This window comes from Ixodes scapularis, unplaced genomic scaffold (genome assembly GCF_016920785.2).
Source record: "Ixodes scapularis isolate PalLabHiFi unplaced genomic scaffold, ASM1692078v2 PGA_scaffold3__209_contigs__length_174095766, whole genome shotgun sequence".
Classification (NCBI taxonomy): domain Eukaryota; kingdom Metazoa; phylum Arthropoda; class Arachnida; order Ixodida; family Ixodidae; genus Ixodes; species Ixodes scapularis.
The window spans coordinates 161,606,022-161,677,583 of NW_024609868.1; the positions used below are offsets into that span (position 1 = coordinate 161,606,022).

A 71,562-nucleotide genomic window follows, 5' to 3' on the forward strand; every position below is an offset into this window, starting at 1 on the left:
TTTTTTCGTTTCTTGTCGTCATTTTACAACGGTGTCAGTGAAGTATTGCTGCGAATTTGCGAGGATGTCTACCCAGCTGACGAAGCTTGGGACGATGATAACATGTCCAGAAGTTCTGACGGTGATGAAGTGTTTGGCATCGCCCCGTGATTTAGCTGAGAGTGATGCAAATAAAGGTTTTTTTCTTTCTTTTGCCCAAAATTTCCCCTGTTCTTAAAAAAAAAAAAAAAAAAAAAAAAAGATCGATCTATATTTCAATTCTTTTTTTTTTTTTGTTCTGGGTGGATCCAATAAATAGGGTTCGACCTATTTTCGAGTAAATACGGTAACTTTAATTTTTATTTTGGGTTACGTCGGACGCAACTCGAATGCTTGACAGTTACGTTGGGCGTAACTTTAATTTTTATTTCGGGTTCCGTCGGACGTAACGTTAGACACTCCGTTACACTTAAGGAAAATAGGGGCTGCTGGTTCATCATATAAACCAACCATTTGTGTTTAATTAAAATGCATCACTTACCTCAAAAAAAATACTGCTATCCTAGAGTTTATGCTATAGGAATGTAGCGCTTCAGATAAATTTGTTAATTTTTACTTTTAGTCCCTGCCCCCTCCAGATACAACATCTGGCCTAAAGCAGTGTTCCGGATCTCCTTCCAAGACCTCAGGCGGGTCGTCATTCAATCCATGAGTCGGCGGCGTCTCATGGGCGTGTTGCTGGTGCTTCTTACTGGATGGTGCTACCGAGGGAAAAGTGGTCGTGCTTGGGCAAGGCAAGTATGGCCGCCGTAATTATAGATATTGTTTTTACCTTTGCTCGAATCCACTTTTAAGAAATGCACAGTTCGCATGTGTGCATCTCTCAATGTTTCCACAGTCGGCTGTTTTTTTTTTGTTTTTTTTTTTAGTGCTCTAACTCTGTCAGCGCTAGTTTCTCTAGATCATGCAAATGGGATACAACACTAAACCACATATGGTCTCGCAACAAACAGTGCTGCGCAGAAGCACAGTGGAATTTACTCTAGCTTTATAATGCAGCACAAAATGATTGACTCCAAGTATAGCTACTTTTGTGACTCCGTTTAACCAAAAGCTCTGCCGAAACAAACTTGCCGCCTTATAGGTAGTGCAAAAGAACCTCGCGTGCCTAACCTGGAGAAGGGCATTTTTTTTCATAGGTCAATTTTTCCTTAAACCAATACCTTCAGCCTCCTTGAAATGTTAACATTATGTGACACACGGAAGAACAGTAAACTCTTTAATGTTGGCGAACCTTTAATTTTCGCGGCCTTTAATTTTGCAGAATTCAGTGGCTGCGATTATGTCCTCTGTGACCGATTCGAGAAGAAATAGGGGCCACGAAGATAAGGGGGTTTTACTGTACATCGGAGGAAAGAGGAAGTCACTTATGTTTGTATGCAGGAGTAAAACGAACAACAACAATCATGGTGTCGACACTTTGTAAGCCTATCTGTGTCTATTGAGTGATATCAATTTTGTTTTAGTTCGTTAAACATTGTTGCCTGTACATTGTGGGATGTCGTCTTCAACACGAGCAGTGGTTTTCTTCTCAAGCAGGCAGCATGAACGCGTGCCGCAGCACAACATAGTTCATTTGCAGGTGGTACCGCAGGTTGAAGGATGGTTGGCACAATATGGGGGAATCACAATTCAATGTTCTACCTCGGGCGTAGACAAGATTTGCTTATTCGAAATCGTTTTGTCTAAAAATCTTGGATTTGCGATGAATGTACCCGCATGGTTGGAAGGGCCAGACAAGCCTTGTGAGCGCTTCATTTTCTAGCGTCTCAGTCCTGAACCCACTCACGCACCACATGTGTAGATGTTCCAATAGGTGGGAGCACTTATTTGGAAAATGGTGAATGGCAACTGTTATCTTTATCAGACTTCTGTATTATGGTCAAAGTTGGACTGCATATTTGCAATACTTTTTCTCACTTAAAAATGTGTCATACTAAAATATGTAGAATAGCCGATGACAAAAAGAGAATGGCTGGGCGTCCTCCAGCACGTGCTTGTGCTTTTCACCCCACTTTGGACAGATGTGCTTGCTCCAGGCTCATGAGGCGCTGAAACGTCATCGAAGGTAGCAGACGGGCTGGTGGTGGAACAACGGAGACTTCTCCTTGCCTTTCTCATGCTGTCAGTGAGCGTGTACCTCTATACTCTAACTTAGCTTAACCTGCACAGAGCTGAGGAGAATAGGCTTGGCGAGTGCCCTTACTGCATATGCTGAGGTAGAATAGCCGAGGTACAGCTGGGGCACTTTCTGAATCAAGAACATTCTGTATCTTACCTTCAAAAACACATCATTTTGGGGGTGCAAAAGGAATTGTAAGGCATATCTTTGTTTGTATTGTCCTATTACGCATCGCAGGCACGTAGCCAGGGGGAAGCTTATGAGGCCCGCCCCCCCCCCCCCCCCGATATCTTCCATTTTGCATGGGTCCTCCTCTCCCCCCTCCCCCTCATACAGCGTTTTGTCATGAGGGGGCCCCCCCTGAAACAAAATCCTGGCTACGTGCCTGACGCATCGACTCCAACTTAATGCGGAGTCAACCCACCCTGTTGATAAATTTAATGCCTGCCAGGTAATTTGTTTTGCATTCAGTTAATATATCAGTATTCAGTTAGGTCATTAGTCGTTGAGATGCAGTCTCTCTGCAAGTCAGTCATGTTTAACATTCATAAAACTGCTTGTCAAATAATGGCACTGTCGAGGGCATGTACTCGGCTCGAGCGATCGCTGTGCACAAGCTGGTCGTGTGGTTACAGGCAGCAAACATCCCGGTTGGAACATCCTACCTCGCAATGTAGCTGAAGACTAGGTCAGGGCCCCACTCACAAACGTCTATACTTTGCATCTCTTTTAAGCTGGACCACTTTTGACACTACAAGCCATTGCAGCAAAAACAGTGTGAGACATGATTATAAGCTCGACGTACCATGGCATCCAACTAGAAGGTCACATGGCTTGCAGCTTCTGCCGTGGTTGACTTTAAACTGAGATAGTTTGGAATAATGCTCCCGGTTTTTAGTGTTGCCCGGCACGGTTAACAATTTGGTGATATAAATTGAAAAATCTGCATTCGTGACTGTATCACCTTATGAATGCATACTAGCTATTAAACTCTCCATTCTGCAGAGAAATGAAATGCACTTTGCTTCCAAGTGCAGCTACTTCTGAAACTTCATGGTATGAAGCACCTTATGGCTGCAAGCTCTGACCGATCTTGTTCTCTGGTCTTCGCAGGCCCATTGCAGGGAGTCACTCCGAGAGCCTCACCAGAGGTTCCTGCCCGTGGTCGTTCTAAATTTTTTTGTTGTAGGTATGCATCCTTTCTGTCTTTCCCTTAATTGTACTCGGGCGTTTTCTTTTCATTGTCGCAGATTTGCCTCAAAATTGGTTCAGCACAAAAATGAATGCTGTACAACTGTATCCCGCATATTTTGTTCAAGATAACTTTTCTTTGCGAAAGTTAGATTTTTTTTTATGAAGGTTAGTCTTTTTTTGTTTTTATTCACAAATTTATTTGAGTTTCCATGGGCAACAACGTTATGCCAAGGGCAAGGACAAGTTCACTGCTCTAACTTGTTCTCAACTGATTGAAAGAAATTTTGTGTTAATGTCGTGAAACCTCTTTCCAGCACTTGCTTTGCAGCATGGAAACAAATTATACATGGGACATACTTTTCTTTAGACTGCTTGTTCATTCTGCAGGTCTGCCTTCTATAGATGTCGTGCTACTGGAGAGCAGGCGAATTCGATTGTTGGTTTAGCCATTGCTTTTTTTTTTTTAGCCGTTGTCTGTTTTGACTAGTTAGCTGAAAATAATGATCTAGTACCCTTTAGTCAGTAAAATAGATAGTGTGTGCTGCTGTTAGTGTCAAGTAGAGATGCACGCTTTTTAGGCATTTTGCACAGAGTGGTACCCATTTTTATTGGTTAGCCTCTTGGTGCGCCAACTAAACTCTTTCTATCCAGACACCTGCCCTTTGCTTTTATTTGGCAGGCTTTGGCAATAAAATAATACAGTGTTATTCCTCGGTGGCTTAAAAACCTAAAGAAAGAAGTTTTTTCATGTTTAAACGCAAAGTTTTATAAAGGCAAAAATCAATTAAGCCAGTAGCAGACGACACATAGCCTCAGCAGTGCTTCGCGCCAACAGCGTTGCGTCAAAATAGCGGTCGTCTCCTTTTTGCTGCCTTCTCTCTCCCTCCCTCGGCGCTCTCCTCCTTTTCCTCCTCTCCGTCACGTTTGTCACCACACCCACTGGTTAAACTCTCCCACTATATGGCTCTGCATTGCAGTAGTAGTTTTTTTTATAGTCTTTAGAGTTAAATGTGAATATTTGACAGAAATCTCCCTGGTTGGGGTGAAAGAGGGTTAAATGAATGCATTTGATCATTCGCCTTAATTCGGTACCCATCATTTCAAGGCCTGTGTGGCCTTGTCCTTGGGTCTGTCTATGACTGTGGCTGTGAAGGAGCAGTTTTTTAATAGGTGCACGTACAAAGTATAAAAACAAAAGGATCTATGTGCTGATCACGAAAGAATATGCTAGCCATTCTAATGTAGCTCTGCCAAGTACTTGATTGTGATTTGTTTTTATTTCCAGCTACTTGGTTGCCTCAAGATATGGAGATCCTAGTGGCCACAAGCTTGGACTCAATCTTCTTCTGTGGTCCGGCGAGGACCATGGGGGAGGTAATCCCAGCAACAAGAGCATCACAGTATCTCCCTGCCTGTGACTTTCGATTAGCATCACGACAAGGGAGTCCTCATGCCACCAAGTGTTAGGTATGCTACTCGAAATAAGCATTCTTACCTCTTCTTGAAGTGAAACAGCAAAAGCACTACGTACTAAGCCTAAAATGCAAAAAACATTCAAATCTCGGGTTGGATGGCGTTCCAATTACAAAAAGGCGTCTGCAGACATGATTCACATGTGAACTTAAAGCCCACGGATGTAAGTTCGACAGAGTCACAGAAATAACTTCCCGCAGATGGCTTCGCTAGTGCTATACACAAACAAATTCTTAAAATAGTCATTGTGTTACGTTGGTGTCATCAATCTTATGTACCTATCCCACCCAGCAGTCGGGAGATGTGAAATATAAAAAAATGGGAACTTGCACATTGTCAGCTCTGCAAAGATAATATATTGAACCGAGCATAGCACGTTCAACTTTAGAAAGCAATTCAGTGCAGGCCTAGTTTTAAGCTTCACATATTTGTTATTGCCCTTCATAATGAAGTAAAAGCTGCTTAGGTTGTGGCCCACTACAGGCTTTCTATTAGTGTTAAAAAGTGTTAAGTCAGTTTAAACAGCTCGCTCCAAATATTTTCTTGAAATGCATAGGTTTATGGAAATTATTATGTGGATGTTTGCAGACAGTCATGGTGAGACCAATCTTTAGTGCCAAGTGTTCCACTTATTCAGAGTTGGTTGAGTCTGTAAATATTGTAGGTCGCAAATTAAATTTTTATAGTATGCAATGGGCACAATCATCCGTAATGACTAGCTCTACCTAGGGGAACTTGATACGTTTACTACGGCAAGATGGTTTCGCAAAACTAAGTATTTAGTTTATTCAACTCCTGCACTAGCCTTATCTCTAGAAACTTTTTATATTCTTTACGATGTTGAGTTAGGATTCTGGAAGTAGTTTTTCTAGAACTACGCTAGACATTCCCAGTTGATAATTTTTCTCGCAAAGCATTCGAGAGAGCCAAACCCCGTAATATACGGATGGAATTCCAGAATGATGCGACTGGCAGTTTGAAACATTCGGCACTGTAACACTAACAATGACATGTCACTTGCCTATGTAATGCTCATTGTCGCAGATCAAACTGCTTTTTCCGTCTGCACTCATTTTCAGTGGACTCATTCAGCGAACTCGCACCCGAGACTGCAGCGCTGGGTTCTGCGAAGTAATTTGCATGAATATAGATGGAACAGGTTTGTTTGAGCGTGCGTCTAACACGTATTCTTCATATTGAATCTGCTACTGTATTCATGACCATGTTTTTAATTGTATCCACATTCCAGCTTATTTTTATTTTGACATTTGAGTTTTCTTCAGTACTTTTCTCAACATCTGTGCTTGTTGGGCCGTACTCAAGACCATACATCTTGTCTTTCACTAATACATCAATATATAAAACTGTTGATGCCGAGTGAGAATTCAAGGTACCGAATCTGTCGTGCGAGTTAAATAAGAACCAATAAAAAGCTCTACAAAGGAAATTTTGTTAAAGGAGGCTGTATAAGCACTAGAATAGCACATGCCATGCTAAAAAAAAAAATACAAATTCTTGTTAGGTATGCAAGGATGACACTGCTGTGCTGTTTCTGATGTGTCACAACAAAACTCAGTGCCATATAGTGTTCCTTATGGAAGTACAAACTGTCGAATTCAAAGCCCAGAAGTTTTATTCAAGAATGTTCCTCAATACAAATGTATTTAGAGATCTGAGCCACTGACTCATACATGACTATGTGGCGAACATTCATTTTCATGTGCATTATAGTTTACAAGGTCTAGTCTGCATTGATTTATTGCATTCATGCTGAAACTGGGAGGGGTTCTCTGGGTATGAATAAAGATATAAACATTTCTTAAAATCAAAACATTTGAGAACAGACTATATGGCTCTGCATTGCAGTAGTAGTTTTATTTGTAGTCTTTACAGTTGAATGTGAATATTTGACAGAAGTCTCTCAGGTTGGGGCGAAAGAGGGTTAAATGAATGCATTTGATCATTCGCCTTAATTCGGTACCCATCATTTTAATGCCTACGTGGCCTTGTCCTGGGGGATGACTATGACTAAAATAAGAGGATCTATGTGCTGATCACGAAAGAATATGCTAGCCATTCTAATGTAGCTCTGCCAAGTATGTGATTGTGATTTGTTTTTATTTTCAGCTACTTGGTTGCCTCAAGATATGGAGATCCTAGTGGCCACAAGCTTGGACTCAATCTTCTTCTGTGGTCCGGCCAGGACCATGGGGGAGGTAATCCCAGCAACAAGAGCATCACAGTTTCTCCCTGCCTGTGACTTTCGATTAGCATCACGACAAAGGAGTCCTCGTGCCACCAGGTGTTAGGTATGCCACTTGAAATAAGCATTTTTCTTACCTATTACTAGAACAGCAAAAGCACTACTAAGCCTAAAATGCAAAAAAAATATTCAAATCTTAGGTTGGATGGAGTTCCAATTACAAAAAGGAGTCTGCAGACATGTTTAACATGTGAACTTAAAGCCCGCGGATGTAGGTTCGACGGTGTCACAGAAAAAACTTCCCGCAGATCGCTTTGCTCGTGCTATACCCAAACAAATTCTTAAAATAATTATTGTGTTTCGTTGGTGTCATCAATCTTATGTCTCTACCACACCCAGCAGTCGGGACATGTGAAATATAAAAAAAACAGGAACTTGCACATTGTCAGCTCTGCAAAGATTTATACAGTAAACAGAGCATAGCACGTTCAGCTTAAGAAAAAAATTCAGTGCAGGCCTATATTCATGGTTCACATATGTGTAATTGCTCTTCATAATGAAGGGAAAACTGCTTAAGTTGTGGCCCACTACAGGCTTTCTATTAGTGTTAAAAAGTGTGGTAGAAAACAAGATTGCGCTTGGAAGACGGGGACATAGGAAGGACAGACACAACAGAGCGCTAACATTCAACTGATTTAATTCAAGAACCTCAGCGTAGAAACAGACTTTGTCACCGCACCACATCTCAACCAATCCGTTCTGCCACGGACCGCAAGTACGCCAACTCCTTATCCGCCAAGTCAATTGACGCCATACTGACACAACTTGTGCCGGAACTATTTATAGTGTCAGCCTCCATAATCTCGCTAACAATCCTATCTTTGTGCCTCTCAAGAACAGTAGACGAAGCAAATAATTGTTTGCACCCGCAGTCATGACAGTGACACGACAGATCATCACTGCGAGTGCAAACCATTATTTGCTTTGTCTACCGTTCTTGCTAGGCACAAAGATATGACTGTTAGAGAGATTATGGAGGCTGATGCTATAAATAGTTCTGGCACGTGTTGTGTCAGTGTGGCGTCAATTGACTTGGCGGATAAGGAGTTGGCGTACTTGCGGTCCGTGGCAGGGCCACGGATTGGTTGAGATGTGTTGCGGTGACGCGGTGTGTTTTTACGCTGAGGTTCTTGAATTAAATCAGTTGAAAGTTAGCACTCGGTGGTGTCTGTCCTTGCTATGTCCCCGTCTTTAAAGCGCAATTATGTTTTCTGACGTACCGTACGAACTTGCCCAACAATCAGCACTTGTTAAAAAGTGCTATTGTGTTTTAAGCAGCTCGCACCAAATATTTTCTTGAAATACATAGGTTCATGAAAATTATTATGTAGATGTTGGCAGACAGTCATGGTGAGGCCAATCTTTAATGCCAAGTGGTCCACTTATTCAGAGTTAATTGAGTTTGTAAATATTGTAGGTCGCAAATTAAATTTTTATGGTATGCAATGGGCACAATTATCCGTAATGACTAGCTCTACCTAAGGGAACTTCATACGTTTACTACGGCAAGATGGTTTCGAAAAACAAAGTATTTAGTTTATTCAACTCCTGCACTAACCTTGTCTTTAGAAACTTTTTATATTCTTTGCGATGCTGAGATAAGATTCTGGAAATAGATTTTCTAGAACTACTCTAGATATTTCCAGTTCATCATTTTTCTCGCAAAGCATTCGAAAGAGCCAAACCCTGTATTGTACGGAGGGAATTCACAGAATGATGCGACTGACAGTTTGGAACATTCGGCACTGTAACAGTAATAATGACATGTCACTTATGTAATGCTCATTATCGCAGATCAAACTGCTTTTTCCGTCTACACTCATTTTCAGTAGACTCATCCAGCGAACTCCCACCTGAGACTGCAGCGCTGGGTTCTGCAAAGTAATTTGAATGAATAATGATGTAACAGGTTTCTTTGAGCGTGCGTCTAACACATATTCTTTATATTGAATCTGCTAAGTGTATTCATGACCATGTCCATAATTGTATCCACATTCCAGCTTATTTTTATTTTGACATTTGAGTTTTCCTCAGTACTTTTCTCAACATCTGTGCTTGTTGAACCATACTCAAGTCCATACATCTTGTCTTTCGATATTACATTAATATATAAAACTGTTGATGCCGAGTGAGAATTCAAGGTACCGAATCTGTCGTGCGAGCTAAATAAGAACCAATAAAAAGCTATACAAAGGAAATTTTGTTAAAGGAGGCTGTATGGGCATTAGAATAGCACATGCCATGCTAAAAAAAAATACAAATTCTTGTTAGCTATGCAAGGATGACAGTGTTGTGCTGTTTCTGATGTGTCACAAAAAACAAAAAAAATCAGTGCCATACAGTGTTCCTTATGGAAGTACAAACTGTTGAATTCGAAGCCCAGAAGTTTTATTCAAGAATGTTCCTCAATACAAATGTATTTTGAGATCTGAGCCACTGACTGATACATGACTATGTGGCAAACATTCATTTTCATGTGCATTATAGTTTACTAGGTCTAGTCTGCATTGATTTATTGCATTCATGCTGAAACTGGGAGGAATTCTCTGGGTATGAATAAAGAGATAAACATTTCTTGATATCAAAACATTTGAGAACGGACAAAAGGAAGGATCTGAGAACGGTATCTTAGATTCTCCTTTTTCTTACAGTATATCTAATGTTCACTTTATTTCACCTGATGCATTTAGTTTTTTAGCGCAGCTGTTAGCACCCGTTTCCGCGTTTCGCGGCGTCGCTGTCGGCGTAACCGCCCAACTAAACTTGGCAGGAAATTGAATTAATGTTGTGGTCATGTGACATTAATATTTCCGCTAAGTCTAGCTGAGAAACTGAGTGTTTTTATGGATGACGTGACACGGTCATGCGACGTCATTTTCCCCACTACTTTTAGCGGAAAAACTGCATTTGTGTTGAGGTCATGTGACATCAATTTCTGCGCTAAATTTATTGGGAAACTTAACCCGCTAAATTTAGTGGGGAAATTTCCCCCTAAATGGGAAAGAGCAGAAGAGGAGGAGGGGAGGGGAAGGAGGGGCATACCCTCCCATCTTCCTCTTCGAGAGCTGTACTGTATTTTCTCATTACAGAGAATTGTAAACGTCTCATATTTCATCTCATGTTTTTTCAACTTTTATATTGCAGGTGCGCTTGCAGCACAAATCTGGGTTGTGCTGATCCTCTACGCACAAGTTAGGAACTCCTGAGTGACAAGAGTGGGAGTTTGGTCTGACAGCTCAAGGGACACCATTGTTCAGTATTGAATTTTTAATTATCTTCTTTTGAGCAAAGTCTTTGCTGCTTGCAGTTCTTCTAAAAATAAATACCTGCAACCAAATTTACCAGGTCACGACATTTTGCCTCTGCTCTTAGTGCTCCTGGTGAGCCTCGGATGAGAGCTTACTGGGGTGCAAACATCATAATTGTTTGAAACCACTCACTGATGTAGAGACTTATTGACATCCAGCATTCCAATGAAACGCTGGATATCCACAAGTCTTTCTTGAACAATGCAAGCGGGAAAGGAACCATACAATCATATTGTATTGGGGGACATTCTACAGAGTGTCTTTTGTATATTTTACATATTTTTTTAAAAAAAGCCGTAAAAGCTACATTTACGCACTCTGTACACGTGAAGTATATGGCCAGGGCGGCATAGTATAAAAGGCTAATTTGTAATGATCAGTCGGCTTATTACAGAGATGTGCCAGACTTCTTTCAGAAAACTAGATGGAGGTTCATTCTCGCGTGGTTTTATCCCGCGAATCTGAATATCCCGTTCGTTTTCCACAAAGATATAACTAAACGTGAGAAAACACAAAAAAAACATCCTACCAATAGTGACATCGTAAGAAGACCTTTCAGCCGCCAAGTGTATGTCGCTTAAGGGCCGCGCGTCCAGTCGCAAGTTTTCTAGGTATATTCTCCCGCATTGGCACCAGTCGTGACACATTTTTCTGCCCCTTTAAAAAATAGCATGTGCGTGCATAGCTTTCATAGGCGCTGAAGATGCGTGAACAAAGATTTTGAAAGCTGCTCTTGTGACGTCCCTCTCTAGGGAAGTGCTTTCAAAGCGCTTTAAAAATGACTCTATGCAGCCTCGATTAATTAAATTAGCAAATAATTTTGATATTTGAGATTCTGGAGGTCAAATGAAGAAGATTTAAAAGTGTTTTCTCAAATACAAAACCGCTTCAGTCTCTCTCTAAGTATAGTATGTTCCTAAAATTTTAATCAGTGAAAATAGACCAATGGTTCCAATTAGAAACTTCTAAGCATCATCAGAACACACTAAATCAATTTTCTTTGTGAAGATATAAGACAAGACCAGCATTTTATGGTGTTCTAAAAAAATGGTCAATTTGGACGCGTTTCCAGACTTCGGTTTCTTACCGGAGCGCATCTTTGCACCTACGGTCCTGCTGCCCGGTGGCCGCAGTGCGAAGCCGCCCCCTCGCCTCCCTCGTAGGATGGAGGGAAGCAAGGCGCACGTGTGTTGCGCGTCTAAGCCCCTGGGGAACAGGACCGTGGGCGCAAAGATGAGCTCTGATAAGAAACTGAAACCTAGAAACTCGTCCAAATAAAGCATTTTTACAGAACGCGTAAAATGCTACCCCTGCATTATATCCTTCTAAAAAGAGTTGATTTTGTGGTTTTCAGTGACTCAGCAAGTTTCCAATAGAAACCATAGTTTCATTTTCACTAATTAAAAAGTTAATTAACAAATTGTATTTAATTATCTGACTGATCGTTACGACTAGGTCCCTATACTACGCACGCCTGGCCATATAACTCTCCTGCACAAATCGCATTAATTTAGCTTTCACGGCCTTTCTAAACATATATGTAAAGCTTAAAACTAAATTGCCGTGTACAACAGTGAAAAGGCGAAACCACCATGTGGAGCCATATGGCTCCAACATGCCGGTATCGCCTTTTCGCTGGTATAGAATGTCCCATATTACGTTATCCATGTATGGTTCCGTCCGCCTACATGGTTCCGCCATAATCCACTACGCCGGTATAGGATGTCCCATAATACGACACGCTTGTATGGTTCCGCCTACCTGTATCGTTCCGCCGTAATCCACTATACTGGAGCTGCCTTTTCGCTTGTATAGGATGTCCCATATTACGGTTACGCTTGTATGAGCCTTTTCCAACATCTTTCTATCATCGATATTTTCCAACAGGGATATCGCATCGCATTTTGGAACGGGGAGGATTATCGGAAGGCGCTCGCTGCGGGAGCGAGTGAACAGCTGAGAACATGGAGGCGGCCAATCTCGTCGGCGGCGCGGAGAGCGGTCCCGCAATTTTTTTTCCCGAGAACAAACGCAAGCTTTTATTGTGATCATAACTAAGCGGAATATATCAGAGCTGCTCGGTGTGGGCGGCCCCGTCCAAACCTTTGCGAAGTACGACTTGCGTGTACGAAGGGGTCACAAAGGCATCGGTGCAAGCACGAACGACACCGAGAGCCCCGAGCACTGTTGAGCACTGCATGGTAGCGCAGAACGAGCAGCTCCTACCTCGGTGCCGTTCCCGGCTGCGCAAGAGCCTCTCGGACTCGGGGTACGGTCGCGATCGGCGAGTTCTGGCGCGGCGAAACGCGGAGGCTTCCTCAAAGCGTGCGCACACATGTCGCCTCTCGTTCAGAGTGAACCGGCGGCCCGGCCTGGAGTCCTAAACGCCTTGGCTTCGATGCTTCTTCCGTGTCGCAACTTCTTCCACAGCATTGAAGACAGCGGGCACCATCTTTACGGTCACTAAATGCGTCGAAAGGCCTCCACGTGCGATGCACCGGAAAACGTGGTGCGGCTGGCGCCGGAACGGAACTGCGTAACTTCGAGCTTTGAGTCAGCGTGCACGGCAACAAACCGATCGTGACACCAAGCCGCGGATACCGCATCGCCGGTCGACAGCGGCAAACGGCCCGTTGCTCGTATCGTGGGCCGTGACTCGTACTCGGCCAACTCGGCGTCTTTTCGTGGCCTCTCGCGTCGTTGCAACCAGCCACAAACCCGGCGTCGGAGAAAAGCGAAACCGAAACGTAAAGCTTCCGCCCAGTGGCTTCCGCTGTCGCGCCTTTTCTGACTTCCCGGCTTCCACGCTTCCGGTCGTCGCGGAGATGGCGACGTAGTGGTTTTGGCGGTTTTGGCGTCGCTGGCTCGTTCTGCGTTTTGGGAGACATGTTTTACGGTCCGTTTCTACTGCGTCTCTGGCTCTCAACTCGACGGCGCCTCTCATAGTTCAACCAGGCGTGGTCAACCTGGGTCAGGCCGGCTCGACTCGTCCGATCGCCGGACCGCAGGCGACTTCCCAGTTCGGCCGTGAGGCCTAGGATCCGAAGACGTCTGTCTCCGTGAAGCGGTAAGCGAATCTCGTCCCGTTTTCGTTCTACTTTTAAATTACGTTAGGTGCGCTACAGTATAAGCATGCGTGCCAAGTGTTCGTAACAATTTTGAACTAGAATAATTGTGCTTCATTGCGATTTGTCATTTACGGAAAATATAAATCGAGCAATGAACGAGGAGCCATGCTTGAAAACGATGCATGAACGATGTTAACTTCTACCTCGGCGGCTAAAAAAAAAAAGTCAAGACTGGTTACAGTTGGATGCGAGGCTGGTCCCAATGCAATGGTAAGCACTTAGAGCGCCTTTCTGAACGGCATGTAAGCAATATAGCGGTCAACGAGACGAGCGACGGCGAGAAGCTACGAGTGCCGGCGCCGAGCGACGACGATTTCTCACTCTCGCTGCTTGCGCCGCTCGGTTCTTGGGCTTCTCAAAACGTCGCTCATCGCCTTGGTCGCTCGCACCAATCGCTTTCATAATGTGTGTCTCGTCGCGTGGCTGTCTACCGTGTTCATTCAAGTACAAATCGACCTTTTTTTTTTTTTTTTTTTTTTTTGGGGGGGGGGGGGGGAATTGCGTTTAGAGACTTTCGACCTACATTCGCGACCAAAGTTTGCGACCCTACCGGAGGCATGGGGCTATCGAGTCACCTAGCCGGAGTTGCCGTAGAGCTAGAGCCGCGCCACTTCTTGTTTCCAAACGCTTTTGGTGCACGAAAACAACCGCGGTGGCAGGTGCCGCTATCGCGCGCCTCTCGGGCGTCTGGTTTCGCCATCACGCCTCTAGCCACTAGCGTTCCCCTTGCTGGGCAACGGGGAAGAAAAGAAACGCGATGCGCCATGCACTTTGCCCTCCATCCTCGCAAACGCGCAAAAAAAAAAAAAAAAAGTTTTGTTTGTTGTTTGAGGCGGCTCGGCTCGCGTGTTGCTCATGGCGACACGGCGGCTTTGCTTGCGTCTTTGTAGTTTGGCTTTCGTCGCTTCGCACGTATTGTTGCGAATTTGCGAGGATGTCTACCAAGCTGACGAAGCTTCGGACGACGATGACATGTCCAGAAGTTCTGACGGTGATTAAGTTTTTGGCATCGCCCCGTGATTTAGCTGAGAGTGATGTAATTAAAGGTTTCTTTATTTTACCTGAAATTTCCCCTGCTTTTAAAAATAAAAAAAAAGGTCGACATATATTTGAATTATTTATTTTTTATTTTCGGTGGGTCCAACAATAGGCTTCGACCTATTTTCGAGTAAATATGTTAACTTTAATTTTTATTTTGGGTTACGTCGGACGTAACTCGAATGCTTGACAGTTGCGTTGGGCGTAACTTTAATTTTTATTTCGGGTTCCGTCGGACGTAACGTTAGACACTGCGTTACACTTAAGCAAAATAGGGGCTGCTGGTTCATCATATAAACCAACCATTTATAAACCAACCATTTGTGTATGATTAAAGCGCATCACTGGCCTAAAAGAAATACTGCCATCCTATAGGAATGTAGCATTTCAGATAAATTTGTTAATTTTTACTTTTAGTCCCTGCCCCACCAGATACAACATCTGACCTAAAGCAGTGTTCCGGATCTCTTTCCAAGACCTCAGGCGGGTCGTCATTCAATCCAGGAGGCGGCGGCGTCTCATGGGCGTGTTGCTGGTGCTTCTTACTGGATGGTGCTACTGAGGGAAAAGTGATCGTGCTTGGGAAAGGCAAGTATGGCCGCCATAAGTATAGATACTGTTTTTACCTTTGCTCGAATCCACCTTTAAGTAATGTACAGTTCGCATGTGTGCCATCTCTCAATGCTTCTACAGTCGGCTGTTAATATTTGGAGTGCTCCAACTCTGTCAGTGCTAGTTTCTCTAGATCATGCAAATGGGATGCAGCAATAAACCACATATGGTTTATTGCTGCATCCCATTTGCATTATTAAGCAATAAACCACAATGGTTTATTGCTTAATAATGCAGCACAAAATAGTTGACACCAAGTATAGCTGCTTTTGTGACTCCGTTTTACCAAAAGCTCTGCCGAAACAAACTTGCCCCCTTATAGGTAGTGCAAAAGAACCTCGCGTGCCTAACCTGGAGAAGGGCATTTTTTTTCATAGGTTAATTTTTTCTTAAAGCAATACCTTCAGCCTCCTTGAAATGTTAAGATCATGTGACACTCAGAAGAACAGTAAACCCCTTAATGTTGGCGACCCTTTAATTTTCGCGGCCTTTAATTTTATGGAATTCAGTGGCTGCGATTATGTCCTCTGTGACCGATTCGAGAAGAAATAGGGGCCACCAAGATAAGGGGGTTTTACTGTACATCGGAGGAGAGAGGAAGTCACTTTTGTTTGTACACTGTAAAAAAATTTGCCCTCTTTTACGGAGAAATTCTCTGGCACCAATGCTGCCGGAAAGATCATCCGTAATCCTATTAACGGAATGTTCCTTTTAAACACGTACACAGTCCGCAAATAAAAGGACAATCCGCAAAACAGATTACGGAAAGTGCTCTACTATCCGTAAGGACATTCATGAGCTGTCCGTAAAACAACGGACTGGAATATGCCTTCCGTAAAACCTATTACGGAAATCGCTCTAGTATCCGTAAAAGTGTTTAAAAGTTGTCCGTAAAAGGCCAAACAAAGTAGGCTTTCCGTAAATGATATTACGGAAAGCACTCTTGAGTATCCGTAACCGTATGCGGAGCGCAAGTTCGTCTGCTTCTTGCGCAGGGGTTGCGGTGATGTCAGAACGCCGAGCTCTCATTGGCTGATCGAACAAAAAAAAAAAATAGTGGGTACACTTCCTGGTTTCTAGCATTGTGGTCTACCCACTATATCCTTCCAATCAAAGCCAACGAGAGCTCGGCGTCATTCTGACGTCACTGCAATGCCTGCGCAAGCAGCAGACGACTTGCTCTTCACATAGGGCAGCGTCAATAGAAAGGTAGGCTGTAGGATGAGCTACAAGAATCAATGCCTACATTTAGCAAGCTCAAGTTATTATCAAAGGTTTTCATTTTGTGACACAGATCACTGTGAAACACTTTAAGGTGCAACTCCATTCTGTGAAAAATATTAATTAAATTATTAAAACTTTTGACAATGGGCCCCGATGTATACAAGTGAGTCATGTTGAGTGCTCTTATCGAAAGGTGCAGCAACCTGTTCTGGAAAGCAGACAATACAGCTGAGCAATGCATCTGCAGCAAGTTTCCTCAATGTCGGTTGCTTTGTTTTCTTTTAGTTCTGGCATTCAGATCAACGTGCAAAATTATAGAAGGTAGTGGCATTACAAAACCGATCGACCACTGCAGTCATTGAATTTTTAAACGGCGACATGAAGCACCTTCTCGACGACCGCATACATAACTGTCATATGCGTCGCTACCCATCCTTGAAAATATTGAGATGGCTGCTCTCGCATTCCAGAGACGAAGCTACGCCTTGACATCTCACAATAGTCTGCACTGCTGAAATAGACGTTTGGAAAAAATCTGAGCTCAATGTTCGTAGAAGCCGATTTCTCCACTTCATTTTACAGCCAGTTCCTTAGTGATGCTGCCCTACACATAGAGTGATGTTCATTGTGACGCTGATACAACCAGTTTTCTTTAAAAAAGGTGACAGAACTTTGAACTGCGAAAGGATCTCTTTAAAAGAATATCCCGAGTTTTCTTTCCTATGTTGCTTGCAGCAATCATGCAATTTTATCTGAATAAGTGACCAGAAAATAAGAAAAGTACCTTGAAGCACTTTATTTAGGGTCCTTGAGAGGGGAGTTCCCTGCTGTTTGGCTTTGCTTTCAGATGCTGCATTCCGCATGCTGTTCTAAACAGGAGAAAACGCAGAAAAAATAATTAAATAACTATCCCTCCAATAACATGTGCAAATTGAGCTTTGTACCTAAGACACGGCCCCCTTCAGCCCATTTAATTATTACTCATCTTGTAAAACAGTCAAACAAATATTGCCCCTAATTGTTTTTATAATCCGCTATCTAAAATTAAACTTCGATTTCAGAGTTTTGTTGACCTGTTCTTTATTGATAAAGTTTGTGGGAAGTTGAACAAGTCTACGTAAAACTGGCTACTAAGCTCCATATCCCAGACTTTCCTAAGTTCACACAGCCATTTAAAACCTCCGATTATGACAAAGGGCAAGTTGCACTCTTTCTCGTTGTCGAAGCAGGTGTACACAGAGCGTGGACATTAGAAACCTCATTAAGGTAGCAATCTGGGCCAGTTGGTTCATGATCACCTAAAGCGCAAAAAATACAAGGACGAGGAAGTAGACAGACAAAAACTCTTGTCCGTCTACTTCCTCGCCCTTGTATTTTTTGCGCTTCTTTAGGTGGGCATTAGAAACCTCTTCATCTTTACCGATATCCCTAAGGTAAGGTTTTTGCAGAACTGACAGGGTGAACGAGTGAATGTGTACTAAAATTGCTATCAAAAACTGGGGATCAAGCACTTGATTTCACAATCTAGGAGCTACACAATATCCAGGTTTGAGCACATCTATGTGAATGCTTTTGAGCTGATAAAAAAGAAACTTGGGCATGCAAGTTTGTCCGTTAAATGCACACTTTGTGCACCTGATTACCTCCAGAATGTTCTCAAACTATTTTGTTTACCCCTTGATTGGAAAAACAAATTCGTTTTGACCGTTGTCTATTCATGAAAATCTCGATTCAAAGTATGCATCAGATTACGCTCCTTTAATGTAAACATAATTCTTAAAAATGAGAAAAAATAATAACAAAAGAACCATTGTTACTTTTCTTATTTTTCAAGACAGGAAATTGTGTTACAATTATAAGTTACTTCCCACAAACGTAGTCCGTTGCAGTTAAATGTTACCAAGGAAATAAACAAGTGACATGAAAACTTTACTTGCAATGTATTATACTACCTTAAAATCCCGAGAGATGCACCACCCCCGAATGTAACCCGCCCCTATTCTATGGCGGGATAAGTGAACATGCTGACTGGTAAGTACAGGGTGTCACAAAAGAAAATTTACACTGTCTTTTTTGCCGCAAAAATAAACTATGCATCGCCGAACGCTCATTTTCCGCCCAAAGGTAGAGCTAGAGGTCACAACCAGATGCCAAAGTTTCAGCCCGATCCGATAACTTAATCAAAAGTTATAAGGGATTTTCTGAAAAGTTCAATGGGAAAATGGAGCCCATTTTCGCCAGTTTTCGGTTTCTGGTGCCATAGAGCCCCATGTGTTTGAGAACTCCGTCAGCCGCTATTTTCCCATTGAAATTTTCAGAAAATCACTCCTTTTAATTAAGTTATCGGATCGGACTGAAACTTTGGCATCTGGTTGTGACCTCTAGCGCTACGTTTGGGTGGAGACTGAGCATTCAGCGATGCCTAGTTTATTTTTGCGGTAAAAAAGACAGTGTAAATTTTCTTTTGTGACACCCTGTACAGCCGTCCTTACTTTATTTCCTCTCGCCGTGACAAGAAGCTTGGCAGAAAGACATGGTCTAAAAATAGTGTTTTTAAACTTTTCTTGATTGTACACGGAAAGTTAGTTCACTCCTTATTTTTACCCACTTGGCTCTCCATTCTAGGTGGGCTCTCTCTTGGGATATTACGGTACTTAAAAGCCAACATACACTTCTTGCTATCCACTTTTGCCTCCTCCTCCTTTCCTATATCCTCTCCACTTTTTATCTTGCCTCAACTTGGCTCCCCTCGCAGCTAAGGAAAGGGGAGCGCCGAGAGAATCATCTTCCCTGGAGAAAACCGAGGTTGTATGTCAGCCTTTAAGACTGCCTGCGATTGAAATGTGGCAAGTTCATCACCTACAAAAAAACCAGCAGCAGAGACAAAAGCAAGTTTTGCGCATTGTTCATACTCGGCGCGAAGTGGCTCTTATCAGATTTGGTTGTCAGAAGAAAAAGCGATGCTTTGTGTTTGGAACATGTACGCTTGATGATATATATCTTATCTAAAATTCACCTACATATATCTTAATTATCAACGTAAAGGGGAAAATTAATAATGCTCCGCGTGGAGCCGGACTTTTCTTTTACTACGGTTCTTGAGGTGAAAACGGGTATAGTAGATTTGATTCTAGCTATAGTAGCTAGATTCAAATGAATTTAGCATAGTAGGTGTGAACCCAGCCATAGTGTATAGTAACACCAGCTAGGGTCAGAAAAATGTTAGATGTGACCGATATTGCTACAACACTTGTAGAAAAAGTGACATCAGTTATATCAGTGATGCCTCCCTCTCAGAGGCATGCTAAATCTGTAGCAACTCAGACTTTTGACTTACCATAAAAAACTCACGCAAGGTTGACTCTGTACTGGAGTCGTTCAGATTGTTCAATCCTCAAATGTCTGACGTCTCGAAAAGCAAGCTGTCTTTTCTGAAAAGCAAGACATACACAAGACTGTCAGAGTGCCAATTTAAGCAAGTGAGAGTAGCTTAAATCACAGTTAGCACTGGACATGCAAAGAAGTCCTGCAGAGCAAGCATGTCTGTAGGAGGCTGCCAGAGATCAGCCAACTTGTGCCCTGAAAAACCTCTACAAAACAAAAATGAACCATGCAGTTCCATTTCGAAGTTAACTCATAATCTGCTAAATAATGTATTGGAAAAAAAAAGGCTTAATACATGCTCAAAGTGGGGTTTTGGAGGCATCTATGGTACATGTGACCGATACTGCTACAACACTTGTAGAAAAAGTGACATCAGTTATATCTGTTCAATCTGTAGCAACTCAGAATTTTGACTTACCATAAAAAAAACTCAAGCACGGTTGACTCTGTACTGGAGTCGTTTATATCGTTCAATCCTCAAATGTCTGACGTCTCGAAAAGCAAGCTGTCTTTTCTGAAAAGCAAGACATACACAAGACAGTCAGAGTGCCAATTTAAGCAAGTGAGAGTAGCTTAAATCACAGTTAGCACTGGACATGCAAAGTAGTCCTGCAGAGCAAGCATGTCTGTAGGAGGCTGCCAGAGATCAGCCAACTTGTGCCCTGAAAAACCTCTACAAAACAAAAATGAACCATGCAGTTCCATTTCGAAGTCAACTCATAATCTGCTAAATAATGTATTGGAAAAAAGGCTTAATAAATGCTCAAAGTGGGGTTTTGGAGGCATCTATGGTACATGTGACCGATACTGCTACAACACTTGTAAATTCAAATTCAAATTTGGGGGTTTTACGTGCCAAACCTACGACGGGCATCTGGCACGCCCCAGCGGAGGACTGAGGATTAATTTGGACCACCTGGGGGTCTTTTGACGTGCAACCGAAAGCTTGGTTACACGGTGCCTTCTCACAACACTTGTAGAAAAAGTGACATCAGTTATATCAGTGATGCCTCCCTCTCAGAGGCATGCTAAATCTGTAGCAACTCAGACTTTTGACTTACCATAAAAAACTCACGCAAGGTTGACTCTGTACTGGAGTCGTTCAGATTGTTCAATCCTCAAATGTCTGACGTCTCGAAAAGCAAGCTGTCTTTTCTGAAAAGCAAGACATACACAAGACTGTCAGAGTGCCAATTTAAGCAAGTGAGAGTAGCTTAAATCACAGTTAGCACTGGACATGCAAAGAAGTCCTGCAGAGCAAGCATGTCTGTAGGAGGCTGCCAGAGATCAGCCAACTTGTGCCCTGAAAAACCTCTACAAAACAAAAATGAACCATGCAGTTCCATTTCGAAGTTAACTCATAATCTGCTAAATAATGTATTGGAAAAAAAAGGCTTAATACATGCTCAAAGTGGGGTTTTGGAGGCATCTATGGTACATGTGACCGATACTGCTACAACACTTGTAGAAAAAGTGACATCAGTTATATCTGTTCAATCTGTAGCAACTCAGAATTTTGACTTACCATAAAAAAAACTCAAGCACGGTTGACTCTGTACTGGAGTCGTTTATATCGTTCAATCCTCAAATGTCTGACGTCTCGAAAAGCAAGCTGTCTTTTCTGAAAAGCAAGACATACACAAGACAGTCAGAGTGCCAATTTAAGCAAGTGAGAGTAGCTTAAATCACAGTTAGCACTGGACATGCAAAGTAGTCCTGCAGAGCAAGCATGTCTGTAGGAGGCTGCCAGAGATCAGCCAACTTGTGCCCTGAAAAACCTCTACAAAACAAAAATGAACCATGCAGTTCCATTTCGAAGTCAACTCATAATCTGCTAAATAATGTATTGGAAAAAAGGCTTAATAAATGCTCAAAGTGGGGTTTTGGAGGCATCTATGGTACATGTGACCGATACTGCTACAACACTTGTAAATTCAAATTCAAATTTGGGGGTTTTACGTGCCAAACCTACGACGGGCATCTGGCACGCCCCAGCGGAGGACTGAGGATTAATTTGGACCACCTGGGGGTCTTTTGACGTGCAACCGAAAGCTTGGTTACACGGTGCCTTCTCACAACACTTGTAGAAAAAGTGACATCAGTTATATCAGTGATGCCTCCCTCTCAGAGGCATGTTAAAACTGTAGCAACTCCGACTTTTGGCTTACCATAAAAAACTCACGCAAGGTTGACTCTGTACTGGAGTCGTTTATATCGTTCAATCCTCAAATGTCTGACGTCTCGAAAAGCAAGCTGTCTTTTCTGAAAAGCAAGACATACACAAGACTGTCAGAGTGCCAATTTAAGCAAGTGAGAGTAGCTTAAATCACAGTTAGCACTGGACATGCAAAGCAGTCCTGCAGAGCAAGCATGTCTGTAGGAGGCTGCCAGAGATCAGCCAACTTGTGCCCTGAAAAACCTCTACAAAACAAAAATGAACCATGCAGTTCCATTTCGAAGTCAACTCATAATCTGCTAAATAATGTATTGGAAAAAAGGCTTAATAAATGCTCAAAGTGGGGTTTTGGAGGCATCTATGGTACATGTGACCGATACTGCTACAACACTTGTAAATTCAAATTCAAATTTGGGGGTTTTACGTGCCAAACCTACGACGGGCATCTGGCACGCCCCAGCGGAGGACTGAGGATTAATTTGGACCACCTGGGGGTCTTTTGACGTGCAACCGAAAGCTTGGTTACACGGTGCCTTCTCACAACACTTGTAGAAAAAGTGACATCAGTTATATCAGTGATGCCTCCCTCTCAGAGGCATGCTAAATCTGTAGCAACTCAGACTTTTGACTTACCATAAAAAACTCACGCAAGGTTGACTCTGTACTGGAGTCGTTTATATCGTTCAATCCTCAAATGTCTGACGTCTCGAAAAGCAAGCTGTCTTTTCTGAAAAGCAAGACATACACAAGACTGTCAGAGTGCCAATTTAAGCAAGTGAGAGTAGCTTAAATCACAGTTAGCACTGGACATGCAAAGAAGTCCTGCAGAGCAAGCATGTCTGTAGGAGGCTGCCAGAGATCAGCCAACTTGTGCCCTGAAAAACCTCTACAAAACAAAAATGAACCATGCAGTTCCATTTCGAAGTTAACTCATAATCTGCTAAATAATGTATTGGAAAAAAGGCTTAATACATGCTCAAAGTGGGATTTTGGAGGCATCTATGTTACATGTGACCAATACTGCTACAACACTTGTAGAAAAAGTGACATTAGTTATATCTGTTCAATCTGTAGCAACTCAGACTTTTGACTTACCGTAAAAAAAACTCAAGCACGGTTGACTCTGTACTGGAGTCGTTTATATCGTTCAGTCCTCAAATGTCTGACGTCTCGAAAAGCAAGCTGTCTTTTCTGAAAAGCAAGACATACACAAGACTGTCAGAGTGCCAATTTAAGCAAGTGAGAGTAGCTTAAATCACAGTTAGCACTGGACATGCAAAGTAGTCCTGCAGAGCAAGCATGTCTGTAGGAGGCTGCCAGAGATCAGCCAACTTGTGCCCTGAAAAACCTCTACAAAGCAAAAATGAACCATGCAGTTCCATTTCGAAGTTAACTCATAATCTGCTAAATAATGTATTGGAAAAAAGGCTTAATACATGCTCAAAGTGGGATTTTGGAGGCATGTATGTTACATGTGACCGATACTGCTACACTTGTAGAAAAAGTGACATTAGTTATATCTGTTCAATCTGTAGCAACTCAGACTTTTGACTTACCGTAAAAAAAACTCAAGCACGGTTGACTCTGTACTGGAGTCGTTTATATCGTTCAATCCTCAAATGTCTGACGTCTCGAAAAGCAAGCTGTCTTTTCTGAAAAGCAAGACATACACAAGACAGTCAGAGTGCCAATTTAAGCAAGTGAGAGTAGCTTAAATCACAGTTAGCACTGGACATGCAAAGTAGTCCTGCAGAGCAAGCATGTCTGTAGGAGGCTGCCAGAGATCAGCCAACTTGTGCCCTGAAAAACCTCTACAAAGCAAAAATGAACCATGCAGTTCCATTTCGAAGTCAACTCATAATCTGCTAAATAATGTATTGGAAAAAAGGCTTAATAAATGCTCAAAGTGGGGTTTTGGAGGCATCTATGGTACATGTGACCGATACTGCTACAACACTTGTAAATTCAAATTCAAATTTGGGGGTTTTACGTGCCAAACCTACGACGGGCATCTGGCACGCCCCAGCGGAGGACTGAGGATTAATTTGGACCACCTGGGGGTCTTTTGACGTGCAACCGAAAGCTTGGTTACACGGTGCCTTCTCACAACACTTGTAGAAAAAGTGACATCAGTTATATCAGTGATGCCTCCCTCTCAGAGGCATGCTAAATCTGTAGCAACTCAGACTTTTGACTTACCATAAAAAACTCACGCAAGGTTGACTCTGTACTGGAGTCGTTTATATCGTTCAATCCTCAAATGTCTGACGTCTCGAAAAGCAAGCTGTCTTTTCTGAAAAGCAAGACATACACAAGACTGTCAGAGTGCCAATTTAAGCAAGTGAGAGTAGCTTAAATCACAGTTAGCACTGGACATGCAAAGAAGTCCTGCAGAGCAAGCATGTCTGTAGGAGGCTGCCAGAGATCAGCCAACTTGTGCCCTGAAAAACCTCTACAAAACAAAAATGAACCATGCAGTTCCATTTCGAAGTTAACTCATAATCTGCTAAATAATGTATTGGAAAAAAGGCTTAATACATGCTCAAAGTGGGATTTTGGAGGCATCTATGTTACATGTGACCAATACTGCTACAACACTTGTAGAAAAAGTGACATTAGTTATATCTGTTCAATCTGTAGCAACTCAGACTTTTGACTTACCGTAAAAAAAACTCAAGCACGGTTGACTCTGTACTGGAGTCGTTTATATCGTTCAGTCCTCAAATGTCTGACGTCTCGAAAAGCAAGCTGTCTTTTCTGAAAAGCAAGACATACACAAGACTGTCAGAGTGCCAATTTAAGCAAGTGAGAGTAGCTTAAATCACAGTTAGCACTGGACATGCAAAGTAGTCCTGCAGAGCAAGCATGTCTGTAGGAGGCTGCCAGAGATCAGCCAACTTGTGCCCTGAAAAACCTCTACAAAGCAAAAATGAACCATGCAGTTCCATTTCGAAGTTAACTCATAATCTGCTAAATAATGTATTGGAAAAAAGGCTTAATACATGCTCAAAGTGGGATTTTGGAGGCATGTATGTTACATGTGACCGATACTGCTACACTTGTAGAAAAAGTGACATTAGTTATATCTGTTCAATCTGTAGCAACTCAGACTTTTGACTTACCGTAAAAAAAACTCAAGCACGGTTGACTCTGTACTGGAGTCGTTTATATCGTTCAATCCTCAAATGTCTGACGTCTCGAAAAGCAAGCTGTCTTTTCTGAAAAGCAAGACATACACAAGACAGTCAGAGTGCCAATTTAAGCAAGTGAGAGTAGCTTAAATCACAGTTAGCACTGGACATGCAAAGTAGTCCTGCAGAGCAAGCATGTCTGTAGGAGGCTGCCAGAGATCAGCCAACTTGTGCCCTGAAAAACCTCTACAAAGCAAAAATGAACCATGCAGTTCCATTTCGAAGTCAACTCATAATCTGCTAAATAATGTATTGGAAAAAAGGCTTAATAAATGCTCAAAGTGGGGTTTTGGAGGCATCTATGGTACATGTGACCGATACTGCTACAACACTTGTAAATTCAAATTCAAATTTGGGGGTTTTACGTGCCAAACCTACGACGGGCATCTGGCACGCCCCAGCGGAGGACTGAGGATTAATTTGGACCACCTGGGGGTCTTTTGACGTGCAACCGAAAGCTTGGTTACACGGTGCCTTCTCACAACACTTGTAGAAAAAGTGACATCAGTTATATCAGTGATGCCTCCCTCTCAGAGGCATGTTAAAACTGTAGCAACTCCGACTTTTGGCTTACCATAAAAAAACTCAAGCACGGCTGACTCAGTACTGGAGTCGTTCAGATCGTTCAATCCTCAAATGTCTGACGTCTCGAAAAGCAAGCTGTCTTTTCTGAAAAGCAAGACATACACAAGACTGTCAGAGTGCCAATTTAAGCAAGTGAGAGTAGCTTAAATCACAGTTAGCACTGGACATGCAAAGTAGTCCTGCAGTGCAAGCATGTCTGTAGGAGGCCGCCAGAGATCAGCCAACTTGTGCCCTGAAAAACCTCTACAAAACAAAAGGAGAGAACCATGAAGTTTCACTTACTTCAAAGCTTAAAAACTACTATTATATAATAATAAACTTGAATATCAAGCAAATAATTATTTTGTACGAGGGCAAGGGGCAAAGAAGTTGCAAGGGGGTACTTCATAAAATGGCAAGGTGCCGGCTGCCGTAATTAAACAGATCCAGGCTCCTCGTAACACAGGATATGAATAGCATACCATGTCGGCCACATTTGCTTTGATGCCTTAGCACTCATTGCATGCGTGCATCAACCTTCACCGGTTTACAGCAGCCTATCACAGCGAAGCATCTTTAGCTCTGTGGGCTGATTTTACAGATCAACCATCTTTGGTTACAATCATAGAATGACCCCTATTTTTAAATAAACGAGTTGAAAAAAATAAGTTTGTTTATATTTGAATACAGTTTCTTGATTTCTGTGTCGGGTTATGCGAGTAGTTTCGGTTGCTTTTCCATACTGGTATGTCCTGCAGCATTCTCAAAGTTCGAAAATGTGTAAAATTTCAGAATAGTCTTCAACTTATGTATAAACAAAATATGGCATGTGCTTTGGCGTTCGAAAGCTTTGAATTTTCCCAAATCCCTTTGTTACATTTCTCAAAAGTGTGGCATCAACCACATTAAAGTTGTCTTACACGTAGTGGCATGCTAGACGTGTAGGAACTCAAATTTTCACTTACCATTAAAAAACACCGATGGAAGGGATGTCTGCAGAAACTTCATTTGAAGCTCTTCAACAGTTTTAGTATCTTGGGATGAACCGTTGTCCGCTTCGCTGACCCCGTTCTTTTCGACCCCCTGTCAGGGTTGATTTGGACAATTTGTCTAGGAGAAGATATGTCATCATCTAACATTAATGGCATTCCTGCTCCATGCATGGTGCACGTTAAAGACCCCAGACTAGCTGTTTTACTCCACTGGCTAAATTGCTCATCTACAGCGGGGCGACTCGTCGCCCGTTAAGGCAGACCAAGTTTTGGGCTGTATAAACACACACAACCCCCCCCCCCCCCAATGTTTATACTCAACCTGGTGCAGGCAAAGCCAATTTTTTTCTACTCTCAGTTCAGTTTATAGTAGTGCTGAATATGCTTAGCCTGAAAGACTATGAACAGACACACAGGCTATACAAGGTAACCATGTTTCCGTGCCTTCGAAGTTACTGCTTAATGGCAACCAGCGTTCACATGTTATAAATCTGTTATAAAAATGCATCAGCATAATTATTTGTAAAATTAAAACAGCTCAAATGTTTGTGCAAGTTGTGATGAGGGGCATTACAACACAATGAATAAAAGGGTGATATAGAGTATGTCGGCATATCTGGACTTCAGGCATTTCGAGATTTTCTCACCGTTGAATGAACTCGAGCGTGGCCGAGGCTTCCTTTGGATAGGCAAGATTTAAAACATAGAAGGTTCCAAACTGGAGGCATAATGCCTCCAAGAATGGCATCGGCTCATCAAACATTGTCTGATGCTCTGTTACAAGAAAGCAGTCATCTTTGAAGACACCTCCTGAAAAAATATGCACTTGCATCTCAGACAATATGTATGAAGGGGAACGGTAGCTTTGCTCCTTACAAACAGTCTGACTAAGGAGCTCAAGATTAATGCATACAGTATTTACACATATTTCGAAATAAGCTTACCAATAGCAACGACGACTGGGGTGGGGGGCAGCTCATCAATCTTGTCTGCAAGGACACAGCCTTCCTAAAAAATAGAATAAACAAAAAACAATATTAGTTTTATGAAAGAGAAATTTCAGGGTATGATGATAATTTACAACTGGATGCTATAGCTGCTTACTTCAAAGATGTGAAAAAGCGACCTTGTTTCCTCCTTGAAGTAGGATGCCAGGATGGGTACAAACACTTTCTCCTTAGCCCTGGCATCACCACGCTCCTCTGCAACTTGTCCACGTGCCATCCAGTGCATGATTTCCCTGCTTGGCTTGGCTGTGAGGTGGTCCATCAGGGTGTTTGTACAGGAGGTCACCCCTTCATCAAAACACTTCTGAAATTATAAAAAAATGACTAAGTAACATAAAAAAGGCTATTAATTCATTTTACCTTGAAGTCCTTCCCAAGAAGTTTATCAATGTGCTGGTGATACAGTGGCTTGTGAAACAGCAGCGGCCATTCTTCTTTTAACTGCTGCGTAGAACACAGCGGTTCCCTTGAGTTTATCACTGTTCTCAGCGCAGCATATGTTGAATCCATGGCCTCTCTGGCCAACGTCAAGTCAACCTCTCTTGGTGACTTTAACGCTTCTTGTTTCATCCACTCTTTGGTCTTCTTTATTTCCTCTCCATTACCCTCACTGCTGTTAGGCTGCCAATTCACACAACCATAGGAAAACCTTGCATTTCTTCTTTTTGGAACAGGAAAGTCTCCTGCCTCAAGCAATGCAGCTTTCATTCCTCTATTTACGTTTTCAACACGGCTCTCTAGCTGCTGAAATAATGAGTCAAATCCTCTGCCCATGACCTTGCCATCGATCCCATGGTCTTCCAAAGATGCTGGAAACCTTTCCACTATTTCTTTGGCTACACTTGTAATGAGCTCTCGTTGTGGTCTACAAGTGAGCTTCAGCATGTCATTCACAACTACTCTCACTAGCTCGAGACGATCCCTTGATGCCAAAGGCCTGCCCGCTTCGAGTGCATTCACGGCAGCCTTCGACAGGGAGTCGAGTCGGAGTTTGAAGCTTGCTGTCAGTTCTGGAGATGGAGCAGCTTCATTCAGAAGTGAATCTTGCAAACCGGATGTACCTGTCGAGGCAAGATTTCTAAATCCTGGTTCAACATAAAAATTTCTTAAGTTAGCAAGAGGCACGGCAACCTTTCTGCATGCCCAACATTATGCCGTTAGCATAGTAATATTTCAATCAGAGGAGGCCAATTAAAAAAGCGTCATGGCAAACTCTGAAAAGCTAAGAGCAATGTAACAAACTACTTCTTGTATATTTGAAAATTTGGGGCAGTCTAAATGAAAATAAATTATCAATCTAAAACGATTAAGCCTAATGATAAATGTTTTATAGACTTGGCCCAATCCTGGTACTAGTAATACACCCCTTTCAAATGCACGCCCTGTTAGAAGCGGTGAAAGCCCTTCCCAATGGCGAACACAAGACACCATCAATCATCATCATCACCTATCTTCTTAAATGTAGGAATCCTATAAATACTACTAATACCACTTTTGGTCATCAAATGTTTTTAATGTTCCACTATTGTGCATTTGTTCAGACCTTCTAGCAATCAACAAGTGGCTTTTAAAAACGAGTTTAAAATGTTGAAAGCCTCTTCAAAGCAAGAAAGCCAAACTCGCCTCCTACATTGCCCGACGGCTTTACTTGCACACAATCTTGACATTCAATAAAAATTCGCTGATCAATTGGCAGCTCTCTAGTAGCCCATAGGTAGGAAAGCCAAACTCACCTGCTGCAGTGTTTGATGGCATTACTTGTGGACCATCTTCACATACAATAAAATTCGCTGATCAATTGGCAGCTCTCTAGTAGCCCATAGGTAGGAAAGCCAAACTCACCTGCTTCAGTGTTTGATGGCATTACTTGTGGACCATCTTCACATACAATAAAAATTCTCTGGTCAACGGGTAGCTCTCCAAGTAGCTCTGTGAATATTTCATCATCTACCTCAGTCCAGTCCTGAAGAAACACCTGTTTAGATAAAGTGCACAAAATTATTTTTTGTCTCGAGTAAATGTATAAACATAAAAAAGTGAGAACCTTACCCTTGCTTTCTCTGACACACAGATACCTTTTTCAAGTGCAACTGTTTTGATGGCATGGAGCGTAGTCACATTCCCCATTTTTTTTATTGTAAAGTCCCGATTCCAGATTTTTACCACTGGCATCTCCTGTAAAAAAACAGAAAACATGTCATTACATCCCAAAACACTTTTTTGTGATCTGTATTTGAAAATTTATGTGCTTGCTGACAAGCCTGTTCATATTCATTTTGCAAAGACAAGTGCTTCAAAAAGCACTAAAATGCACATACATGTAACGCCTGTTGATCTAAACACATCCTGTATTGTATTTCTTGCGTACGCTCCGCAACCTGTATGTGTGGGCAAGCAAAGCCTTCCTGGCCAGTTTCACCCTGTCACAACAAACCAATAAGCACTACAGCAGCAGAATAATAGAAGTATTTAATTACTTTCTTTGGAGGTATATCATGTCCCCAAAAGCAGATGTCTGATGCATAGACTGAAGTAGCAAGGCATCACAATCAAGGGAAACTCAGTCCTTTGACTGAAGCAAGGCAGGCACACAAAACAAAAAAGTATTTCAACATTGTAATATCAATGCAGGGGAACTTATCCTACCAGCTGTGCACCCTTGACACAATCCACGAAGCAGTCACAGAACTGCAGGAAAACTAAAATTCAGCCTTATTACAGAATTGGACCCGAAAAAGTATGGTCTGTGAGGCACTGGATCGAGCAGCTGATCTGGGTGCAGATGAACAACCTCACCTGCCTGCTTGTGCAACTTATATAAAGAAACATGGGGTAAAAAAGTTGCAGCAACGTGCCGAAGTATGAAGGTTACCACACCTAAATTGTCAGCCACAATTGCCAAGATAAGTCCGAAACATACATCAAATCGAGTGCCTGAAAGAATCACATAGTCATTCAGAGCGTAGGTCGTGCCCTTTATAACCACTTTAAGGCACAACGAGGCATTTTCAAACATTTCAGGATTTTGCGAAACAAAGGCCTGGAAGTGAAGCAGTTGAGATGCTTCATCATGAGCTTTCATGTAATCATGCTCATCCACTTTAAACAACCCCCGAGATGACAGGTATGACTGAAACAGCTGATGCCTCTCACTTAAAGACTTTGTTACATTCTTGAAGTTGCTCATGGAGCGAATGCAGTCCTTAAAGTAGCGATGTTTGCTTTCAAACCTAAGTGTCCAGACATGACACAAAGGGCCGAATTCCTGAATCAGATCGCCGTAGTGCATCATGTAATGATGTTTTGGCCGTAGTTTGACCTCTGGAAATTTCACCTGGCGATGATAAAGGTAGCTTCCAGTTAAAACCTTTAAATAACAAACTTGTGCCTCTGTTATCTTTGGGGCCATCACCAAATCTACAAGCTCCATGAGCTCAAGAGTGAGTTGCCACACACTATCCTTGGCATCTAGCACTTTCGTGCTGACAAACAAGGGCAGGAGCCTTAAGAACGTCCAATTCTGGACTGCATGCCCTGTGATTTTGCCAACTTTGCTGTTTAGTTTTGCTGGTTTGTTCTTCAGGTCATTTGCATTGTACTTAAAAGTAGCAATCCTGTTGTTCAAGTATTCGTATGTTAACCAGCCCTTTGTTTTCACAAAGTACCTGACATACAATGCTAAGTCATACCGCACAATCCCCTCAAGAATATCATGTCCAACACATGGGGGTAAGCCAGATTTGCAAACATGAAAGTCTTGCAGAATGTTGAAAGGTGAATCGCATGTTACACCATGTCTCTCACGTTCACAAGGATTTTGCTCGAGGTAAGCAAGGCATGCCTTGTAAGAGTCAACAGTACGCTTTTGGGCAATAACTTCTGCATCCTTTTCGAATTCAGCACGGCTGACCTCGCAAAACCTGCAAAAATATTTAGAGCTACTAAAATTTTCTGTAAAGCCCCCGATGGCGTGGCTCCCCAAGTTATCTCCTGCAATGAAACTGAGCTTCACCTTGTACATTTTCCCTTCAAACTCTAGTCCAGAGCCCTCTAGGCGACTTAAATCATTAATTAAAGGCTGAAACACACGCTTCTGACCGAACTCTTTCAGATCTTTCTCTCGACAAAGCAGTACTAACTGCATACTCTCAACAACACCTCTGTAATGCTGTGGCAAGTTGCCCAATGTCATGTAAACCCCCAACAGTTTAAAATTTCCTTTTGCTGACCCCAAAGGGTTGGCAAGCTCAAAAGCATCCTGATATAAAATTATCTGCAGTGTGTCTCGATGCGTGTCTTGAAATGCAGAGCAAGTAGTAAAATCTGTAAAAAACCCAGCAGTAGCATTTGCACGAAAGTGCATGGTTCCACCTTTCATCAGTTGTCTGAGTGAGCCTTCAATGTTCACATAATGAAATACTGAGCAGGAGTTTTGCCTGTTGATCCCAAGAGATATCTCAGCTGGCTTTACATATTCAAAGTGTGTCTTAAAGTGTTTATGCCTCATGTGTGTTGACCTCATGTCCCCTGATGTTAGGGAATTTAACTCATCATTCATAAAACCTGCCCGCACACTCTTCATAGTGTCTTCAGGCAAGGACTTAGAAAGCTCTTGTAGAACTCGCTCTTGGCTAAGGGAATGAAGGTTTGCAATCTCCTTTTGAATGTACAGCACGGTTTTCGCTGGGATATGAAACTGTGTTTCCAACTTCAGCATAAACAGTGCAACATTTTTTTTTAAGAGTTCACTGTCTGTAAGCTCACTGCTATGAGCACTTGCACTTCCATGGCTCATATCCTCAACTAGTTCTTCGAAGTCCCGACCTGAAACTTCTTCATTATCATGCCCTGCCGTAGCTGCAGATGCACGATGGAATTGCAAACCAACCCTGTTTGCGCGATGATACCTCGAGACATGGTTTCTCAGAGACTGCGATGTTCGTAATTTCGAGACACATCCAGGGAAAGGGCAAACAAGTGGAGCGTTTTCAGATCTTAAATGCTCTGCAAGGTGACCAATTAGCTTGGCTTGAGTCTCCATCTGCTTTGAACAGGACAAAACAGGGCAAGTTAGAACAAGAGGCTGAGCGTATGTTTGCACAGGTCTGTGGGTTCTGCTGAGATGACTGGTAAAACTTGAGTAGTTTTTGAATGTCGCGCTGCACAGTTGTGATGTACATAAAGCCCCATTCGTAATGCTGCTGTGGTATCGATGGTGGTCGAAATAGGATTGTAACGTTTCAAATCGATGTCAGCAAAGTCGGCAGCAATGCATGTTGCAATCCTCACGAAGCACTTCCGAAATTTGGGCTGCAACAAAGACAATGCTATATTTAAACATCATAAAGAGGTTGAATTAAGTTATACACATCATAGAGAGCTGCCAATGAAAAGGCGGTCTTGCATTACCTGTAAAATACAACAATATGCGGAAGGCTACATGCACATCATGTTTGCTTGCAGACATTTTCATCAAGGATGTGCCACTACCATGCGTCTTCAGTGTACTGTGCTTATTCATAGCATGTGTCCAAGGAGCAGTGGTCTGTATGTAGTTCACAGAAGGTACAAGTGATTTATTTTAGCAGTGAGGCACTGAGTGATATTGATATTGAGGTTATTAAGTGTCAGTATGGCACACTGCCGTCACTCAGTAGTGCCCCTGCAAAGCTTCATGCATGTGTGAAAAGACATCCCCGGTTCTTAAGGGGATACTTTAACAAAATTTGAAATATACCCGTCGTGTTCAGAAATGGGCCGAGTGTGATCCAGAATATCCGAAAATGACAATCGCACGTTTGTATTTTGAGCCTGATGGCTGATTTTTGTATTATAAACAGATTACTCTGGAAGCGGAGAGCATGTGACAACCGACGCAATCGTGATGTAAACTGCCTCGGGGAAAAGCTGCGGCAAGGCTATCGTCGACAGGATGCCCTAGTTGTTCCAGCCACCGAAGTGGCTGAAGCACGCCAGCGATCGGGCCACCGCAACTAAATTGTGTTGCTTGTATGTTTAGACAGCCTTGATGCTAGTACACCTCAACAAGTGACTTGTCTCTAAGCTGTAGATGAGAAATTCAGGCACTACAGTACAACCGCTAACCTGGGGTCTTTAACACTGCGTTAGTGATTACACGAACGTGTGCCGGTACGAAACTCAACCAGATCGAAACGGGCAGGGGCTGGGGATCGAAACCAGAAGGTTTTGCAGTGCAAGCTTTCGGTCCACGCTCCGAGCTGAGACGTGTTAGCCCATTCGGCCACCGATCCCCAGGCCACCGCAACTAACTGCAAAGCTGTTTTTTTTTTACAAATTTTGAGTGAAGGTTAATCTTCTATAACCTGCACAGGGACAATAGCAATGTCTAGGACACACAAAAAAGAGTCCCGATAAGGGGAGGGAGTTCCTCCTTCCCCTTTTTTCTCATGGTGGCAGGAGAGCTGGCGAGGTGACGTCAGGCTCAAGGCATCTATAGTTCAAGGAGGCAGGCATCGGGCTAACGTCAGGTTCAAGGCATGTATAGTTCAAGGAGAGGCAGGCATCGTCACTTCCTGTCAAGGTTCCTAGACGGGCATTACGAACAAGGCTAGAGCAACATCCACTAGGTGCCTTTTGCTAATCGTTTAATTCTTATTAAAATTCCTTTTCCTGTCTTTTTCAAGAAGAGATTGGTATGTCCGACGTAATACCGCTCCTTTGAACACGTACAAACCAAGAAATAAGCACCAAAATTTCATTGTAGTATCCCTTTAAAGCTTGTAAGACTCTACTGGTATTTACACTGTTTCCTGTCAATGCAAAAAAAAAAATTAAGGAGGTTTTCGGGTTCATCATTTATTCATCCTGCATGTAAAATACACTCACTGATCGAAGTGAGACTGGCACAGTTGAAGACGTCTTAGCAAGACTTTTCATTTAATGCTAAACACATCCAGGTCATGACTTGAAATGGTGCCGTGACATAAAACACAATTGACTCAAGCCACACATTTTTGGCACTTGTGTATTCGAATAGAGCTGCATGTGACCAGTTGTTTGTAACCAAACACAACCTACAGGAAACCAGCCTAGTTGCCAAAATAAATTTCCAGAAATTAGCCCAGGTCAATTTATGACACACACTAAAATGGCTCACGTGGCCAAGCAGGATTTTTTGTACACATACCAGGGTGCCTCACTCGACCTTTCCAACCAAATTTGGAAGTTAGGCCCCCTATTTAACCTGTGCCAAAATTCAGTATTGCAAAAAAGAACCTTTGCATTATGTTGGGCTTTGTCAGCCGAGCCGGTGGCTGAGTAAGAACTTACTCCTTTATTGTTTCCACAATCGCCGTCTTCGGGCTTCGGGCGAGCCTGCTCATATGTAGAGCCCTGCGTGGATAACAATTCGATCAACCTCATCCGATCCGCAGACTTTGTATCCGCATCCGCAATGTTCTTAAATAATTGTATCCGCATCCGATCCGCATCTGCAGACTAAGTATCCGCATCCGAACTGCATCTGCAAGATTCGGAACCGTATCCGACTCTCGATTTGCGCATTCATTTTACATAATAAAATCAAGCATTAATAAAACTTAAAAAAAAAAAGATCTGGATGGTGTCCTATTAGTCGCCCGCTTACCTTTCTACAAAGAACTTTTTGTGTAAGAATACCGTGAAAGTCATATTACCATATTCTGTTTTATCGTATTTATAAAATATGCAATCATTCTTCCAGAGGCACTTCGCATCGCTCGAGGGATGATCGCAATTATGGGATCTTCTTGGGGGTCCGTGACACTGACACTGTCCAGTATATGTGCTCAAAAGGAACAACATAAATTTATTATTCTTTTTATTTTGTAAAACCCACTTCAAGCAGGCACATATTTTATAAACATGAAAATTGTCAAAGTTCAGACTAATAACATTGTGTCAACTTTTTTAGGCCAAACAGCAAAAAAGTGAGAGGAAAGGCGCTCACTCTCCGCAGCAAAACACTCATATGTGCGGTAAGGCACGAGTACACCGCTGGGAAAATATCTCAACATTCAAAAATAGCAACACCTCCAATCGGTCACAGTTTTAAACACGACTCCTCAACTGCATGCTCGGAACCATATATTTTAAAACAACTCAGTTCCAACTGTCGAAAAAAAGAAAACGCACACACACGCAACATTTCACTTGTCGAGGTTGTTGTGTAGAAGAAACAGAATATTGTCAACTCGGACGGATGCAGACTGGTTCACCTTTCTTAAATTAATACGTGCTAATGAGAAATCTCTCTTCATTGGTGCACTAGATGCTGGGGTGGTATGCACAAACTGCTCTACAAGAGTGAGGTACGGAAACTCGCGCTGGCACAAGTTCCACCACTCCAGAGAATTGATTCAGACTCCTCGATAAATACTAGTAGGCAAAGAAGGCACCTTGCAAGTTTCTTCTGCATTATTGTGGCTTGTACGTTTTAGATTTTTTTTTTCGGAATGTTTTTTGCTTTTTTGCTGCCAAAGAAGAACACACATCCCGGCACGACTGATGCTCCTGCATTCTTTGCTTTTTCTAGGGACAGCATTTTTGGCGAGATAGAATGTTATGAAATGAAATTTATCTTTTTTTTTTTTTTTTTTTGAAGGCATTGGAAGGAGATTGAAATAAAGAAAAAGGGGGGGGGGGGGTACATTTTTGGGAAAGTCGGGGATAAGTAAGTACAAAACGAGCGTGTTGGTAACAGTAATTAAACATGAGGAAGTACATAGAAGGGGGGACGGACGGCTAGTGGCACAAACTGTATGGCTTTGAGATTACTTTGCCGCGCATTTTGGCTCACTGGGTGGGCCTCCCCATGTGTTTTCGAGGTTTGCGTTTACGTCGCTGAGTGCTGCTTTGCTTGTGTACAATTCGATGGCGGGGGGCAAGGAAGCGTTGGCGGGGGGCAAGGAAGCGTTGCGAGAAAGTTGGGGGATTAGCAGTGTGACAGTGGAGGATGATAAGTCAACTGCGTGGACGCGCTCAAGGACTCTGTGGCGCCTAGCGCATGTGGATGGCTGTGTGTGCGAGGAGGGCTGCTGACGTGGACTGGACGGGAGGAAGCGGCTTGACCTTCGGGACTGTGGATATCGGTTGGGGCACCGGGGGAGCTCGCCTTTTTAAACGAGTGTCTGACAAATAAACCTTCAGCTGTGTTTGAGACGTTGTGTTGTGTTCGTCCCCTTCTGTGTTCCCGAGTCTCGGGTTTTATTACCATAGAATGTTCATAAAAATCTTTAGTGCGAATCCAATGTTTATTGACGTAAATAACTATTTTCTTCCCGATAGGCACCTTTAATCCAAGAGTGTAGTTTGCTCCTGCAATACATTCGAAGATGTACTTCATAGTATTTCACTCGTTCACTCTCCACTGTGCGGTCACGTACGCTTATAAGCCACCTTGGACTTGCCGATATTTGCATCCGATCCGCATCCGCAGCCCCTGGCATCCGCATCCGATAAATCTGATTCATTTTTATTTGAATCCGCCAGTTTACTGCAAATAATCCGCGGATATGCAGGGCTCTCTACTCATATGTCACGAGCACCTCGGGTTACCCGATCTTCCCTTGGGCGACTGGCTAGCAGGCGCATCCCGTACGGGTTTCCGCCTTTCTGCTCAGCCTAGCACGTCACCTAGGGTAATTCTTTTTATGTGCAATTAAATATTCTTATTGTTATTATTATGGGGAGAGTCCTTGGGACGGCGGTATTCAGGCTCTCTTGAGTGGCACCGTGCGAGTTCCAATAAGCAGAGGTACGTGGCTCTTAATATACACATAGATTACATGATGATAAAAATTAATACAAATACGAGGGTCCGGCACCATGTTGTTGTTGTTTGGGGGGGGGGGGGGGGGGGCTGATAAATTTATCGACTGCATAACGACTGCTATACTTCGTCTCACCCTAGCATGGGCCAACCGCGAAGGCTGTGCTAGCGCGAGTGGCCAGCCTTGACTGCCTTGACTAGAAAACTTGCTGCGCGAGCGCTCGTGCAGCCGCCGCGGCTTCATTCAAAGCGACTAGCTCGCGCTTTTAGCACGCGCGGCTAACAATAGTCGATACTAAGGTGAGACGAAGTATAACCAGTCTAACGTGCATCACGCGGTAGTGATACACGACCGCGCACCTTTGCGATAGTCATCCAGATAAAAAGGCGAAGGAACGAACACATTAAGTACAAAACGAGCGTGTTCGGGTCAATAAATGTTGTTGCTAGTTGGAAGTCTTCGCTGTCCGTCCCCCTTTCTATGTATCTTCCTCATGTTTAAAAACGAACACAATTTCAGCACGGCTCGGCAAAGTGAGAAGGCTAAAGCCGGGCGAGCAACGAAGCTAAACTCGCAAAGCACACTCGGACTGTGTTGTCACGTGCTTTACTGGAACGCTCTAGTCAGCCAGCACGCGAGAATAGCCTCACGATTGCTACGAACGACAAACCGCGCGAATCGGCGAGCTCCCGACATGACACAAGGCTCAAACGAGCTACCGACTCGAGCTTTCAACTGTGAAAAAAACGTCAAACACGGACGTGAACTAAGAAGGATGCGACCGTCCTTGAACCCGAAACTTTAAAGCGACGCAACTCTGAGGTTCCGTTTCTTTCGAGGAAATAAGCATCAAAAACAGACCGCAATCAATGTTTATGAAAGGGGCAGAATAAACTCACCGTTTCGATGACAAGGAGACACCAACCAACACCTATCAAGCCCCTTGACAACAACGATACAGGGAGTTAGCAAATCCCAACCCGCCAAAACGATCGAGCGGAGATAAAGAGGCACAGATGGCACAGATATCTGCCGGATCAGCGATATGAGGTGTGCGGCACGTGTGCGGGGTGCGCGGCGCATATGGGTAGATGAGAAGATAGTGGTAGCCTGACCGTTCTAGACAAAAAAATCTTATATCGTGCCTTTTGAATTTAGCGGTAACTAGCGCCACCTTGTTTCTAAAAGTTGACCAAACGTTGTTTGACAGTGCAATTAATTAATATTTTTAAAGCACGATAACCGTTGTTTATTGGTCATAATTAAATAAAACAATGTTCAGCTTCTTGTAAACAATTTTTGTTGTTGTTTAAACTATCGTAACTTTAGATTAACTGACAAGACATCATTATTTCAAATCACGGACGCTTCTCCGTGAATTTTAATGAGAATCTCTACGTTTTTTTACGGAACGTTTTTACCGTGTATGCAAGAGTAAAACCAACAACAATGATACCAATTTTGTTTTAGAGCGCAGCTCTTAGGGGCCCGTTCCCGGCTTGAACGGCGTCGGCGTCGCTGTCGGCGGCGTAACCAAGGTCATCCCAAGGTCACGTGACCCCCTCAAGGTCACGTGACCCTTTGAAGGTCACGTGACCCCCACGTCACGTGACCCCTCTGAGGTCACGTGACCCCCGAGGCCACGTGACCCCTCCAGGTCACGTGACCCCTCCAGGTCACGTGACCCCCTGAGGTCACGTCACCCCTCCCAAGGTCATCTCAAGGTTGATTAACAAATTGTATTTAATTATTTGACTGATCGTTACGACTAGGTCCCTATACTACGTACGCCTGGCCGTATAACTCGCCTGCACAAACCACATTAATTTAGCTTTCACGACCTTTCTAAACATATATGTAAAGCTTAAAACTAAATCGCCCTGCACAACGGTGAAAAGGCAAAACCAACAAGCTGGAGCCATATGGCTCCACCATGGTGGTATCGCCTTTTTTGCTGGTATAGGATGTCCCATATTACGTTATGCATGTATGGTTCCGTCCGCCTACATGGTTCCGCCGTAATCCACTACGCTGGTATAGGATGTCCCATAATACGACACGCTTGTATGATTCCGCCAACCTGTATCGTTCCGCCTTATTCCACTATACTGGAGCCGCCTTTTTCGCTTGTATAGGATGTCCCATATTACGGTTACGCTTGTATGAGCCTTTTCCGTCATCTTTCCATCATCGAGATTTTCCAACAGGGTTGGGCCTTTTCGAGGCTGCTCTTGTCCTACGGCATCAGCAGCGGCGGGGGAGAGACACGGGTGATTTCTTTCCTTGGCGGGCCGTGTAGAAGCAGGGCTCCAGGCCCTCCGTCTGCGTGGACGAAGAGGCAGAGGTGCTTCCACAGGAGTTGAACAGTCCCGAGCGACGTGTCCTGGGGTAGAATCCAGTCGATGTAGCTGGTGGGTCGATGTTCTGCCGGTAACTCCGACAGAATGCGTTCCCGGGCTCTGCCATAGGTCGGGCACTCCCAGACCATGTGCGAGGTGGTCGCCGGCACTGCGCAGGCTCGGCACTTGCCTTTGTTGGGATCATCGCCGAACATCTTGTGCCTGAGTGCCGGCGTGAGGGCGGTGTTGGTGATAATCCGCCTTATGGTGACCTGTGCCCTGCGGTTCAGGTCTGGAGGCATCGGTGGTATCTCTCGGTTGTGACGGCTCGCGGCGGCGGCGTCTTGTCTCAGTCGGAGGAGGATGGCTTTACGTTCCTTCTTGGCAATTGCCGCTAATTCCGCGGAGTCTGGTAAGTCGTCCGGCGGGCCAGTTTCACTCGGCGCTGGGGCGTGTCTGGGCTCTTTTGTGTTGTTGGTTGCGTCTGACACGGTTGATCTGCGCAGTGCTGCTCGTGCCTCGCTGTGAGCCCATTCGTTCGCCCGGATACCCGCGTGCGCCGGGACCCAGTCGACTCGTAGTGTGACGTTCCTGTCATGCAGTAGGCGTTTCGCGACGTCGTGAATATTTCGCACTCGTTCGCTCTGACTCTTGATTGCGTTACGGCACTCCAAATATGCCTCCCTGGAGTCCGTGTAGATAGTGATGTCAGTCACCTTTGTTCCGACGGAGTGACGTTCCTTTGCGTGTATTCCTGCTCGTAGAATGGCTCCAAGTTCGGCCCCCTTCACGCCCACACCCGGGGGCAGCGCGCACGCATCCACTTCGAGGGTGGTGGTGTTACCCCAGGCTATTGATGTTCGGAGAGGGCTTCCGGGTTCTTCCGGTGACGGCTGTTCTGCGGCTGCGTCGGTGTAGATGCAGACGTGTTTCTTTCCATCTCTGTTTTTGACAAGCTTCTCGTGCGCTGCCGGGAAACGGGATCTCCTCTCGGGATGATCGGGGCCCATGTGACTTGGGAGCGGTGCATCGTCTGTGAGATTGATTTGTCGTTCCCATGGCGGCTCTTGCACCGGGGGGATCGGCGGTGCCGGTTGTGGGAGGTCTCCCAGCTCTGCGAGAATCCTCTGCCCAACACGTGTGCTCAGTAGCCGAGTTCTCTGTGCAGACAAGAGTTGCTCGGCCACGTCGGCCAGCCTGTTCAGCCCGCCTCAAAAGCAGGGAACGTACTGTCGGGGCGCGTGCAACGTCCACTTTCCTGCACGGCCTTTGATCCGGATCCTCACGTGATCGGATCTCGGCGAATAGCGGCGCGGCGACACGTGGAAAACAGACGCGCAACTCCATAGAGTTATTATATTAAACGCTAGAGGCTCAGCTGGCTCTAGTGTCTACGGGAGTTCCGGTTGCAAATTGAAGCAGACAACATGCAGTCTACTTTCCCAGTCTTCCTGTGTATTCCTATGGGAAAACGAGCGTGAATTTTGTCTCGTCACCGGAAAATAACTTTAATAACTTTTGTTATTTCGGCTATACCGGATAGTATGTACCTTTATTAATATTGTGAAAGTGTAATTGCTTTAGTTACAACATTTTTTCTTTACCACTGAACGATGTCAAACGTCGCTATATCTCAGGGGCAAACCTCTATTCCATGGCAGGTATGTAGAAACGAGCGACGATTTTAAGCACAATAACAATCGAAAGGAATGTAGAGTCTCTTCAAAGTTCGCCAGTATTCCGTTGGTGCTTATATATTGCTAATATGCCTGTCCTCTCACTATATGAAAATGACCCCGTCGTGCATCTTTACGAGTGGTTAAACAAACGCTCTAAACGTAACGAATAAAGTACGTGGGCTACGAAAGGTGTGTTTCGTTTTCTTATTATTTCCTATGAATTGGGCAGTTTTTATCGCGCGCCTGTTCTCTGGCTTCCCCCTATTTGCAAAGATTCGGAGCGTGCGGGTGGTGATTTGAACACAGAACAAGCATCTTCGCACATATTCACGAGCAGGAAGCATAAAGCAATACTTAAATATTGCAAATCGGACTATATTACGTGACTTTCAATTTATTGGGATCATCTGCAAGCAGAGTTACTTATCCAGTGTTACTGCGTAGTTCTTGCCGTCTCTCTTCGTTTTCCACATGTCCTTCTTTCGTTTGGCACGTATATCCCCCATGCTGGAAAGCGCCGACGCCGTGTTCGCGCTAACAGTGTCCGACAGTGCACATAATTACATGTACGAAGCGGTATTAGCACCTTTTTTCATGCCACGATTTTAAAATAAAAACGCCGTAACTGACTAATTATTTCATCTGCGTGTCTGGGAAATGTTCCAATGTGCCTAGTAGGTAGGATTTATTCATGATATTTGCTCTTATAATCGAGCGCAGAGAGGAAATGCACTCGCTTTTTTCCGTAAAAATGCATTACCAGAAGTCAATTTCGGACTGCTTGCTGTCTGCTTCAATTTGCAACAGCACACTAGCGCCAGTTGAACCTCTAGCGTACATTATAATAACTCTATGCGTTACTCTGTCTTCAGTAGGGAGCCTATAGAGGAACTCTCGATGGATGGATGGATGGATGGATGAATCCGGCTGAGCCCTTTGGATCGGGCGGTAGCTTACGCCACCTAACCATTTTATTTTACTATTTAGGCTTAGAATATTTAAATGTGAAAACTATATTCACTCCGGACTGCAAAGAAAGAGAGGCTATAAAACCCAATTGCCATCAGTTAATAAGAAAATGCCTAGTTTTCTCTCGCTTTCTGCCACCATTCACTTAATCTTCGCTTGGTAATCTCTACAGTGTTGAAATCCACGATAGCTGGAAAGGTTGGCGCCATCTACCAGCGACGGCGGCAACCATACTTGTTGTGTGCTTACCACCGTCGCTTATAAAAGGCGGTAACTGTCCAGAGGCGTTCTTGTCGACAAGTGTTTTCTACCGGACACGATCCTCGGGAACCTAGCCCTTAACAGCTCCGCTGTAAAAAAATGCTCAAGAATTTTACATATGATCGATGTTAACGAGATAAGCCCATAATTACTAAACAAATTTCTGCAACCGCTTTTATGAATAGGCACAACATTTGCAGTTTTCCAATCATCTGGAACGTTGTGCTCAGATAAACGTTTTGTAAAAATGATCTGTAGATTGAACGACAGGATAGATGCGCAACTTTTAAAGACTACAGCAGGAATGCCCTCAGGACCGGTTGCTTTCGACGTATCTAGATTAAGCAGTAGATTTTCTTGTATTGAATATAGAAGATAACACTGCATCATATCCTAGATTTACCAAACGTGACGCGTCTGCAGCCTGAATCTTGACGTTGAAAACAGATTTAAAGTACTCATTTAAACAGTTCAATTTCGCAGTGTCGTCAGCGATATCAGCGCCTTTGAAAATGAGTGCCGGTATGGTAGTGCCAACCTTCTTCTTGCTCTTCACAAATCGCCAAATTTATTTTTGATTGTTAGCAAAATCGCTAGTTAACTTATAAAAAATGCACCATCACATATTTTGCAACAAGTAACTTGTACTGCAACGAAAGGCTCTTTAACCTATTTCTGTTCCTCTCTGACGTTTTTTACAGTAAATCCCGAACGCTCTGTTTCGTGGTTTTATTAGTTGTAAAATGTCTGGAGCGGCCCATGCTTTGTTGACTCCCTTCCCATCTTTAATGTTTTTGTAGGTATGTGTTTGTTCATAAGACAGTGTAGTTTCTCGCTGAATATGTTCCACGATGTTTCAGTGTCTGTAAGACCTGGCCTGTGATTGAACGCCGCTAAAAACGACCGCGGGTCCCCTGAGAGTGCAGTATAGTTTCCTTTGTTAGAGAAATAGACTTTCCTTTTATTATGGGTGTGCCTTGGTGGCCTGGGAAGAAATATTTCAGCAGTAACGGCATCATGATCACTTATTTAAAGAATTACGGTTGTGTTTTTCATGCTATCCGGGAGGTTACACATTACCCAGTCAAGAGTGTTCTTTTCCTTGTAGGCTGGGTTACATATTGTTTAAAACCGAATGTACTGACAAGAGATTCAAACTAATTGTATGAGGTCGTATTCGGCACGCTAATATTTCCATCGTCCATTGTTATTTCGGAAGGTTAAAAACACCGCCGACAATTACGAACTCATTGGGAACATTGTTAGTAATTATTTGGAGACCAGTCATTATTTCGGGACCTGATTGGGGGGGGGGGTTATAAAAAGCACCAACTAAAATTATTTTCTCTTATGTACCTGCGAGATCAAACAGATCCAGCACAACTGCCCTGAAATTGAAAGTGAGTGCTGTGCAACCCATCAGGCAATGAACAAGAACACTCCTCCGCCGTGCCAGTGACGGTCACGGTGATATATTGCGTATTCCTTTTCTTTCTTTTATAGAATCATCGAGCCATAATTCAGTTCCCATAACAATTGAGAGGTCAGTTGTTTTAATGAGGCCACATAATTCAGAGACTTTATTTTTAACGCTGCGATAGTTTACAACCAAAATTTGTATTTGCATTTCACCGTTATTTACTTTCGTAGCTGCTGGCGTAGATGACTTGCTTCATTCTGCAGTACTCTCAGCAGAGGAACGTGCTTGGTCCCAGATCTTTTGTTCTACCTCTTGCGAGGCTTGATCGTGAATAAATGTACGGTCACCAGTGCACAGCTTATGATACCGTAGATTAAAAAAAAAAAAACCTCCTGAGCTTTACCAAAGTCTAGCAGCTTTCTACGAGCAAGCCGAATTTCTGGCGCGAAGTCTTCACTTACAGCAAATGCAGAGCCTTTCAGCTTACATCACGGTGTCTTTTATTTCAAAAGAACAAAATTTAACAATGACTGGACGGTTTTTTAAGAAGCCAATGTGAAGTGCTCGCTCAATTTCAGTTGGCTTAATACTTATATGAAGCAAATCAGTGCATAATTTAATAATATGCTGCTCGGATTCCGCCCATGTCTCTTTATCCTTACTTTTAATGCCAAAGACAAAGATACTACACCTGAATGATCATATTTCCGAGTAAGCACACGTATGTTTCAAAGCAGATATTTCGTCAGTTATATCGGACAACTGCCCAATGATTGGAGATGGTCCAGTCGCGTCACTGATTTCTGTTTTTCCTTCGAGGCCTGGGACGCGTTGCTCAAGCGACGAGATTGCCGAGTCAGTTTGTTGTTGTTTTCTTTTTAACTCTGATGTCTTTTAGCACTTTTACCTGGCGTGCCTCAAGTTTTGTCATGAAAGTTGACCTTCTCTTAACCATATCGTTTACACTTGTTAACAGTTCTTCCTGTTGTGCTGTCATGGGACCTGGGGTGGTCTCTATGTCCCTGCACAACAGCATCAGTAAATGGCGAAATGATTGCATACAAGCACTGGGGTACGGCAGAAAAATTAGACAGGTCGTTACTTTTAACAGTATAAACACGCTCGCTTACTAACCTGTATGAGGAGAAGGAACGGGCAAGTGTGGTTCATCTCGGCTGTTTCGCCGTGCCCTCTGACAAACTGCAGCCACCCGGTGCCTTTTTTAGACTCTCGTGGTGGCGTCACGGTTCCTTGCACACGGTGGCCGATGGGGGTGTCGATCACAAGAAATTTTTCAAGAAAAGTCGCATTGTCACTACTGCTGGAACGTGTCGGGTGGCCACTAACTTTGAAGCAGCCAAAAGGGGTTTCCATGCGCTTGGTCCCTGGTAGCTGGCTGGCTCAGGTCTCCGCATTTCAGCCACAGACTCTGTACGAGAAGAAGGAACGGGTAAGCGTGGTTCATCGTGGTTGTTCGGCCGTGCCCTCTCCAAAATAAGAAAAAATATCCAAAATACCGTTTCAACAGTTTTTCGCTGAGGTCGTGGCGACCGAATGGGTGTCCACAGCCCCTACCATTTCTCCGAGCTGGAAGTAAGCGTCTGGACGCCGAAGTTTGTAGCGGCCAGCGTCGACACGCTGCTGGTCCTGAATCCGAAGTCGGGCGAGCAGGTGGACTTCTTCGACTCGTTGAGCAAATACCTGGGCGTCGTCGCTTCAATCGTCAGCTGGCTCGTGGGGCAGCATCGCGCCGGCATGGTCTTTACGATCATGTACAAGCTGGAAAGGTGTAACTCAAGTGGTCTCTTGAACTTTAAACACAACATTTAAACAAAAGGTCCAAACTAAATCATAATTGTAAGAGGTGTAGTTAACTTACAGAGTAATACTACAGCCTGTGCAACGCGCCATAGTGAGCCTTGAAAAGTAGGCTCCCATAGAACTTACTATGGGCAAGATACGTTGAAAAACAAACTATAAATATTACTGAATAGATTAACTGCAAAAATATTGACCTTTTAGATATCACGTTTAAAGCATTGCGTTGTTATTTCAGCACGAAGTAGATATTTCCTACGTAAAAAAATGCTTTGTAATATTATTAAACCTTGAAAGTTGTTGTGCATGTGCGCGATTCTCTCTTTCCTTCTTAATGCCTCTCCAGATACCCTTTGTTTGCATGGTTGTCACGTAATTTGAATGTGTCCCTTCTTGTTTGTTTTTCTTTGTATTTTTTCTGTTAATACTGTAAACTGTGTGGTAGGTTGATTATCATTTAGTGCTGCATAAATGCCAATGGCAGGCCTCTGGCTTTGTCAAGCTGGCCTTGTGACAGCTTTTTCTAAGAGCCTTCACTAGCCTGTACGTTGTACTTGACGGAAATAAAATAAACAGCAACAACTACTGCGGAATTGTAGGCAAACGTGAGGTAGGGTGAGATCTCGTACCACGTCGTGTGCTTCACGTCGACGTAATATATCCATCGTGTCGCCGATGGTCTTGTTTAGATCTTTCGTCAGGCCGTTCGTCATGAATGGTACGCCGTTGTTCGGTTATGGTTGGTGTGGCTGAGCCGGAGGACCTCCTGACCTAGCTGTGCCAAAATCCACGACCCTCATGTTATAATTAGTACTTCGGGGGCACCGTGCCTGGGGACGACGGCCTCGACAAAGAACTTAGCTACTTCCAGAGCGGTTTCCGACGGGAGAGTTTTTTTTTTTCTCAGCGTACATTGTGAGGTAATTGGTCGCGACGATGATTCAACGGTTTCCTTGCGCTGATGGTGGGAGGGGTTCAGGCAGCTCCAATCTAATCTGCTGGAACGGAATAGTCGGGGGAGGGATCGACTGTAGGAGTCCTGACGGCTTCGAGGGTTATTTCTTGCGTCCTTGGCATTCGCAGCACGATCGGGCGTTGAGGTGGACAAACTTCGAGAGTTGGGTCAGTAGTAATTTTTTTTTTCGAATCCCGGCAAGCGTTTTGCTGTGGACCAGGCGCCCCGCTGTCGGATCATCATGGCACGTTTGGAAGACTTTCGCTCGATGGCTCGAAGGGATGACCAGCAGCCATATCGAGTTGGAGCCGCCGAAGTTTTCTTTGTACAGTACACTTTCCCGAACAGCGAAGAGTGTCAGGGATCGTACGAGGGCAGGTGTAACTGCACTCCCTTGTCCCACCAGATCATCGATGAGTGCACGGAGCTCGGGATTATGTCGTTGAAGTGCTGCCACGCTTAACACGGTCAACGTGCCAACAAAAACGTTGTCGTGATCACTGCTGTCGGTGCGCTCGGACGCCTACCCGACTGATGCCCTCTATAAACAATCGGCGTCGCTGTGCTTGCGGCCAGATTTGTAGACCAGATTCACGTCGAATTCTTGAAGTCGAAGATGCGCCGTGCGACACGTCCCGAGAAAGTTTTCAGGCTTGCAAGCCAAGGAAGCGAGTGGTCGTCTGTGACCACTCGAAACGGACTTCTGTATAGGAACGGGCGGAATTTCGTAATGGCTCAGACGGCGGAAAGATATTCCTTCTCGGTCATCGAGCAATTTCACTACGCGTTCAACAATGTCCGACTAGCGTAGCCGATCACACGTTCTGTACCCATTTGTCGTTGGACCAGTACCGTGCCAAGTCCTGTATTGCTGGCATCCGTGGGAACTTCTCTTTCGGGTGATTAATCGAAGTGGCCGAAAATCGGTGGCGACTGGAGTCGTAACTTAAGCTCGTCGAATGCCTATTGTCGTTCTGCTCCCCATTTGAAGTTCACGGTGTCTTTTGTGAGGGCCGCGAGCGCCGCAGAATTTTGCGAAATCCCGAACGAACCGCCTGCGGTACGCTCAAAGTCCGAGGAATATACGGATGACCTTCTTGTCGGGGGGCAGTGTAAGTGCCGCTACGGGGCGAGTCTTCTTCTCAAGGTCCGGACGAACACCTTCGTTGCTCACAACCTCACCTAGGAACTTCAGTTCACCGTAGGTGAACCGGCACTTCGTCAGCTTGAGGATGAGTCCGGTGGTCTTGATCGCTTGAAAAACGGCTCGAAGGCGTCGCAAGTGCTCGTCAAAGTCGGCCCAGAATACCAGGACGTCGTCAAGTTAAACGAGACAGCTCTGCCTTTTGAGGCATTCTAGCACGGTGTCCATGACACTCCCGAAAGTTGCCGGCACCATGCGCAGTCCGAAGGGCACCATCTTGAATTCGTAAAGTCCATCGGGCTTGACAAAACCAGTCTTCTTTTGGTCTCATTTGTCAACTTCAATCTACCAGTAGCCACTCTTCAAGTCCATCGACGAAAAGTATCGGTAGTGGGGCAGCCGGTCCAAAGTGTGGTTGATGCGGAGGAGCGGATGCGTGTCTTTATTCGTCACCGCGTTGAGCCGCCTGTAGCCAACGCGCAATAAAAGTGTTCCGGCCTTCTTTTCTACCAGTGCAACTGGAGGACTGGAGAGGCTGCTTGAAGGATGGATTATGTCTTCATTGGGATTTTCTTGCACTTGTTCCTAAATGGCCTCTCTTTCCTCTGGGGAGACCCTATACGACACCATGTTTTGCAACTGTTGTCTGACGCACTTCCGACGTCGTCTCAAAGCAGTCGCTAAATTCGGCGAGGAAGTTTTTGAGCTTTTGTCGTTCCGAAGCACTTAGCCTGGTGTTACCGTCGGGCTGCGGCGGCGGTGTACTGTATGAACATGGTTAAAAGTGCGCACAAATAGAAAGGTACAGAGAAGAGAGAAGAGAGCAGAGACAAGCGCAAACTCACAACTCGATGTATTGAAGGAAGAAAAAAGAACAGCCCCCGGTATCAGCTCGAGCCGAGGCCACACTCGCACGGGGGCACCCAAGCACGCGGAGGACGCACACCATCAACCACACTCAAACGACTGTAGAAAGGCTATTTCCTTGTCAGTTAGAGCCACAGAAGGATGGCTGACACAACACTCGCCTAAGCGGAGTATACTAAAAGCTTCAAACATTTCGCGAGTGTGTTTTTCGGTGAATCTGCCAATTATCGAGGTCTTTTGTAAAGAAGGTGTACACTTACACGCTTGACAATGCAGAGGTAGGTGACCCCCACTGTTGAATTTAGAAAACGATTGTGCCCCCTTAACCGGTCATTAATGCACCGTCCTGTCTGTCCTACGTAGGATCTGCCACAGGAAAGGGGAATGCTATAAACCACTCTGGTTAAACAGGGCACGTAAGGGCGGACGTGTTTTGTGCCGCTCACAGGTGCAGCACAAAACAAGGACCTCGATAATTGGCAGATTCACCGAAAAACACACTCGCGAAATTTTTGAAGCTTTTAGTATACTCCGCTTAGGCGAGCGTTGTGTCAGCCATCCTTCTGTGGCTTTAACCGACAAGGAAATAGCCTTTCTACAGTCGTTGGAGTGTGGTTGATGGTGTGCGTCCTCCGCGTGCTCGGGTGCCCCCGTGCGAGTGTGGCCTCGGCTCGAGCTGATACCGAGGGCTGTTCTTTTTTCTTGCTTCAATACATCGAGTTGTGAGTTTGCGCTTGTCTCTTCTCTCTTCCCTCTTCTCTGTACCTTTCTATTTGTGCGCTATTTTAAACATGTTCAATCATTACCAACTCGCCCAACTAATCACTTTACTACGGTGTACTGTATGGCTCAGATGCCGAGGGCTTGTCTGAGATCGCGGCGATTTTGGCTGCGTTCCGGAGTTCCTCCACGCGGCCAGCAGCGGTGCCTTTCGGGAGGTGCAGCGCCTCCTGTCGAAAGTTCGTCACGAAGACCACGGTGCAAACATCCTGCAACGCTGTTGCGCCCCTTAGGATGCCTATTCTTCTTCGGAGAAGCAAGTCGACATTGCCTTCCAGAAAAACATCCCCGCAGGCGACTACGTCGGTGACAACGGGCACAATGACACTCGACCGTGACGTCAGGTTCAGGATGTCCGCAATAATTTGGACGAGGACTGGCGTCGTTTTGGATCCCTCCGGGGTAGTACGAACTTTCGCAGCGTAAACTTTGCAACTCCAAGGTCGATCACGGCACCGTATTCACACAGAAGGTTCATGCAATGATACCGTATTTTGCACAGCCCTGAAGAAAGACAAACTTGACTGGACAAGTCTCCCCGTGAATTTCGACGCGAACAGTGCACCTTCCGACAGGCGTGACGTGGTGTCCTCCGGCGGTGCCTATTTGCGGGCCGTCCGGGGGCATTGGGACTTTCCAAAGGCGGAGAGAGAGAGAGCTTCCCACTCAAAACACAGTAATCTGCTCCGGTGTTCACAAGTGCCGACGCTCCAATGCCGTCGATGAAAACGTTGAGGTAGTTGGGCACTGTTGCGGAATAGTCGTTCCAATGCTTGTCGTCGCTAAAGCGGGAGCCCTCCGACGATCTTGGATGATCTTTCCGACGGTCGTCGTCGGCGACTTCACCTCCAGGGATGTCCGCGCTCAGTTTTTTCCTACGATATTGGCGAGACAGGCTCTCTTGGCGGGACCTACGAAGTGGCGACGCCCGACGCCTCGGTGAGGGCTAACGGGATCCCTGGGGGGAAGCGGGTGCTGGTGACGGCAGGCGATGGCGGTACTCTTCGATGTCCCGCGGACGCTCTCCGCTCTTCGGGCGGAAGGTGTTCGCTGCGAACCCGCGAAGCCTAGGCTGCCTGCAGGAGCCTCGCCGGTTCACGTGGTCGACTTCCTCGCTGTGGTAGAACAGCGGGCGCCGGTCAGCCGTGGGCCACACGTCCGTCTTCCTTGGCACCGGGATTTCGGCTCGGACGTGCGGAGCTTGCTCCTCATTGCGCCGAGCGTAATGCGGCGTAGGGCTTTCGCGTCGAGGGAGCGCCGTGTGTTGGTACTGGACTTGTTCTTCACGGCGTTGAGGATACTGTGCCATAGAATTGTCCAGTCGGGATGGCTCCTGGTATTGACGGATAGCAGGCGGCGGTCGTCAGGCCATGGCGGCGTAACGCAGCGTTGACTCTTCCGGCGCCACCACGGTGACGCAAATCCTCGTACCGTTCTCGTGCATCTCGTAAGTTGGAATAGAAGGAGATAGAAAGTAAAAACACAAAACGCCTTTAAATCTCGATTCATTTAATAAATCAGTTCTGTCTTCGTCAACTGCAGCGCAGCAAAACTATTTTAACAGAGCGAATAAGCCAGACGTCGCAACATGCATTTTTCCTTAAAGAGACGGTGAACCGAAATTCGGATTTCAGAAAACAATGCAGGAGCTGTAGGTGGGACGCTACAGTCCCTACAGCACTACTCATAAGGCGATATCTCGAATGGACGGCCATATTTTCGAAAAAGAGGTCGAGCTTGAACGAGGCCGACGAGGCACGTGACGTCAACGTATCTGGTTTCCTCCTCTCTTCGCTTCGCCCCATCAAGGCGGCGAGGCGGGGAAGACGCCAGACCGTTCCCTCTCCTTCTCGAGTCTTCTCGGAGAAACAAGACGTCAACATATCTGTCAAATGCGCCTCCTTTTTTTTAGGAAATGCAGTCGTCCGTTCGAGATATCGCTATATGGGTGATGTTTTGGTGTTTGTAGCCTCCCGTTGCACGCTTTTGCCGCCGTGTTTTGTGGAATCCAGATTTCGGGTTAGCATCCCTTTAAAATGCAAATATAGCGAGGAAGAACCATACGAGTGTTCCTTAAGAAATCGGGGGCACTGAAACAATGATTGACACCTCACTTCCTTTCCTGCAAGGCATCAAAAATCTTTCCAGGCAATGGGAAGCTACTATAAAAGGAAAGTAAAAGTTGAACACTCTTCTCGGAAAGTGGCCACTTTCACTCGAACACATACTTAAATAGTTGCTTTTACGTACGGAAATATAAGCGAGTAACTCGGGGTTCCTCAATTTCATGAAAGGACAAAATTGTTTCGTCTATGGCAGAGTGCTTCTCAGCTCACCGTGGGACAGAAGTGGTTTGTGTACCTCAGTCCTATTTATTTTCGAGCGGTAACACATAACATCTGCTGAAATTATTTAAGCACTCACAGCGGCAAAAGCAGGTTGCATGTCATCGTCTGCTTCTAGCCAACATCTAATGACGTCGGTGGCGCCATCCTGCGGTACGTTATGCAAGCGCGGCCGTCGTTCGCCCGGTAGGCCTACCGCGAAACGAACGAACCACTGGTCTCTATGACAACTGCTTGATCGCGCATCCCTGCTTGCTCGCTGCAGTGCGTGTGTGGCCACCGAACGGCCATCCTGCAGGTCGCAACATTGCGTTTTTGGAACGTTGCAGAGGCTGGCGGGCAGCGAGCTGAAGACATGTTTTCTACTCGTTCGTCGTCATTTGCCAAAGAAGTTCTTTAAAACCCTGTGCAACCCGCGATACATGCCGTTGAAAACACGTGAAATTTTTTACGGCAGCACAGTGCCACAGGAAAAAGGCACAACTTTCCAAAGCAAGTTCGGCCGGTCTAGCGGCGTGATCAAAGTTTCCTTGGCCCGCAGACGCGCTGCGTCTCTGTGCCTTCGCATGCTTGGATAACGATCAAGAATCGACAACATGTGCATGTGCTTTGCGAGTGCAATCTGCGTGAAGTCATATGTGCCTCTGGAGCAGCGTTTTAATTTACTCCGACGACTGTATTTGTAGCTTCCGGCACCCGCGGTTCAGAAAGAGCTTGATCCAGCGTCCAGTGGCAACGAATGAGGGGGGGGGGGGGGGGGGAGGGGGGGGGCGAAGGAACACATCGCGACACTGTTAGCGCAAACACGACATCGGCGCATTTTCGCATTTTACTTCTAAATAATATTAGCGAGCACGAAATGCTTTCACTCAGATTATATGAGCTCTTTCCGTAGATTATAACTTGGATGACATCCCTTGGTTTCAAACAGAAAAACTGGAAAAACCAGCGACCGCTTGTTTGCGCTAACAGTGTCGCACTCTGTACGTCTTTTTTTCGTCGTTAGACGGTTTACAAAATATAGCGCACAATAGCTCCTCATCACTGATCAGCGGTGACTCATTATAAACCTACTTTATTGCACTTGGCGTTTGACAGCGACAAGCCTAATTGTGATTGGCCAAGGGACTGCCTACGACCGTATTGGTCGCGCTTCAAAAATTTTAATTCTCGCTGTCTTGTAGTTTTGCCTTCGAAAACCCTGCTTGCTCCACAGCGTTGCTCTATTTGTGCTGCCATGTGATCCATTGGAGTAGATAGGGAACATGGGTAATAGTCATGGTTAATAATGGATAAGAGCAATCGTAAATATTGTTTTCCCCTTTATTGATAGCAACTCGTATTTGCCGCGGCGCCGATTCTTGATCGGAATCCAAGCGGGCGAAGCCCTCAGAGAGACGCAGCGCTTCGGCGTGCCAAGGAAGCTTTGATCACGCAGCGGTAAACTTGCTTTCGACGAGTCGTGGCTTTTTCCTGCGGCAGTGCGCTTCGGTAAAACTTTTCACGTGTTCTCAACGGCAAGTCTAACGGCTTAAGCGCGGTTCAACAGACTCGAAATACGGAATCGGGGGGCCGGAACCCGTACCCACGTAATCACTTCCGGCCCCGTATACGGGAGCTGACGACACGGTTTGATTTGAACGGCGCGCGGCACGGGCCCCCGTATACGGGAGCTGATGTCACGGCGGCTCCCCCGGCAACCAATCAGGGGCGGTCGCCAATCGGGGTCGTCGCCGCTTGCGCGGGCGCGCTCCGTCTAGATCGGCACTGGCGCGTCGCTTTGTTTCGTGGAGGCGTCGTTTCGTCAGGATTCCGGCTACGAAGCTCGAATTTCCTCACTTATGAACCTCTTTGTGTAGTGAGGTATGTCGCAAATGCAAGAACTATCAACTGGCGTCGGCTGAGTAGCTTCGCGGCTGCGTGTGAGCAGTAATTACGGAGCGTGAAGAAAAAAAAAGAAGCGCAAGGCCGTCCGCGAGCTCCTGAAGTCTCGAAAAACGCTCGGCGAGTATGCCACCATCGTGAAACAGATGTTCGAAGACCCCGACGGCCTGTACTTCTTCAAGTACTTCCGAATGTCGGGAGCCAGGCAGGGTGTGCTGCTTTTTATTTTGGATTATTTTTATGTTATATATCAAGTATCGTTCCACATGGGCCCGCGCGTCGCTCGCAGGAATACTCACCTGGAGCGCGCGCTCCCGCAGTGAAACCACGTTTATATATTTTTAACGCAGCAGGATCGATCAGCTTTTGTAAGAGTCACATGCTAGTCAAATTTTACTGCGTCTGTGCTATAAAAAATAGCAATGGCATGCACACGTGCAGCTCATACGACACACTCTTTCTGTTCACTAAATCTGGTCACGGTGTTGTGCCCCTTTGAGTGCATGTATGACGGAAGCCCGTTGTGCTTTGTTTTCCTTTGTGCTAGCTAGAATGTGTGCTTGCAAGCTGCTTGTGAGTGAATTCTGTTCGAAAGCTGGCGCTGTTGAACCCAGGGATCTTGGGTTCAATCCTTACCCCGGCCCGTTTTGATTTGGATGAGCATCGTACCAGCAGACGTTCGTGTTTCACTACTGCGTGACGGGTGTTAAAGACCCTATAGGCAGCGGTCATACAGTACTGCCTAAAAACTCTTATCGACAGCGCGTACTGGTGTCGTTGAGCTTTTTAACCTTTTAAGTGCCGCATGTAGCTCACACGCACAACGGTTGCAGCCAGGCACGTAGCCAGGATTTTGTTTTGGGGGGGGGGGGGGGGGGGGCAGGGGTAGAGGCTGGGGCAAGGCAGGGCAGGGGCAGGGCAGGGGCAGGGCAGGGCACGCATGTCCTCTAAGCCGGAAGCGGAGCACATTTTCTCATGAATAACATTCCACTGCCTTCCCGGTCTCTTTGCAGCCAGCAAGCCAACCACTGCCTGCCTCTACAAATGGCCTTTCTATAGGCCACTCATATTTGTATTGAAGATGCCGTTTCATCGGGTTGCAACCACCTCCCATGTCTCCGAAACTATGTGAATAAATTATTAAAAGCAGTATCAAACGAGCTGAACATTTCTGAAGACTCGCAACTGAACTCGGCATTCCTTCTATCGTAGATCCAGGGGTACCTCTGAACTAGCTGAATTAGACTATAGGTTTTCTCGGGAACATCAAACGCAGCGGCAACTTCGGCCCTCTTCGCGGCAGCGGCACTAATCTTTGCAGCTTGAGCAGCTTGCCTCGCGTCGGAGACGGGCGGGAAGTTCATCGTTGCAGCCATTCTTGCATGCTAGCACGGAGCGTCTGAGGCAATTGCACGCGAAACCACGTGAACGCCGCTTGCAAGGAGGGCGGAGGAGGGAAGCGCGCCGCGCTGATTGGCCGAGGAGAAAATAAGGAAACCTACGTCACGACCCGGAAGGAAAATGTTTAAAAATTTTCAACTCTTCACTCGGGGAGCCGGAAGCCGTAATTATGTCACCGCCCGTACGGAGGAAGCGCTGACGTCACTACGGGTTCCGGCGCCTGTATTTGTATTCCGGGTCTGTTTGAACCGCCTTTACAATGCTCTTTAAATAACGTCTTCGGCGAATGACGACGAACGAGTAGAACGCGTGTCTTCAACACGCTGTCGCCGGCCTCCGCAACGCTCAAAAAACGCAATTTTTCGACATGTAACATGGCCGTCCGGTGGCCGCATTCGCGAAGCGGAGATGCGCGATGTGAAACGAACACACTGCCTCAGACAAGAACTTTTTTATATATATAGATATATATATATAAAGAGAGACACTGAAGAAAACATGACGCTCTCTTAAATTTCAGCGCGATATATATATATATATATATATATATATCGACCAATCTTGTACACGTTACTAAAAAAGTAATTGATTACAATTACTATTACTCTTGGCTAAAAAGTATTCGATAAGATTACTTTATTACTCGACGGCAAAAGTAATTCCACATTACTTAAAGAAGTAATCGTTACTTTTCCGATTACTTTGTTGTGTGAAGACACATCTTTAGCGCTCATAACAATGAACTACTTCCAACCAATATTTCACATTTGCACAAGTATTGAAGAAGAAAAACTGGCTCCCTCTTCGTCGTCGTTGCACCTTCACAATGCGGACACACGCATAGAATTCGTTTGAAGACGTTTAATGATTTGGGCGTTCGCCAGTGTGTGTGTGTGGGGGGGGGGGGGGGGGGGGAGGGAAGAGCGGAGGGGGTTCTAGATCTTGTTAAGCTTGTGCAATGGTTGTCGCTCAGAGTTTGCGTCGCTCATTTTATTATTCACATGTGGATGAGCTCGCATGTTATACAAAAGAGCAGCAGCTCCAGGATTTGAAACGGATCATGTGAGTATTCATTAGCGGAAGAGATCGCCCCGACCACTTCTCAACTCGAAACATTGCTTGTCACAAAGACCACGTAGGGGATATGGCGAAATATTTCATCTTTCTTTGTTATATTTTGCATCCGCTTTAGGCATTCTTCGGTTCACGTTCTCCTACGGGCTGCCAGTCCTAAGCAGAATTTTTTTTTATTTTTTTTTATTTCTGTGTGCGTGTGCGTGAGGGGGCTAGTTAGAACGAAGGACTCACAAAGCTACATTCTGCTTCCTCAAACTTCGCCCTGAATGACCTTTGTCACGCACTGTGGGGCTTCCCACTCCCAGTCCCAGCACGAAAAAAATAGGGCATTTCACAGAAACTATACATAGAAAGAGATTGACCTCGTTTTCTACAGCTCCGCAAAAATCTTTATTTCCATTAAAAAAAAAAAAAAAGCGTATTTTATTTTTGTCATTTCATAAAAAAAGGCGTGTGCCCGGGGGGGGGGGGGGGGGGGGGGGTGCCGTGGACAAATTGTAGCGGTTACAAGTAATTTTATTATTTCAAAAAGTAATCAGATTACTCTTGTGATTACTGCCTCATAAAAGTAATCAACTGATTACAAAATTACTCCAAAAGTAATCGATTACAAGTAATTTGATTACTAGTAATGCGTACGGTACAAGTCTGATATCGACTGAAGAAAACATGCCATGCGCTCTTAAATTTGAGCACGCGAGAGCGCCCATTTTAATTATTCCACGAGCGCGGTTCAGTGTTTTTGATTTCTGTCGTTCTTCTTACGGCGCCCGAAAGCGAAAAGGTACGAACAGGAAGTGTTCGGAAGACACCACAGCAAACCAAACTCCCATGGCATTGAGCGCTTTTCCTGCACACGTCAATCGAGTCGAGTCTGATGCGAGGATGCGTTGCCCTCGTGCAACTGAGTGGGGAAAGCGGAAGCAAGAAGGTTGAGCGCGTTTTCTGACACAACACGCCCTAATGCGTTAAGTTACGCGTCTTTCATCCCTTCTGCACTTCGATTATCTCGGCGAATGCGAAAATGAGCTGCTTACCTTTTAAGTGCGGTTGAATCGTGCCAGGTGATCGCGGCGACAGCGAAGTCACGGAAGAGCTGCCGTCCTCACCGCCTGTGGTGCTTCCTGCGCGAGCGAGCCAACGCAGCGGTCAGTGTTGCCAGATGGAGAAAAAAATATGAGAAAATTGATCCCCAAAAAGTCAGTAGATTCTACGAAATCTGTGTTTTGTCATGATTTGCTATTGACCATTAAACCACACTTTGAAGGAATAGTATAAAGTAACAAAAAACACGGTAAACAAACACGAGTAAAAATGAACAAAAAAAAGACCAGTTCTCGAGTAATTCTTTATGGTGGACAAAGTAAGATAACATTGACTGCTGTTGCGATTTCGAGGATTATTCTTTGAAATCGAGACTGAGCCACTTTTCGGATCAACAGATGAGGGCGACAGTGCGACATCCACCTGTCGCTATTATTGAAACGAAACCAAAACAAGACGCTCAAGCAAGTGCGCACGTAAATGTCCAATGGAAGTCCTCTCCAAGCTGCCATCTTTCCTTACTGGGCTGTGGAAGGTTTTTGAAGGAACGCGGCTCTCGCTCTGCGCCGGAGGCTGATTGGCTTACTCGGGAGAGGGACGTTACGGCGGCGAGATCATAGACTGGCCAAACTCTCCCCATATACGGCTATGGCCCAGATGTCACCGTCGAACCTGCTCTGGGTGAATAGATGGATGAATTCACGGCTAAGGGCCGGTTGCACCAACGCCGCTTACCTTAACCCAAAGCGGCACTTTCCTAAGCCGGCTTAGCGCCCTAAACCGAGCTTAGGTAAGCACGGGTTTAAATTCCGGTTGCACCAACGTTAAGCCGGCTTTACAGACGCGCCCCTAGCTAAACGCTGGATTTGCGTAGGGAATCTAGGGACAAACAGAGCAAACTAGGGAACGCTCAAAGCGACGAATACGATTGGCGGAGAGGAATCACGTGATGTAAACAAAAAAAGAAAAAAAAACCTGCCGTAGTAGTAGTCGGCGTCTGCTTTTCGCTGTATTTCTTCGGTGAGTAACAAATTAAATGTCTCCAAATTCAATCATTTTTTCGTTTAACTTTCAATAACAGAAGTCAAAGCTTCAAATAAACACGAATGCTCTTTACATCTGTGATTGTGTGTTTAATATCGGTTGATAACAGGATATTTTGACAGTGGTAGTAGTTTTCGTGCTCACATTTTGAGGCGAAGGAGCCATCGGGGGCCCCAAATCTCACCGAACGCGAGAAGGACACTCTACTCGCTACATCGCTGAAGACAAAACATCATGGATATAAGTAGGCAGGTAAGATGACTACTAAAACCAAGTCAAGCCTGAGACCGATGAAGTTCAAAACAGTAACGAACTCGCCACGGCAGCTGAGAAAATGCCCGGAAATCGTCGAATAGAAGTCGTCGAGAGGTCAGGTCACGAGACCTTGCATCGACGGTACTCGTTGCTATCAGCAAGGTGACAGAACTGCACTGTACCGTCGTTGAACATCCGCTGCAGCCTCAAACGGACTTCAGTTTCACATTGTCAAATTCAGAAAAAAAAAAAAAAAAAAAACTCCCACTAGTACATCACATCGTGCCGATAAGAAAGGTCGTCTCTTCGCATCACCTGCCCCAGCCTGCCCCGATACAGCAATGCACGAATCTAACATAGTAGCCGTTACGATTTGTCGTCGCCACGAATGAAAGATATAAAGCAAAATATTCCTAAAAAATCGCGATCACCAAAAAAGTTACGGAGGACACAACAAGGCGCAACTTTCAACTGAATTTTATTGAAAACGTGTTCCGGTATATAGTCTCAACCATCGTCACAATGACAACAAACGACAAAAGTAAAGGGAAAACACCATCACAGAGCACAACTCGGAAACAACAGTATCTCGTTCTCGGAAAACGAATGAAAGATATAAAGCAAAGTATATAAAAAAAGTGCGATCACCAAAAAAGTTACAGTTATGGAACGATACAGTTTTCTGAAGCCAAGATTCTACTCGCGAGATAAGGAAAATTCACTGAAGATTGTCTCAAAACTCAGAAAACGAAAGAAATTGAATTTTCGCTGTTTTATTACTTAAAAGCGCCGCAATCTAATGCAAACGGCAGAGGTGTCGACAATCAGCTGATCGCCGAGATCATGTACTGCCACTATTCAACGCGCTGATCAGATTGAAGGATACGCGCTGCAAGTGTAGATAAACAAGGTGGTAAATAACAATACGTTACAGCTATGCGAAAATTAGTAAGTACATACGAATAAGCTCGTTGACAGAAGAACCAACGGGAATACAGACGTGAGCCCCACAGCTCCGTACGTTTCTCGGTTAGGGCTAACACGCCCTGAAAGTGGAGAGCCAACTTGAAAACAGGGGTCGATCAGCACTTCACGCGACAATATTTTGCATCCTTGTCACAATCGAAAGTAATTTTGTCGAGACTTTCACGCTGATGTAGCCTAAAACACTTTGCACAACCAATTTCGTCCACCGCGTCGACCGTGACAAACCAGCCGCCATGTTTTTAATCCAGGATTAAGAAACAACCAGAAGCAAAGCGCCCAATGTTGAGCGCTTAAGTTAAGCGTAGTTCAGTGCTAGGTTTAGCGATACGCGAGTTTGGTGCAACCGAACGAAACCGAAACTAAGCTTAAGTTCCCGGCTAAGCTCCGCTTTGCGCTAAGCGACGTTGGTGCAACCGGCCCTAAGTCACTCAAATATGTATGGTCTCTATGCTCGAATAGGACGGGCTTCCGGGCCATCTAGCCAGTGCTTCGTTTTTAATTCTGGGAGAATATGAGTTTCCTTTGATTGGCAGCCTTGGGAACTGAATAGGCCAACTAATAAATTTTGATTTGATTACCAAAAAAAAGTCAGTAGATTTTCTTTCCTTTCAGTGGATCAGTAAACCCGGAACGAAATCAGTAGATCTACTGATACATCAGTTGACCTTGGCAACACTGGCAGCGGTACCGACGGTGCGGCAAATAAATATCACGTGACGGACGTCTTCGTCCACGAGCTGAGTGCGCTGGCTTTCGGGTGGGTCGCCCTCCACTGCTTCGATGGCGAAATGCCCCAAAGCAAAGAGATCTCGCCTCGACGACATTTTGCCCGCGCGCGCCTCTCAACGCTTTCTTTTGTTACAGTGTGTGTGTGTGTGTGTTTTGCAAGCTGGACTCCGTCACTCCTAAGCTGAGAGTGTAGAGGAAGCTAAGGTGCTCGGCGAACCAATCGCACGTCTGTCTTTAATTATGTGATCACGTTCCCTCCTTTAACCACGCGCAGAGAGAGGGGCAGGTGATAACTGGTCCAGCGGGAGTTAGCTCTCCCGCCACTGTCAGCTCAGGAATGACGGGAGTCCTCCCTCAAAGACGCCGAGTCCTCTTCGCTCACGAAGGAGAGATTTGGAGAGATTGGTGATGGTGTGGAGCAGTGTGGGGAAACGGGAGGGGAACTGTTCTCTCATCACCCTTTCTCGCCCTTCCGAGGGAGAGAGAGAGCTCTTGTACCAGGCCGAGCTAACATCCCTGGATATTTTTTTAAAGAAACATCGAGGGACCTTGTAAGCAATCCGTTTCGAGGCCGTCGGAGCGTCTTTCCTGCTTACGGGGGAAGGGCACTCGAAGTCTTTTGTTTGTCTCTGCTCGTATTTGCGTATTTGCTTGCCGGGTATCCAAAAAAACAATGTGGTATAGATTGCTTAGACATGACAGCTCTAGATCAAGAAGACAAAAAGAGTCTAGCAGATACAGCGCTCCGAACTCAGCTTGAAGCCTAATGCCAAAATTAAAAAGAGAATGATAAATCAAATGTCTCCCCCCCAAAAAAGGTGATATGATTTTCAAGTAAATCGTCAGCCACTTTCGCGTTCCCTCGGAGCACCAGCGAAGCTAACTAGCTTATGCCTCAAAATAAACAAAACAGCAGAGCATGCGCAAAAAACAAAAAAGTGCATGCAAACATGTGGAAATTGCCAGGTCGGTAGTCTAAAATACCAACCACATGTGGGCGATTGTACGGGTGTAGCATTATAGCCTCACGTGCAGAAACCCTGTGCGAGCCTCAGCCAGCATTGTTCCATGTCTTAACCAAATATGTTGAGGGTCCACAAATGACGGCGTGATTACGTTACACACGCTCGCGTGCACACTTGCTGCCTCTTAATTAAAAGCAGAATGCTCCGCCGTCACGGTGAGGACCCGGCCACATGATGTGGGGATTGGCGTCATGGGCTTCTGATTAAGCTAGCCTTTTAAAGGCGGGGCAAGAGGGTGGGTGTCAGTCGTGGTGCATTTGACACGGGCTTTTGACATCGGGTGCTTTCGTGCACCAAAATATCGTACGCAGGGCATGACCTTTCTGTAAAGCGGCCTCCCTTGGGGAACTTGGCAGTCAATTGTGATAAGCGTTCGTATGATTCTTTGCTATATAAAACACCAATCCTGGCAAAGAGGAACCGAAAACAGGGGGGGAAATTTTTGAGCCACTCAAAATCAGTGTGTAGAAGGATTGCGGTTGAATCAGTGCGTCGTCACCCGTTTCGTCAAATGAAAAATTCAGCTTCACTTGGGGTGAGGTATAATAATGTGTGTATATATGTTCGTGCTTTACAAATAATATTCAGTATCCAGTAGCACTCCGAGTGTGCGCTTGTACTTTGTAGTGCTCGCCTCTCTTGCTTTTTTTTTCGTTTTTAATTATAGGTTTTCGCAGCTGACGTTACTTCCGGCTAAACTCTGTATGAAAAAAAACAGCTTTATGGTCTGCTATCAGTGCCTTGGCGCCATGTTGAAGGCATTCGGCGTGTTATTGTGGCAGGAGTAGTGGCGTAAAGTCATAGAGCCGTCCTTGTATTGCCGCGCGCGCAGCTGGCCAAGTAGGCAGCGCGCATGTGGCCTAACGGTTATCGTACCTGGTTCCCACGCGGAAAGCCAGGGTTCGATTCCTGGAAGCGGCGCATCTTTTTGTTTATTCTGGTAAACTCGAGAACCGTCTTGGCTGATTCGAGGTTAGAACGTTCTACGCGCCGAGCCTTCTCCGCCGAACGCTCCAGGAGCCCACGCGTGCACAAAAGCGGCTCCGCGTGGCAAGCCGGAGTCACTTTCGCCCAGACTTGTGTCCGTTACTTGTAAAAAGTAATTAATTGCAATTACAATTACTTGGCAATCAAACTAACGGATTACCGTTACAAATTACTGGCTTTAAAATGTAATCGATTAATTACTTCGTTACTTTACTCAATTACTTTTCAATTACTTTAAGAAATTCATGCAAAAACGCGATTTTTCACTTATTATCCCTGTATGCGGTAATAAGGTAACTTATTAGACGTAGACAAACATTACTAGCAGCAAATAATATAAGAAGTCGTTTAAGTTTTGTGTTTAGTATTTATTGCACATCAAGAGCAGTTGGCGTTAGAAGTTGAGGTCGTTCACCTTTCCTCTCTTTCGGGAGAAAGAGGAACAATGAACGGCCCTGAACAACTTGATTGCACTGCATGAGCGCGCGTGCTTGGCAGTGACACTGAAAGCCCGGAGCTCGCTTTTATAGCTTCTGCTACGCTCACACTTAAAGTGGAAACCGAGTATGGTACGTTTTAGAAGATCAAATATTTTACCAAATCGCACACCCACATCGCTCATGTCACAATGGTATGCGTAGAAGCAGCATTATGAGCTGCCGATATGCGAAAATACAATTTGCGTAAACTCCATCAGCAACTCGCCGAGGCTACCCTGAGCTCAAATAAATATCAATATATTTATAAACTGTTCGACACGTACTTTATGCCATACGTCAGCGGATACACTCGGGCTGAAAAAAATAACCAAAGCCAATGTTCCGAGTGTAAATTTGGAATGCGAACGCCACATTACGAACTACAGAAAAATCTTATTTTCTAAATCACTGGTTTCCACAAAAAATAAAAAATAAAAAATTAAAAAGCGCTTACCTTTGCGTGTTTCAGTCGGTTCGAATTCGTGGACTTCGCAGATGAAAGAAGCTTTCTTTCGGGTAGGCAGAGTAGGCACTGAAACTCTAAATTCGCAGTTCCCTTGGTGCCTTTCAGTTCATAATGTGGCGATGTCGTCACATTATGCGTTGTCGTCACATCATGTCTCTTGCACTCTCGCCATGACCCTCCAAAGAGGGCCATGGCGACAGTGCAAGAGACATGCTGAATGCTCACTGCTGGAACCTCTCGCGTATGTTTAGCCGTGGATCAGCGAGCTAGAGGCGGGACCTCAGTAGAAAATATTTAACAGCAGAAAAAAAAAACAATTCATGTAGATAAAGCATATCTACATAAGTGGGAAGAGAAAAAGAGAGTTTAGAGAAAGACAGGATTTGACAAGGGCTACACCCTACTAAGACGACGAAAACGCAAGGTTCTTACAAAAAGCAAAAAAAAAAAAAAAAAAAAAAAAAAACGACATCAACTAAGCTAAGCAAGAGAAACGGAAAAAATTCGCAGAAAACTCATCAGCGGATGTGGTGACTATTGTGAGTATCGTTCTCCAAGACGACACTAGGTTCGCTTGTAGGCTGAGGGGGAGGAGGACAGACCGTGACGCCCCAAGCGGTTAACTTAACAACTACACGGATGGGGACAATAAATACAATGACGCAGCGCTCGGCCGACATAACCGAACGCGGCGTCAGCGTTCGGCTGGAGTTCGTGTTCTCCGGCGAGGGAGAGGAGGGCCTCTTTTGTTTCCACTGAGGCCTGCATGAACAATGCAGCGTGCACGATCCCAGCTCAGCACAAAAGCCGAAGTGGGTCAAGCTCGCATTCTCTGAGGATAGATCCGGCACTTAAAGGGGCGGTGCAACGATTTTATGATTAAAAGAATTTGCATCTCGTAATTTTTACGTTGTTTATCGTGTCCCAGAGGATAGAGAAAACACTTCCTTCATTAAAAATGTCACGATGTCGCTGCATAATCGCAAAGCAAAAGTCGAGCTTTTTCCCCCACCTGCAGCGCCAAGTGGCAGCCGAAGGAACTACGGCGGAAAGATTACGTGACCTCGCTCGGCTCTAAGCTGCAGCATAGCGCCCGCTAATGTGCGCGGAAAGAGGGAGGGGAGGCGTCCTCCGAGATAGCACACGGGAAGCTACACGGCACTCCGAATGACGTCACTGGGAGTGCGACCAGGTGTGACCCTGAAGGCTGGGAGTGAGTTGAGGGGTGCCCGAAATGCCAATCTTTATCTTTTTTTTACCCAACAACTAGGACACGCAGGCGAAATCGGTTTTCTGTTCTTTACTTCAGAAGTGTCAGGGGGCAACTTCCAGAAATCTTTGACCGAAGTCCGAAAATCGTTGCACCGCCCCTTTAACGTCGCTTCGTCGATTGTTAGTATTTTTTTATATTAAACTGTGCCCGCGCTCTATTGTAGAAGATGACATGCCCATGCCCATAAGGCCTGTCGGCATGTGCACAGGCCTTGTGTTGAGTAAACACCGAGCGTGGGGAAAACAAACGGGTCAGAGCGCCCCCTATAGTTCGATCTCCTGCCCAATAGGGCTCTGGTGTTTGTCTCTACTTGACCAGAAAGCTGGAAAACTAGAGTCTCCAACACGGGAAGGAAACGACATGCTTTTTATTTTTGCCGTGTCACGTAAAAACATCAGAAGGCACTGGAGTTCTAAAATCGTCCTTGGAACTGGACGGCATCTGGCCTTTTGTCCCGTAAAGCCCCGTACTTGGAACTGACGGCGACTTCCACTCCTCCCCCGCACAAAACGCAAACAAGCAAAAATAGGAGGGGAGGCTGACTCCCCACCGTCCCCCGTGCACACGAAGTTGTAGTGGCTACTGTTTTTATTTCAAGAAAAAGACGCGAAGGAAAGCTATTAGTTGAACTTCGAGCTTATTCACAGGGTGTTGTCCTTACTCACGTCCTTCCGCTTCTGAAATTGGAGCGCGGGCAGGGACTGGATCGCGCAAACTTCCCGATAATGATCTTAGCAAAAAGAAACAGCAGACGCAGCAGACCCACCCCACAATTCCAGTTTGGGAGATCCGTGTCATGTGACATTTTTATGGGCCATTACTCTTTTATTCTTCTTTCGCCCCACTCCGAATCAAGTGCCCAAGGCTCAGAAGGGGCTTCTCTTTTTGAGAAAAAGCGACCGAAACGCGACGTTTTTGCATCATGTAAGCGACCCTTCGGTTGTCTTAAGAAACCTCTTTAGCTGTGTGAAAACTCCCGTTTTCTTTCTTTGTCTACTTTTGTCGGGGCCCTCCTCTTCTTATCGTGCTAAGGGGATAGCAGAGTCAACTCCCTCCTCTGTTTCCCTCTTTCCACCTTCTTTCTTTACCGAGATCCCGTCGCAAGCTTTTGGGTTCAGTCTATGTGCCCCCCCTCCTCCTCTTTCCGCCTTAACTCGGCGGCGCTACGCAAAAATCATATTGTTACAATATGCTTCAAATAAAAAAAAAAATCGAAATAACAAAAAAATGTAACAAGTAACTTGTGGTAATCCGTTACTAAAAAAGTAATGGAATTACGTTAGAAATTACATTTCTAGAAAAGTAACGGATTAATTACAAAATTACTCAAAAAGTAATTAATTACAAGTAATCCCGTTACTTGTAACGGATTACTTCCAAGTCTGCTTTCGCCCCAGCGTTCGACTCTGCTGTCACGCCGACTTCGACGCCCGTGACGCTCTGTTCTTCTTCTTTATGTTATCTTTATTTTGGGCACAAGTTCGCCCCCTAAACGTTTATTTCTTCCTGTTTGTTTTTTGTTTTTTTTTTGCCACCGCCCGTGAAATTTTCGGTGGAGGTGCGGGGCAGCCGCATGCCCGTGCAGCGCTCCCCTCCGAGTTCCCGCAGTGCAAGTCCGAACACAAGTCCCTAAGAACCCAACGAAGACCAGACCGAGATCCGATTAAGTCGCCGGAACCTTGGCCTACCCCCGAAATTAGGACCCTTGCCACCCAGGACCAGGCAAACAAGGGGGACGACGATGGCCAACCAGTCGGAGACCCTGGCCACTCCAGCCGTCGTTTACCTGCCCGTCGTACCGCGGACGGCTGCTCCATTCCACGGCGAGACCTACGAGGAAGTCGAAGACTGAATCAACCACTACGAGCGCGTGGCTCTTCACAACGGGTGGAGTGACGAACAGCGCCTGCAGAACCTCTATTTCTCGCTTGAAGGAACGGCAAGGCGGCGGTTCGAAAACCACGAAGCTTCCTTGACTTCATGGGAGCTTTGCAAGAACGAGCTGACGCGCACGTTCGCCAATCAACACCGAAGAGAGAGGGCCGAAGATTTGCTGCAATCCAGGACCCAGGGCCCCAATGAGAGCGTCACGAGCTTCGTAGAAGACGTCCTGCGCCTGAGCTCCCGCACCGACCCTCAGGCCACCGAGGAAAAGAAGCTGCGTATCCTGATGCGCGGCGTGAAGGACGACATTTTCGGTGGGCTCGTAAGCAACCCACCGACGACGATTCAAGGATTTGTAACCGAGGCGACGAACATCGAGCGTGCTGTGCAACCCCGAGCCAGCCACTACCAGAGGCTACCCGGCGTCAGCGCGGTTCCGCCGTTCGCTTGCGACCTTGGCTCCAGCATCCCAGGCATTCACGAGATCATTCGCGACGTCGTCCGGGAGGAGCTGCGAAAGCTACTACCCGCCGCTGACCGACCAGCTTCGCTCTCCATCGCTGAGGTCGTGCGGCAAGAGGTGCAGAGAACCATTCCACCAGAGGCTGCCATCAGCGCAGCAGTCCCCGAAGAACCCGCGCTAACTTACGCCGCAGTGGCCCGACGGCCACCGCCTCCTCTTCGCGCCTATGTCGCGCCGCCCCGACATCAGTCTCCTGCGCCGCAGCACGACCGACGCCGCGACGACCAGCTCCAGTACGCCAGCCAGGAGCCCCGTGCACCCCGGAAGACCGATGTGGGGCGAACGCCCGATCGACGCCCTCTACGCTTCCACTGCGGGAAAGAAGACCACACCTACCGCCGATGCCCATACCGTCGACTGGGCTGCGTGGGCTCCACCCGAACGACCCGCGACCCCGTTATGGTGAACGCCCTCGGGAAATCGACGAGTACCTGCGACGACCTCAGTCCCCCGAGCCTGCGTCCCGCCCAGAGTTCCGGTCGCCTTCGCCACGACGTGCAGCTTCGCCGATGCACCGACCTCGACGTGAAAGCCTGTCGCCCCTCGCTCCACGCCGGGGAAACTAGGCGCGGCAACCACTGGAGGTGGAGTTGCTGAAGACGACCGACGACAAGATGCTCCATGAACGTCGGAAGCCCCAACTCTAACGCTACCAGAGACCGAAACGACGCCCCTACAGCGGTGTCCAATAACCTAAGCGTCGTCATTGACAGCCACGACGCACCAGCACTCGTGGACACCGGAGCAGACTATTCAGTCTTGAGCGGGTGGCTCTCCCGCCGCCTTCGAAAAGTCACCACGCCATGGGATGGACCACAAATACGAACCGCCGGAGGGCACCTTATCACACCAGTCGAGAGATGCACTGCTCGCGTCGAGATCCACGGTGAGACGTGCCCTGTGAAGTTCGTCGTTCTGCAAGACTGTTCGAGGGACGTTATCCTCGGAATGGACTTTCTCTGCGAGTATGGGGCCGTCATCGACCTCGGCGCAAACCAGCTGACGCTGCGAAAGCCTGTTTACCGCCAGTGGTGACCAACACGACGTCAACCGCGATCCGAGTTATCGCCGACCATGTGAACTTACCGCCGCGGTCAAGTGTTTTCGTCACCGTCATAACGGCGGCAGCCATGCACGGTGAAGCTCTTCTGGAAGGCAGCGTCCAACTTCTCCTTGAGAAAGGAACTGGCGTCGCACGAGGCGTAACGGTTCTCCAAGAAGGACGTACATCTGTTCCTGTGACAAACTTCCGAGCCCAGCCGCAGCACCTAACGAAGGGTACCACCGTGGGCCATATTGAGGAGCTTCAGGCGCCAGCCGTGGTCCCCGCAATCTCCGAAGAAACCTCGTCGTCACAGCAGAAGAGCACGCCGCCGCCGCCGATCGATATCGACCCCGAGCTCCCAGCTCCTAAGCGCCGGCAACTGGCTGATCTCCTCGCCGAATACAGTGACTCTTTTGCCACGTCGTCGAAAGTTTGCCAAACACCAATGGCGAAACATCGCATTATTACCGACGACGACGCGCTCCCTGTCCACCAGTCGCCGTATCGAGTCTCCTTAAAGGAAAGGAAGGTGATTCAGGATCAAGTCCAAGAAATGCTCGACGACGACATCATTCAACCCTCAAGAAGTCCATGGGCGTCCCCAGTCTTCCTTGTAAAGAAGAAGGACGGAACCCTGCGGTTCTGCGTGGACTATCGTCGACTGAACGCTGTGACGAAGAAGGACGTCTATCCGCTCCCCCGCATCGACGATACGTTAGACCGACTGCGCCACTCCCGATATTTTTCGTCGATGGACCTGAAGAGTGGCTACTGGCAGATTGAAATCGAAAAACGCGACCGGGAGAAAACTGCGTTCGTCACTCCCGACGGACTGTACGAATTCAAAGTGATGCCGTTCCGGCTTTCTACAGCGCCAGCCACCTTCCAGCGTGTCATGGACACCGTGCTGGTAGGCCTGAAATGGCAGAGCTGCCTCGTCTACCTCGACGACGTCGTGGTATTTTCACGAGATTTCGACGAGCATCTGAAACGACTTCGAGCCGTGCTTCAAGCCATCAAGACAGCCGGCCTGTCACTCAAGCCAACAAAGTATCGATTCGCCTATGGTGAACTTAAGTTCCTTGGCCACGTCGGGAGCAACAAAGGTGTTCTCCCTGACCCCGAGAAGACCCGCGCCGTAGCTGCATTTACGCCGCCGTCTGACAAGAAGGCCGGAAGAAGATTCCTCGGACTTTGTGCCTACTACACACGATTTGTTCGGGACTTCGCCAAGCTGTCCGCACCGCTGAAGCACCTCACGAAGGACGCCGTAAAGTTTGAATGAACAGACGAACACCAGCGGTCGTTCGATGAGCTGAAACGAAGACTCCAACAGCCCCCGATTCTTGGCCATTTCGACCAGTTTGCTGATACAGAGATCCAGACGGCGCCAGTAACACCGGACTTGGCGCGGTGTTAGTTCAAAGGCAGGACGGGGCAGAGCGAGTCATCGCATACGCGAGTCGGACGCTATCTAAGGCGGAGAGGAACTACTCCACAACTGAAAAGGAGTGCCTTGCTGTCGTCTGGGCAATAACAAAGTTTCGCCCACATCTGTATGGAAGTCCTTTTCGCGTGGTCATGGACTACCACTCGCTCTGCTGGCTCGCGAATCTGAAAGACCCCTCCGGACACCTCGCCCGGTGGAGCCTACGACTGCAGGAGTTCGACATGACCGTTGTGTACAAGTCCGGCCGGAAGCACAATGACGCCGACTGCCTGTCAAGAGCTCCTGTCGAGGCCGGTCCTGCCTGTATCGAAGACGACGACGATGAGTGTTTCCTCGGCGCTTTGGACGTCAGCGACATGGCAGCACTCCAACGAGACGACCCTGAACTGCGAGCGCTCATCGAGCACTTACCGCTCATTCACACTGGAAGCGGATCCGCGTTCGCAAAGCGGTTGCGAACGCGGTTGTATAAAGATTCAGTGCAATTGCACGCGCACTCCATGACATCAATTTCGCGTGCAATTGTACTGGATATTTATACAACCGCGTTCGCAACCGCTTTGCGAACGCGGATCCGTTTCCAGTCTGAATGAGCGGTTAGAGGGACAAGCGAGTTCGGTTCCCCGTGCTTTCTTACGAATCCTGCACACATTCTCTATGCTGCAAGGGGTGCTGTATAAGGAGAACTTCGTACAACAACACTGCATGGCTGTTGGTTGTTCCTGCCAGCCTTCGAGACGAAATATTCCAAGGATGCAATGACGACTCAACGGCTGGACACTTTGGCTACAGCAGGACGCTCCCCAGGATTCGAGAAAAGTACTACTGGCCGAGGCTACCGAAGACCGTTCACCTATACATTCGATCATGCCACGAGTGCCAGCGACGCAAGAAACCGCCGACGAAGCCGTCAGGACTTCTGCATCCGATTTCTCCCCCGTCTATGCCGTTCCAGCAGATTGGAATGGATTTACTTGGCCCTTTACCGCCCGTGTCAAATGCACCACGACTGGTGTTTGCCACACGTGTTTGGCACGCACGTCAGGCTTTGATAGTTTGCACAGTTCCATGAGCTTATTGGGCGCAGAAAACACTACCTTTACATTTGATCGCATTGCTATTTTCTTTAGATTGTGCGACACTCGGTGTACATACGGAATCACAACAACTTTTCCTTTTTCCTTTCCGCCCAATAAGCTCATGGAACTGTGCAAACTATCAAAGCCTGACGTGCGTGCCAAACACGGATGTGAAAAGAAGCACAGAACGAAATTTGTCGACTGTACAGATGGCGTGGTTTACCGCATTCCGTTGTCCTGTGGCAGCCACTACGTCGGGCAGACGGGGCGCTGCCTAAATGATCGGCTTCGCGAGCACAATAACAACGTGCAAAAAAAGAACGGTGGCTTTCTTGACTTGCATTGCAGGACATGCGGTTGTACCCCACTGCTGGATGAATGCGTAAAAATTGGGAAATGCAAGTCAGCGGTAACACGCGAAATCATAGAAGCCGAGCACATTGATTATTTAGGAGACATGTGTGTTGCTATGCCGTCGATCGCATTATCGGAGAAGGAATTGTTTTTCCTGAGAACGAGATAGTGTTGTTTACCAGTTATGCTCTGTCATGGTGTTTTTTTCCTTTACTTTTGTCTTTTTTGTTGTCATTGTAACGATGGTTGAGACTATATATATACCAGAACACGTTTTCAATAAAATTCAGTTGAAAGTTGCGCCTTGTTGTGTCCTCTTCTCTGCTTTTGTCCTCGTCTTTGTTGCGCACAAGATTGTATAAGATGTCAAACCAACTCGCCCAAACAACCACTCTTCTCATGAGGACCCTGTGTAGACCTTGTATGGCTTCCCTGCGGACCCCGTACGTAGTCCCTATAGACCTTGTATGTCTTCTTTGGAGACCTCTAAGGA

The 71,562-nt window shown here is 45.8% G+C and overlaps 2 protein-coding genes across 10 annotated transcripts; both read right to left on the minus strand.

Moving 5' to 3' along the window:
• Positions 1 to 20,207: 20,207 nt before the first annotated feature.
• LOC120840351 lies at positions 20,208 to 38,502 on the minus strand. 9 transcript variants are annotated; one of them, XM_040210839.3, is made up of 22 exons: positions 38,406 to 38,502; positions 35,027 to 35,089; positions 32,604 to 33,025; positions 29,765 to 29,890; positions 29,558 to 29,690; positions 29,449 to 29,484; positions 28,076 to 28,776; positions 27,813 to 28,019; positions 27,653 to 27,716; positions 27,356 to 27,518; positions 26,682 to 26,826; positions 25,727 to 25,821; positions 25,084 to 25,179; positions 24,623 to 24,718; positions 24,161 to 24,254; positions 23,518 to 23,613; positions 23,057 to 23,152; positions 22,595 to 22,688; positions 21,954 to 22,047; positions 21,311 to 21,406; positions 20,847 to 20,940; positions 20,208 to 20,299 (listed from the first exon to the last, which is right to left on the minus strand). In XM_040210839.3, exons 3-11 carry the CDS (start codon positions 32,754 to 32,756, stop codon positions 26,721 to 26,723), a joined length of 1,689 nt encoding a protein of 562 aa, XP_040066773.1. In that variant the 5' UTR covers positions 32,757 to 33,025; positions 35,027 to 35,089; positions 38,406 to 38,502; the 3' UTR covers positions 20,208 to 20,299; positions 20,847 to 20,940; positions 21,311 to 21,406; positions 21,954 to 22,047; positions 22,595 to 22,688; positions 23,057 to 23,152; positions 23,518 to 23,613; positions 24,161 to 24,254; positions 24,623 to 24,718; positions 25,084 to 25,179; positions 25,727 to 25,821; positions 26,682 to 26,720. The 9 variants fall into 9 exon arrangements, with proteins under 9 accessions (XP_040066773.1, XP_040066788.1, XP_040066782.1 ...); XM_040210854.3 differs by lacking the exon at positions 32,604 to 33,025; XM_040210848.3 differs by lacking the exon at positions 29,449 to 29,484.
• Positions 38,503 to 39,742: 1,240 nt separating this feature from the next.
• On the minus strand, positions 39,743 to 44,430 carry LOC115315131. Its single transcript, XM_040211053.1, has 2 exons — positions 44,397 to 44,430; positions 39,743 to 40,959 (listed from the first exon to the last, which is right to left on the minus strand). Exons 1-2 carry the CDS (start codon positions 44,428 to 44,430, stop codon positions 39,743 to 39,745), a joined length of 1,251 nt encoding a protein of 416 aa, XP_040066987.1.
• Between the last annotated feature and the right edge of the window lie 27,132 nt (positions 44,431 to 71,562).

Bases quoted from the DNA above. Each gene is read 5' to 3' on its own strand.
- LOC120840351 (XM_040501040.2), bottom strand. From the start codon at position 32,756: ATGGAGACTCAAGCCAAGCTAATTGGTCACCTTGCAGAGCATTTAAGA.
- LOC115315131 (XM_040211053.1), bottom strand. From the start codon at position 44,430: ATGAAGCAAGTCATCTACGCCAGCAGCTACGAAA. The intron at 40,960-44,396 runs GTAAATAACGGT...GGATTCTCGCAG, and splicing joins CTACGCCAGCAGCTACGAAA to AGCTGGGAGACCTCCCACAA.